The sequence below is a fragment of the Salvelinus sp. IW2-2015 genome, linkage group LG32 (genome assembly GCF_002910315.2).
Source record: "Salvelinus sp. IW2-2015 linkage group LG32, ASM291031v2, whole genome shotgun sequence".
NCBI lineage: Eukaryota > Metazoa > Chordata > Actinopteri > Salmoniformes > Salmonidae > Salvelinus > Salvelinus sp. IW2-2015.
The window spans coordinates 31,716,345-31,788,433 of NC_036871.1; the positions used below are offsets into that span (position 1 = coordinate 31,716,345).

At 42.5% G+C, this 72,089-nt stretch overlaps 3 protein-coding genes across 6 annotated transcripts in view; 1 reads left to right on the forward strand and 2 right to left on the reverse strand.

The window, feature by feature from the left end:
* Positions 1-8,129: 8,129 nt before the first annotated feature.
* Positions 8,130-17,200, reverse strand: LOC111956676 (protein lifeguard 1). Its single transcript, XM_023977211.2, has 7 exons — positions 16,918-17,200; positions 14,024-14,286; positions 13,700-13,782; positions 13,192-13,392; positions 12,462-12,590; positions 12,167-12,310; positions 8,130-12,022 (listed from the first exon to the last, which is right to left on the reverse strand). Exons 2-7 carry the CDS (start codon positions 14,268-14,270, stop codon positions 11,873-11,875), a joined length of 954 nt encoding a protein of 317 aa, XP_023832979.1. The 5' UTR covers positions 14,271-14,286; positions 16,918-17,200; the 3' UTR covers positions 8,130-11,872.
* Positions 17,201-17,683: 483 nt separating this feature from the next.
* On the reverse strand, positions 17,684-35,133 carry zgc:66427 (mRING-CH-C4HC2H_ZNRF domain-containing protein). The gene is made up of 5 exons (XM_023977221.2): positions 34,355-35,133; positions 31,835-31,930; positions 29,494-29,599; positions 20,078-20,177; positions 17,684-19,894 (listed from the first exon to the last, which is right to left on the reverse strand). The coding sequence occupies exons 1-4, from the start codon at positions 34,869-34,871 to the stop codon at positions 20,120-20,122; spliced, it is 777 nt and encodes a 258-aa protein (XP_023832989.1). The 5' UTR covers positions 34,872-35,133; the 3' UTR covers positions 17,684-19,894; positions 20,078-20,119.
* A 28,322-nt stretch (positions 35,134-63,455) lies between these two features.
* The window catches only part of LOC111956642 (apolipoprotein L2), an 18,175-nt gene continuing 9,541 nt past the window's right edge, over positions 63,456-72,089 (forward strand). Inside the window, exons 1-7 of one of the 4 annotated variants that reach the window (XM_023977164.2) lie at positions 63,456-63,713; positions 67,867-67,944; positions 68,052-68,086; positions 68,229-68,282; positions 69,910-69,975; positions 70,335-70,415; positions 70,494-70,553. In XM_023977164.2, the coding sequence (XP_023832932.1) occupies positions 68,247-68,282; positions 69,910-69,975; positions 70,335-70,415; positions 70,494-70,553 (243 nt within the window). In that variant the 5' untranslated portion in view covers positions 63,456-63,713; positions 67,867-67,944; positions 68,052-68,086; positions 68,229-68,246. The remainder of the gene's footprint in view (positions 63,714-67,866; positions 67,945-68,051; positions 68,087-68,228; positions 68,283-69,909; positions 69,976-70,334; positions 70,416-70,493; positions 70,554-72,089) is intronic. The other 3 variants (XM_023977165.2, XM_023977163.2, XM_070436704.1) reach the window with 3 other exon arrangements.

Consider the following 72,089-nt stretch of genomic DNA (forward strand, 5'->3'; position numbering starts at 1 on the left):
ATCACTTTAGCATAAAAAATGGCTTCTCGGGGTGGAGGGGGGGATGTAAAAACTAAGAATATTGAACAGGGAGTTAAAAAGGAGGCAGCTATGAAAAAGCATACCGACATAGAAGCTTTTGAATGGTCGGATTCGGATCGGGGAGCGATTTGGACAACGAGATTTCGACTCGGCCAACGACGATAGCTTTCTAGAAGGATTGGATCCACTTTTAGATCTGTAAGTAAATTATTTTCATGACTTTTATATAACTAATTTGACTATGTATTTCGCTTTTTATAAGTTGTCTGCTTTTTTWAAACTTTGGATTTAGTTTATCTAGACTTATGTAACAAGTCATTTCAATGTAATATAATTCCTCAATTTCATCCTTGTAACTTTGGGGAGGCCACTAAACTCTCATGGCCATTGTTTACTTGTGGTTCTCACCTCTGCCTTTGTCTCCAAAGTGTTATTGTGTGTGTTTCACACCTATGTAAGACACTACAGACTTAGTGTTTTTACTTTACAGTAATGTTGTTTTGTAAATTTAGTCAACTGTAATTATGTGTGTCTTATAACAATATATCCCTTTATATTATTCACCGCAGAGGATTTGGATGATGACGTTTGGGAGCCACCCCTCCCCAGCAAGCGCCCCCGGTCAAGGTCTTCACCCCGTCTGATGGTTCTACATCCACTTTTCAGCTGATGTAGCTGAAAGAGCGGCGAAACCTGGACCCATACAAATCAGCTGGGCTTGACAATCTAGACCCTCTATTTCTGAAACTATCCGCCGCCATTGTCGCAACCCCTATTACCAGCCTGTTCAACCTCTCTTTCATGTCGTCTGAGATCCCCAAGGATTGGAAAGCTGCCGCGGTCATCCCCCTCTTCAAAGGGGGAGACACCCTGGACCCAAACTGTTACAGACCTATATCCATCCTGCCCTGCCTATCTAAGGTCTTCGAAAGCCAAGTTAATAAACAGATCACTGACCATCTCGAATCCCACCGTACCTTCTCCGCTGTGCAATCCGGTTTCCGAGCCYGTCACGGGTGCACCTCAGCCACGCTCAAGGTACTAAATGATATCATAACCGCCATCGATAAAAGACAGTACTGTGCAGCCGTCTTCATCGACCTGGCCAAGGCTTTCGAATCTGTCAATCACCATATTCCTGTCTCTTATACACATCTAGATGTGTATAAGAGACAGGCATGTATATAGACTCATTTTTTTCCCTACTGTGTTATTGACTTGTTTATTGTTTACTCCATGTGTAACTCTGTGTTGTTGTCTGTTCACACTGCTATGCTTCTGTCTCTTATACACATCTAGATGTGTATAAGAGACAGGTGCTATCTAACCTCCAAACGAGCTTCAATGCCATACAACACTCCTTCCGTGGCCTCCAACTGCTCTTAAACGCTAGTAAAACCAAATGCATGCTTTTCAACTGTTCGCTGCCTGCACCCGCCCGACTAGCATCACCACCCTGAACGGTTCCGACCTAGAATATGTGGACATCTATAAATACCTAGGTGTCTGGCTAGACTGTAAACTCTCCTTCCAGACTCATATTAAACATCTCCAATCCAAAATCAAATCAAGAATCGTCTTTCTATTTCGCAACAAAGCCTCCTTCACTCACGCCGCCAAACTTACCCTAGTTAAACTGACTATCCTACCGATCCTCGACTTCGGCGATGTCATCTACAAAATAGCTTCCAATACTCTACTCAGCAAACTAGATGCAGTTTATCATAGTGCCATCCGTTTTGTTACTAAAACACCTTATACCACCCACCACTGCGACCTGTATGCTGTAGTCGGCTGGCCCTCGCTACATATTCGTCGCCAGACCCACTGGCTCCAGGTCATCTATAAGTCRATGCTAGGTAAAGCTCCGCCTTATCTCAGTTCATTGGTCACGATAACAACACCCACCCGTAGCACGCGCTCCAGCAGGTATATCTCATTGATCATCCCAAAAGCCAACACCTCATTTGGCTGCCTTTCCTTCCAGTTCTCTGCTGCCTGTGACTGGAACGAATTGCAAAAATTGCTGAAGTTGGAGACTTTTATTTCCCTCACCAACTTTAAACATCTGCTATCTGAGCAGCTAACCGATCGCTGCAGCTGTACATAGTCCATCTGTAAACAGCCCACCCAATTTACCTACCTCATCCCCTTACTGTTTTTATTTATTTACTTTTCTGCTCTTTTGCACACCAGTATCTCTACTTGCACATGATCATCTGATGTTTTATCACTCCAGTGTTAATCTGCTAAATTGTAATTATTCGCTCCTATGGCCTATTTATTGCCTACCTCCTCATGCCTTTTGCACACAATGTATATAGACTCATTTTTTTCCCTACTGTGTTATTGACTTGTTTATTGTTTACTCCATGTGTAACTCTGTGTTGTTGTCTGTTCACACTGCTATGCTTTATCTTGGCCAGGTCGCAGTTGTAAATGAGAACTTGTTCTCAACTAGCCTACCTGGTTAAATAAAGGTGAAATAAAAAAATAAATAAAAAATTGACCGCTTGAAAAGAAAATAGGGGCTTGTGGCACCATTCGTCCTAACATAATCGGTTTCCCCAGGACCAAGGTAAACAACATGACAAAGACAGCGGAGAGGGGGACCAAATGTTGTATCAGGACTAACAAGCTGCTTTTTGTGAAACGGAAGGACACTAGGGAAGTAACCATGCTCACCACACAGCATAAGGCAATTCAATAGCGACCATGTCTCAAGGAGGGTGAAAAAGGAAGAATGTCCCCATTCCCGATTCTGTGAAGGACTACAATGCCATCATGGGGGGGTGTTGACCTACAGTTGAAGTCGAAAGTTTACATACACTTAGGTTGGAGTCATTAAAACTTGTTTTTCAACCACTCCATACATTTCTTGTTCAAKTATAGTTTTGGCAAGTCCGTTAGGACATCTACTTTGTGCATGACACAAGTAATTTTTCTAACAATTGTTTACAGACAGATTATTTCAGTTATAATTCACTGTATCACAATTCCAGTGGGTCAGAAGTTTACATACACTAAGTTGACTGTGCCATTAAACAGCTTGGAAAATTCCAGAAAATGATGTCATGGCTTTAGAAGCTTCTGATAGGCTAATTGACATAATTTGGAGTCAATTGGTGTACCTGTGGATGTATTTCAAGGCCTACCTTCACACTCAGTGCCTTTTTGCTTGACACCATGGGAAAATCAAAAGAAATCAGCCAAGACCTCAGAAGAAAATGTAGACCTCCACAAGTCTGGTTCATCCTTGGGAGCAATTTCCAAACGCCTGAAGGTACCACGTTCATCTGTACAAACAATAGTACGCAAGTATAAACACCATGGGACCACGCAGCTGTCATACCGCTCAGGAAGGAGACGCGTTCTGTCTCCTAGATATGAACGTACTTTGGTGCGAAAAGTGCAAGTCAATCCCAGAACGACAGCAAAGGACCTTGTGAGGATGCTGGAGGACATTAGTACAAAAGTATCTATATCCACAGTAAAACAAGTCCTATATTGACATAACCTGAAAGGCCACTCAGCAAGGAAGAAGCCACTGCTCCAAAACCACCATAAAAAAGACAGACTACGGTTTGCAACTGCACATGGGGACAAAGATCGTACTTTTTGGAGAAATGTCCTCTGGTCTGATGAAACAAAAATAGAACTGTTTGGCCATAATGACTATCATTATGTTTGGAGGAAAAAGGGGGATGCTTGCAAGCCAAAGAACACCATCCCAACCGTGAAGCACGGGGGTGGCAGCATCATGTTGTGGGAGTGCTTTGCTGCAGGAGGGACTGGTGCACTTCACAAAATAGATGGCATCATGAGGAAAGAAAATTATGTGGATATATTGAAGCAACATCTCAAGACATCAGTCAGGAAGTTAAAGCATGGTCACAAATGGGTCTTCCAAATGGACAATGACCCCAAGTATACTTCCAAAGTTGTGGCAAAATGGCTTATGAACAGCAAAGTCAAGGTATTGGAGTGGCCATCACAAAGCCCTGCCCTCAATCCTATAGACATTTTGTTGGCAGAACTGAAAAGGTGTGTGCGAGCAAGGAGGCCTACAAACCCGACCTAGTTACACCAGCTCTGTCAGGAGGAATGGGCCAAAATTCACCCAACTTATTGTGGGAAGCTTGTGGAAGGCTACCCATAACATTTGACCCAAGTTAAACAATTTAAAGGCAATGCTACCGAATACTAATTGAGTGTATGTAAACTTCTGACCCACTGGGAATGTGATGAAAAAAATAAAAGCTGAAATACTATTATTCTATTATTCTGACATTTCACATTCTTAAAATAAAGTGGTGATCCTAACTGACCTAAAACAGGGAATCTTTACTAGGATTAAATGTCAGGGATTGTGAAAAACAGAGTTTAAATGTATTTGGCTAAGGTGTAGGTAAACTTCCGACTTCAACTGTGTGGACATTGCTACAGTAAATGCTTTCATTCTCCACAAGCAGATGGCCAAAGCAAAAGGTCAAACCCTTCCCAGTTGGCCTTCCTAGAGTGGCTGGTGTTGGAAATGGCTGAATTGGGGGCCCAAAGCAACCTCACAACCATCACAAGACCCCCCCACTCAAGGTGAGCGCCACTATCCAACACACATGCCAAAKGGAAGAACTGCAAGCATTGCACATAACACGGGGGAAAAAGGATGAAATGCCAGATCTTCTGTCCGAAATGCCAGTTTGCTTTTTGTTTCCTAGCAGACAGGGACTGCTTCAAAGACTATCACGACATGCACAAGCTACGGTGAAAGTGAAATATAATCATCTACACCTGGGGTGTAAAACGAACACGAATGCCATTTGTAAATAGTTCAGTTTATTTCTATTTTTGCGAAGGACACGTGTGTAACCAAGTTTGTGTTTGATAAGACATTTTTATATATTTGTTATGTATATTATGTATATCTGTTGCTTTTATATTGTTTTTGTAAAAAGTTAATTTACATGTGGGACCAATAAATTGGAAAGGCTAAATGTTCAGGCACTTTGGAGAGGTTGAAAAAAAAAAWWTTGGATATCCCCTGTATGTCCCCCGACACCACCACAATGTTTGAGAGAGGTTGGTGTTGTAGACATTTTGTTTTTATAGTGAACTATTACTTTTTGGCACACCCAGTGTGGGATTGAACATAGCAATGATCAACAACCAATTTGAAAGACCTTGAAGAATTTTGAAAATAATAATCGGCAAATGTTCCACAATCCAGGTATGAAAAGCTCTGAGAGACTTACCCAGAAAGACTTCTAAAAAGTATTGACTTGGGTGTGAATAATTATTTGGGCTCCCGAGTGGCGCAGCGGTCTAAGGCACTGCATCTTGAGGCATTACTACAGACACCCTGGTTTGAATCCAGGCTGTATCACAACCGGCCGTGATTGGGAGTCCCACAATTGACCCAGCATCGTTCGCGTTTGGCCGGTGTAGGCCGTCATTGTAAATAAGAATTTGTTCTTAAACTTGCCTAGTTAAATAAAGGTAAACATTTTTTTTATCTAAATGTGATATTTCTGTATTTCATTTTCAATAAATTTGCAAAAATGTTTAACATGTTTTCACTTTGTCATTATAGCATAGTAAATTCCTGAGGGGAAAAATGATGTAATCCATTTTGAATTCAGTCTGCAACACAACAAAATGTGAAATAGGTCAAGGGGTATGAATACTTTCTGAAAGCACTGCGGTAAAGGAGACAATGGAACTCAGACGTTTCATTTACTGATTGGCGATAGGTTTGAATGGCGGGAACCCGGTTACCGTGATTTACCGCACAAAACCACTCCCTTTTCCCGGGATAAATAACTGCGAGAAACCGGTAAATTATAATAAATGATTTATATGAACAGCATGGCGTGAAATGGAACTGGTAAATTATATGTGATGTCTAAATATGGTTTCTCTACATCAGTGGTGTGCCGTGGGCCTGGGGCCTGGGCCTTCAGTGAGGTCCTACACAGTCCCACTCGAATTAATCCACCTCTTATTACCATCATTATGATGCCATGGCTCTAGACACTATACATTTAGACAGAAACGCAGTATAACCAGGCGTTGCGTCACCTTGAAATTGACAAAAATTGAAATTTTMGGGTAAACAGTGTTTACCCAAAAACATGACACAATCAATGAGTCTTTACAATATTTATTTTTCTTCACCTTTTCATTGTGCAGCTCCGTTGCCCTGCGCGCTTGTTCGTTGAGCTGTAGATTTACTCGGGTGTCCCTAAAAGTTTTCAAAAGCACCATTGCTTGTAAGTGCCCAGCCGTACTTTGGTGTCTTGTTGCTGCCTTGGTTAGACAACTCAAGTTTGCAAAGCCAGTGTAGCTCCAAACACCAAATCGATCACTTGCAAATAATAGGCATTCCCAGCAGTAGTTTGCAGTGCTTCTCGGAGCCTGTGAGCCATTGATAGCGCTCGTAGTTGGAACTTTGAAAGTGGCGAACGAACCCCTTTCCCGCCTGTGACAGGCTTTGTAGCGTCGGCGTCGGGCGACCTCTCCTTACAATGTCTAACTTTTCTTGAAAAGTTTGTCTTGAGAATGGCGTTATAATTATATCCCCGACCAAATCGATATCTTCTCCTCCTTCCGCCATTGTGGGTTGAAAAAACAGCTTAGTAGTACGCGAATTAATTCGTTTATCAAATTCAGTTTCCTAGTRCTGAGGTTCTGCATAGACCTGCCCATAGGACCTGCCTCTCAATATTGGTAATCCAATCAAAAGACGTGCACGCACTACGCCTGCTAGCTGGCTCCTGTGTAACACTGGAGCCAGCCAGCAGGCGTACAATAGCCAACTCTAAAGCTGATTGGTTGACACTAAATTTTCATTTCCATTCACTTTAAGCTACAAGCGCCCGCACTGTTGATTCTGAAGGCCTGAGGGCAGATTTTAGACCCCTGGCAACACATGATGGCTGAATATTTTTATTTATTTTACCTTTATTTAACTAGGCAAGTCAGTTAAGAACAAATTCTTATTTTCAATGACGGCCTAGGAACAGTGGGTTAACTGCCTGTTCAGGGGCAGAACGACAGATTTGTACCTTGTCAGCTCGGGGATTTGAACTTGCAACCTTTCGGTTACTAGTCCAATGCTCTAACCACTAGGCTACCCTGCCGCCCCATATGATTGGATAAAAGATCTAACATAAAGACCAGCCCTCCAAATCTCAACCTGGGGCTGGAAGCAGTGCAACCAAGAGGAAAGCTATGAAATGAAGAGTATAACTCTTACTCTGGGGAATAATTTAATACATATTTGTGGGAAAATATATTTAAAAAAAAAAAATTATATTCTGATGATGTTTAGGCCAGCAGAGAAGGCCTTGCTGGCCCTGACGGCCCACCACTGCTCTACATCCTCTGCATGATGAATCAACGCTCAGGGTGGGGACAGACAGCCCATCTCAGTATGGAGCGCAGTTCACAATGCATGTAGACCTACAGTATCATCTCATCATGGTAACTTTTGTTCTTGTGACAGGTAGGCCTACATTTGCTGGAGCATAGCCTATGATACAGTAATATAAAGACCGAATGCGTGTCTAATTTATCCATCTCCATCTGGCTTTTGGGGGTCACCTTGTTTTTTAATTGTAAAGAGTTTATTTTATTGCAGCTGCAGAGTTTTAAAACAGCCTATCACTCGAATATCATTGCTTTAAATCAGTGCACGAGTGAGCACTCTCACAGTCTTTCTCGCTCTCTCTCGATCAACTCCATTCAAATTGCATCCAAATATGATAATCCTGTTCTAGATTTATATATAGTCCTATATATAGATGTCCTAGCCTACCTCTTTCAGGCAATACATTCAATGCAATTATAGCCTTTTATTTAGCTAATTAATGATGGGTTATGCATAATAAGCTTCRAACTTATAGCCTCTGTCTCTTTCTCAATACACAAGCACCTGTGTTCCGCTGGCCTCCTTAAAAAATTCTACTTAGCTCTTAGAGTCCCACGCAGAAAAATCTAGACTAGAATAGCTTGCTGGACCCAAGTTATTTTTTGCTGAATGTTAAATACAGCAGCCAATAGAACTCATGGGTAGTTTGAAAGAAGCGCGAACACGCAATGGTGGTAGTCTATAGCAGTTATTTATTCAGACCCATAAACATTCAATCTTCGTAAGGAGAAGTGAAAGCCTTCTGCATCTAATTCTAGTCCTATGTTATTCAAGGATGTCATTAGAATGATAAAAATAAGGACAACGAAACAGATTTAATTGAACTGTTGAAAGCACGGAAGGAATGAAGCAACAATAGAGAGAGAAAGAGGAGGTAGGCTAATAACATTGGAGTAATCCTGGATTGTAAACTATCATGGTCAAAACATTTTGATACAACAGTAGCTAAGATGGGGAGAAGTCCGTTCATAATAAAGTGCTGCTCTGCCTTCTTAACAACACTATCAACAAGGCAGGTCCTACAGGCCCTGGTTTTGTCGCACCTGGACGACTGTTCACTCGTGTGGTCAGGTGCCACAAAGAGGGACTTGGGAAAATTGCAGTTGTCTCAGAACAGGGCAGCACGGCTAGCCCTTAAAAGTACACGGAGAGCTAACATTAATGACATGCATGTCAATCTCTCATGGCTAAAAGTGGAGATTGACTTCATCATTACTTGTTTTGGTAAGAGGTGTTGATAAGCTGAATGTACCGAGCTGTCTGTTTAAAATACTAGCACACAGCTCGGACACCCATGCATACCCCACAAGACATGCCACCAGAGGTCTCTTCACAGTCCCCAAGTCCAGAACAGACTATGGGAGGCGCACAGTACTACATAGAGCCATGACTACATGGAACTCTACTCCACATCAGGTAACTGATGCAAGCAATATAATCAGATTTAAAAAGCAGGTAAAAATACACCTTATGGAACAACGGGGACTGTGAAGAGACARACACAAAGGTACAGACACATGCATATGCACACATTGTGATATTGTTGTATGGTGGTATTGAACATTTTGTGTTGTGGATATGTGGTGGTGTAGGGATGTTGTATGATGCACTGTTTATACAAGGTATACACTGCCTTTATAAAGTATTCAGACCCCTTGATTTTTTCCACATTTTGTTATGTTACAGCCTTATTTTAAAATTAATTAAATTAAATACAAATCTCAATCTACACACAATACCCCATAATGACAAAGCAAAAATAGGTTTTTAGAAACTGATACCACATTTACATAAGTATTCATACCCTTTACTCAGTACTTTGTTGAAGAGCCTTTGACAGTGATTATAGCCTCAAGTCTTCCTGGGTATGACGCTACAAGCTTGGCACACCTATATTTGGGGAGTGACTCACATTCTTTTCTGCAGATCCTCTCAAGCTCTGTCTGGTTGGGTAGGAAGCGTCGCTGCACAGCTATTTTCAGGTCTCTCCAGAGATGTTTGATCGGGTTCAAGTCCGGGGTTCTGGCTGGGCCACTCAAGGACATTCAGAGACTTGTCCCGAAGCCACTCCTGCGTTGTCTTGGCTGTGTGCTTAGTGTCGTTGTCCTGTTGGAAGGTGAACCGTCGCCCCAGTCTGAGGTCCTGTGTGTTCTGGAGCAGGTTTTCATCAAGGATATCTCTGTACTTTGCTCCGTTCATCTTTCATTCGATCGTGACTAGTCTCCCAGTCCCTACCACTGAAAAGCATCCCCAAAGCATGATGCTGCCACCACCAGGCTTCATTGCAGGGATGGTTTCAGGTTTCCTCCAGACGTGAAGCTTGGCATTCAGGCCAAAGAGTTCAATCTTGGTTTCATCAGACCAGAGAATCTTTAGGTGCCTTTAGGAAAACTCCAAGCGGGCTGTCGTGCCTTTTACTGAGGAGTGGCTTCCGTCTGGCCACTCTACCATAAAGGCCTGATTGGTGGAGTGCTGCACAGATGGCTGTCCTTCTGGAAGGTTCTCCCATCTCCACAGAGGAACTCTAAAGCTCTGTCAGAGTGACCATCAGGTTCTTGGTCACCTCCCTGACCAAGGCCCTTCTCCCCCAATTGCTCAGTTTGGTTCCAAACTTCTTCCATTTAAGAATGATGGAGGCCACTGTGTTCTTGGGGACCTTCAATGCTGCAGACACGTTTTGGTACTCTTCCCCAGATCTGTGCCTCGACACAATCCTGTCTCGGAGCTCTACCAACAATTCCTTCCACCTCATGGCTTGGTTTTTGCACGGACATGCACTTTCAACTGTGGGACCTTATATGGAGAGGTGTGTGCCTTTCCAAATCATGTCCAATCAATTGAATTTACCACAGGTGGACTCCCAAGTTGTATAAACATCTCAAGGATGATCAATGGAAACAGGATGCACCTAAACTCAATTTCAAGTCTCATACCAAAGGGTCTGAATACTTACATAAATAAGGTATCTGTTTTTTATAAATTTGCACAAACAAAATACTGTTTTCTCTTTGTCATTATGGGGTATTGTGTGTAGATTGATGAGGGAAAACATTAAATATATACATTTTAGAATAAGGCTGTAACTTAACAATGTTGAAAAAGCGAAGGGGTCTGAATACTTTCCGAATGCACTGTATATACAATGCGTATGTAGCCTACATGATGTTATTAATATGTACTAAAGAGCAAAATTATTTTATTTGTCAAATGGCAGCTAAGCATCGGTCATCATGTCACCAGAATAAGAACCATTGTATTTATTGGAAAGGAGCATAAAGCTCACCACCTTGAACTTTCACCACCCTGTAAAGTTCATCATAACTTATTTCACCTGTAGCCTAATAAACTGCATGCTTTCCCAAGTCGTAGTGGGAGAATAACACAACATGTCATCGCATGACTTCAAGTATACATCGATATGATGGTTATTATATCAATATTTGTGCTTAAAAGAGTTTCCACTGCCATTTCGCGCATTATTAATTTTACCGACACAAAAAGATCCCACCTTGTCTAGCGTATTTAGTTTTGTCAATATTTGGAAAGTTTACCAACAAATTTGCTGTTTCCATCAGGCCTGTCATAAAATGTTTTATCCGACATGTATTTTACTCGCATAAAAATATTGGATGGAAACCTGTTTACTGACAGTCATTCAATAAGCCATGTCAGCTAACACTTTTTAGACAGGTTAGCTGGCTAGACTATCTAAACTTGTAATAATCATGGCTGAATACTGACTGTGCATGCAGGGCACATGCCCAGGGGCCCTGACCTCCTGGGGGCCTCCTTTGATTTTGTTATTCACTCTCACTGAGATATCATTAACATGGCATAAGTCATGGCAAAATGTGTAGAATTGCAGGTAATTAGCTTTAAAACGGCAAAAATGACTCTCCGCCCCGCAGCAAAATGAGTAGCGGGGCAACTAAAGTGTTATACACATGTGGGCCCCCTACCTCCTCTCTTCCCCCATCTGATGATTAGCAGAGTGGCAGAAGGATGTCTATATTCATTGAGAGCGGGCTCCTGAGTCCTCCTGTGGTTGATGGTTGCAGTAAAAAATATATATATTTTACCTATATATACTGTATGTATTTCCTTTTTTTTGTGGCTCAAGGGCCCCCTACAAGCCTGGGCCCAAAGGCTCAAGAAATGTGATGTTTGAAATTAAATAAGTTTGATAATATGGATGATTGTTAATGGGACGATTGATGGCTACAACCATCAAACTAGTAGTAGTAGTTTTAAAGGATACAAAAAAAGGCTGGTGCACATTGTTATAAATGTATCGTTCTATTTATCGTTATCGCATCATTTCATGCAATTTATCACAATATGGATTTTTGCCCAGCTCTAGTTTGGAGTGCTACGGACTATAGCTACATATGTGTGTCATTGTAGGTTTCTGCCAGGTGTTGACTATTTGCTGGAGCCTCCCATTATGATGAGCAGATAGAGGAAGATGTTAATGATGTCCAGGTACAGGATCAGGGCAGCAAACACATACTCTTCTGGATCTAGAGCGTACTTCTGCCTGCCCATCACCAACTGACAGTCAATCGCCAAGAACTGAGGGAGAGACACAGAAAGGGAAGAGGTGATGGAGGAAATAAAGGGTTTAGGGTGCAATGGATGGAGGTATTCATTCGGGCTATAAGGCTGGATAAACAGAAATGGCCTAAAAGGAGAAGTAACATTGAGTGAGTTCTGTACCAGTGAGAAGAGCAGGGCTCCCAGAGATCCGTAGACTATCTGCAGCACATTGGAGTAGAAGAAACAGCAGAAGAAACTGAACATGAGAAGGTCCACTGCCAGCACCAGCAGGATGCCATTACAAATTGTGAAGTCCACTCGAGTCTGCAGACCAAAGAAAGGAGAGTGAGTAAGGCTAGATAGGCTTGGTCACTGATCAGCCTGACCACATTAAACACACGTGGTAGGTACTACAGTAGTGGTCCAATTAAGCATAATATCATGTTTTTTGTTATTTGAAAAGAATGAGTCTGACCTGGGCTGAGAAGATGATGATGGTGAAGGAGATTGCCACTGTTGCTCCCATGGCGATGACTACAGCAGTGGTGTCATGAAATGAGGCCACAGTGCCGACCAAGTAGGATAGGGTGAGAGTGACCACTGACTAAAGGTAGTACGTTACACAGTTAGAATAACACTCACCCAACCACAAATCACACTGTATCATTGTCTATGTGTTTAAGTGGTGATGGAATTAAGGCAAGATCAAAGACAGTTGTTCTCATTAGTCATGCAACTAGGTTCTAGGAGAATGGCTTGGCATTAACTAACAGGGAACTGTGAATACAGGAAGAAGCATTTATAACCATCACAGGTAAGTTCACTTTTTCAATAATGTTTGTGAACATCTAAAGAACAATTGCGTAGTTTATATACAGTATATTAGTCAACAGATGAACCTTGAGCTCAATTCAATCTAACCCACACTTCAGTATTAACTCATTGACTGCATTAGCCAGTATGTCAGTCGCTGCTCTACCTAGCTGTGAAAGGGTGTGTGGTGTGTGTGTGTGGTGTGTGTGTGTGTGTGTGTGTGTGTGTGTGTGTGTGTGTGTGTGTGTGTGTGTGTGTGTGTGTGTGTGTGTGTGTGTGTGTGTGTGTGTGTGTGTGTGTGTGTGTGTGTGTGTGTGTGTGTGTGTGTGTGTGTGTGTGTGGTGTGTGTGTGTGTGTGTGTGTGTTTGCTGTGTTGATGTGGTGTGACCTACTAGTCCCACCAGGTTCCAGGGATGGCTTCTGCTGAAGGAATTGGAGTAGCTAAGGGAGATGGCAACCACAGCAAACAGGATGTATGAGCTGAGGTAGATCCAGATGTTGCTCTGCACCGCCGCCCTCACCACACTGGAGAAGGTGAACACACACACGATGCTGAAGGTCACCAGCAACTGCAGGGTCACGACACTGAACACCTGCACAGGTAGAAAGACAGGGTTACCATTAGCCACTTTGCTTGCCAGGTATACTGGGGAGGTCACCATGAAAATTGGGGGTCAAAGACTAAGGGCTCTATTCAATCCGTAGTGCTGAAGTTCCCCATTGTAGCCCGATTTACATTTAAAGACAATGTTCCCACGGTAGCAGACTGCATTCGTGTTAAACACTGCATATGTCGACTAAATTGGAAATTACCTTTACATTTCAAGTATGCTATAGCGCTAAACTTCGGCGATACAGATTGAATAAAGCCCCAAATCTCTGAGACACATCAGTACAGACCTTTCTGATAAACGCCTTCCTTATGGTCTTGTCATCAAAAGATGACACCAATAAGGCGGCGTCTGCCTCTGGTGAAGAAGATCCTTTGTGAGTGACAGAACAACAGTCCCATGTTATTATTGGACACAACACTGGAATACTGTAGTGACCAGACTTTGCAGACTTTTCAGTGGTTATGTAACACAAGTGACTTTAGCGGACATTAATTATTCAATCAGAAATTTTCWAAGTTATAGTAATTGGCAGTAATATGAGGAAAGACATGAATAATCCATCCGCATGACCGATTCCCTCTTTCCTTGCTATAGCAGGACAGATACATACCTGGCTCTCCCAAAGGGTTACACTCTCCAGGGGGGAGAGTTCCCATGTCTACCCTTGCCTGTGGTGGGTACAGGACTGGGGGGTTGGGGGATGGAGGATACATGGCTGGAGCTGCAGAGTAGGGGGGTGGTATGTATGGTGGCATGTGGTCCACTTGAGTTTCCCCATGGGGGTAAGGGTGTGGCAGGTTAGAGTTCAGGGCATCCTGAGACTCTGTGGGCATGGAGTAGTTCTGAGCATCTGTCATTCTGGCAGAGTGTAGTCTGAAAAGGAGGAGTGGTTAGAAGAGACTGATGTTGAAAGGAGAGTACAGAGGACGTTGATATCAAAAGGTCAGTAAGAAAATAGACGTGCAAAACTTAATTTTGAAAGTAAAAATGTGTTGCAGGCATATTGCATCATTGGGGGGGTTCCCACATAAGGAGAAACCTGGGTTGAGTAAACCATATATAGTAGAAGAAATATAACAGCCATGTATCGGAACAATCATGCAACAATAACATCCTTGCATTTATGACCAATTCAACACACTTACCAGATTATTTTTTGTATTAGTGTACTCACTGACACATGTGGTTTTGTCTATGTGTGGGAATGCAGTTCTTAGTAGCAGTAATAAGAAGAAGGTCAAACCACTGTGACAGAGTTCAGCGGTGAACACATCAAAATGACAACTGGAAAGCTAAGCCCAAAAAGCAATCACTTTTACTGTATCAGTTATACAAAATTAGATCAAATGTTTGTGTTGTCCAATTCATCATCAGATATACAGTACCAGTCAAAGTTTGGACACACCTACTCATTGAAAGGTTTTTCTTAATTTTTACTATTTTCTACATTGTAGAATAATAGTGAAGACATCAAAACTATGAAATAACACATATGGAATCATGTAGTAACCCAAAAAAGTGTTAAACAAATCAAAATATATTTTTGACTCTTCAAAGTAGCCACCCTTTGCCTTGATGACAGCTTTGCACACTCTTGGCATTCTCTCATCCAGCTTCATGAGGAATGCTTTTCCAGCAGTCTTGAAGGAGTTCCCACATACGCTGAGCACTTGTTGGCTGCTTTTCCTTCGCTCTGCGGTCCAACTCATCTCAATTTGGTTGCGGTCAGGAGTTTATGGAGGCCAGGTCATCTGATGCAGCACTCCATCACTCTCCAAAAACAAATGATAGTCCCACTAAACGCAAACCAGATGGGATGGCGTATCACTGCAGAATGCTGTGATAGCCATGCTGTTTAAGTGTACSTTGAATTCTAAATAAATCACTGATAGTGTCACCAGCAAAGCACCCCCACACCATCTCCTCCATGCTTCACGGTGGGAACCTGTCACGCCCTGACTTTAGTTATATTTGCTTTCTTTATTATTTGTTTAGGTCAGGGTGTGACAAGGGTGGTTTGTTTAGTTTTTGTATTGTCTAGGGGTTTTTGTCTTGTCTAGGCTTTTTTGGTTATCTATGGGGATTTTGTATTGTCTAGGGGTATGTAGGTTTATGGTGGCCTGAATGGGTTGCCAATCAGAAACAGCTGTTTATCGTTGTCTCTGATTGGGGAGCCTATTTAGGTTGCCATTTTCCATGTTGGTTTTGTGGGTAGTTGTCCATGTTTAGTTGCCTGTGAGCACTACGTTGGCGTCACGTGTTTAGTTGGCGACATCGTTAAATAAACAAGTATGTACGCACAAAACGCTGCGCCTTGGTCCACTCCTTTAAACGGCCGTGACAGAACCACACATGCGGAGATCATCCGTTTACCTACTCTGCGTCTGACAAAGACATGGCGGTTGGAACCAAAAATCTCACATTTGGACTCATCAGACCAAAGGACAGATTTCCACCAGTCTAATGTCCATTGCTCATGTGTCTTGGCCCAAGCAAGTCTCTTCTTATTATTGGTATCCTTTAGTAGTGGTTTCTTCAGCAATTCAACCATGAAGGCCTGATTCACAGTCTCCTCTGAAATGTTGATGTTGAGATGTGTTTGTTACTTGAACTCTGTGAGGTGCAATCTGAGGTGCGGTTAATTCCCGATTTCTGAGACTGGTAATGAACTTACCAGTTCACTCTGCAGAAGAGGTTACTCTGGGCCTTCCTTTCCTGTGGCGGTCCTCATAAAAGCCAGTTTCATCATAGAGCTTGGTTTTTGCGACTGCACTTGAAGAAACTTTCAAAGTTCTTGAAATTTTCCGCATTGACTGACCGTAATGTCTTAAAGTAATGATGGACTTTCATTTATTTTTGCTTATTTGAGCTGTTCTTGCCATAATATGGTCTTGGTTTTTTACCAAATAGGGCTATCTTCTGTATACCACCCCTATCTTGTCACAACACTGATTGGCTCAAACGCATTAAGGAAAGAAATTCCACAAATTAACAAGGCACACCTGTTAATTGAAATGCATTCCAGGTGACTACCTCATGAACCTGGTTGAGAGAATGCCAAGAGTGTGCAAAGCTGTCAAGGCCAAGGGTTGCTACTTTGAAGCATCTCAAATATAAAATATATTTTGATTTGTTTAACTTTTTTTTGGTTTCAACATGATTTCATATGCGTATTTCATAGTTTTGATGTCTTCACTATTATTCTAAAATGTAGAAAATAGTAAAAATAAAAACCCTGGAATGAGTAGCTGTGTCCAAACTTTTGACTGGTACTGTATCTTATTAAAACATTTTGTCCAACCTGGCACATACTATATGTCATCCACAACAGCCTGAGTTCTTTGACATCCCCAAAATTCTGTCACCTGGTTCAGTCAATGAATTGGCTGTGTTTACAAAGGCAGCCCAATTCTGACTTTTTTCCCTCCAGTAATTGGTCTTTTAACTAATCCCATCATATTTGGTTCCAATTAAATTTGGTAGAAAAAACAGGAGATTACTTACCTCCTTTACACCTGGGTTTCACTTGTGCTGAACTTCAATGACCGTACTGTCCTTCCTGTATAGTGGAGTGTTGATCTAGCCTACACACAGACTGTCAATTGCTGCTTGGCTCAGTCAGACTCTGGAACATCTACCTTTAGCAGCCTGTGCCCATTTGTGTTATTTCCTGAACCTAACGGTCACTGACAGTGATGGTGATTAGAGGAACTAAGGCTGTGTTTACACAGGCCGCCCAATTGTTTTGACCAATCACATATTTTTCAGATCTGATTGGCCAAAAGACCAATTCGTGATAAAAATATCAGAATTGGGCTGCCTGTGTAAACCCAGCGTGTGACAGAACAAAGCAACATACATTTTCAGATCTGTAGCTTGGGGAAATGGAAAACCACAAAGTTTCTCCACTGTTTGTTTCCACAAATGTAGTCAGAAGGGGATGTACTTTAATTGTTAAGAGGCCTAACAACAGGAAATGCAATAACGTAATCTGGTGCTCGTAAAGGTTTGAGTAACCATCTTTGGTAAATCTAAAGAATGCAACCAGTAAGGAATATACAAAATTGTGAAACTGACCCCCAAATTTCACATGGTTGAGAAAAAAAATGGAGGATAGTCATTTACGGTGAATAACTTAACTGTAGAAATCATAATATAAAAGTGAGTGTCACACCATTACCTCTTTAGCAAGGACCATTGCAGACATTCCACAAAACACTTATGAACACTACAGTACTCACATACGCAAACAAAGGACAATGACAAAACATGGCTCACACAAGTATATTTATTGTAAAAAATACATATAAAAACCATTTTGAGACATACAAAAGATTGGAGCTTAGAAACAGTATAATGAACAGACAAAGACCAAGCCATTTTGAATTGCAATACATATGTACACTTTAATAAATAAACTGAATTGTTCTGTTATACCAGAGAGAAGGCAGATTGTCCATATCTTGGGATGCAGATATCACCATGGTGACCTTAAAAACATTATCATTCAATATATCAACAATAACCTAAACAAAGCTCAGGGTCTAGGAGGGACAGAACCCTGTGATTTAACAAAAATAACGCAATACAGAAATTATCATCCTTGGAGAAAAGCTATGCTGCCGAGTAATAACATATGTAAAAATTGAGGTATTGCACCACACAGCTATAAGGAAAGAGTAGTAAAGTAAAGGAATATTTGGGGCTTCAGATTGTTCATATTTTCACTGACAACCCCTCCGCTCCCTCCTCAAAAGTACACAACATCATTATTCATCATCATCACCACAAATATTGTAACATTTATGTCTAATGATCAATTTCTCTCTTTTTCACACACATCCCCTACCACTGTTTCATGTACACAGACATGTATGGCGGAATAGTTCTTATTTTTGGGGGGACGAAAGAGTAACATGCACAGGGCTGCCATCTACGGGCAGGAAAGGTCATAGCACCTCAGTTCAGAATGCAGGATGTGGGGCAAGAACTCAGGGATATCATCCAATAGGAATGCTGAACAGGGCTGATCCTCATGCTGGTCAACAGCAGTCCAGCCGTGCTCTGATCAGCTCACTGTAGCATCACCACTGATCCCCAGAGTACACTACACCACAGGAGCATGGACAGACAAACCTTACCAGGCAAAGGCAACAAAAACACAGGCAAAGGTATCTGTTTAGCACATTTAGTAGTAATAATAATAGTGGGAATAATACAATGTCTATAAATTCTCTTATGGGGAAAGGGGGGTGGGGCAATATAAGAATCACCCCATCAGCTGTTCTTTGCTTCCAGCGACAGGAATCATGGGATAGGCAAGGCAGCTGCCTCATGGAGTAATCATGCCCTTAAATACATCATCCCTCCCATTCAGACATGAATGCAGGGAGCCAGATGGCCAGACTAGCGCACAGGGCCTGGTCCAACAATCCGGATTACACCCTAGAGAGAGGCAGGGGGACATGAAGACGCACAAACACCACCACATGCCTTCAGCACAACAGGCGAGGTGGGTCTCACAGAGGAGGGCCATGTCAAAGTAGCAATGTTCCTAAAAGTATCTGTGTGATTAAAAACAAAGTATCACTATGATTAAAACTATCGCTTTCACCCAGGGCACTAAGCACACACACCTCTCATGTATACAACCAGTGAGAGGACTGCAGTTCACTTCTGCGGTCCAGTCAGGCAGTGTCATCCCAACATTAGCTGGCCCCATTCGTCCACACCGCTATCGCACGCACACAAACAACCGTATGGAAATATCAACAACCTGCTACCGCTGCAGTAAAGGACCTAATACAGTGGTGTCAGCACCAACCAAACAAACTGACCTGCTCAGCCTTTAACAATCAACTCACACCCACCATCCTTCTCCTGAAATGTGTCATGGTGACAATAGAAAAACACCTCTAATCACTAAAACAACCCCACCCACAAAATAAAGCCCTGCGTTCCAACATCTGGCTATTAAAACAATGCATTGCAATATTTACGCATAATCAATTCATAAATTTTTTTCTGGATCTGGCCTGTTTTTTTTTTATGAACAGAAACATTTATCCACTGTAACGTGAATCTCTGCACAATATTGTTTTGCAGCATCAGGAAAGATAACATTACCTTTCCATATGGATAGTCCACATTAGGGTAAGAAGAATGCAGGGAGCACAGAAACACATTTCCTCTCCTTGAGTTCCAAAGGTCTTTCAGGGTACTGCTAACCTGGTATGATAATATATCCCCCTCCAGCAGTTTAGGCTATAGTTTTGGCTACATTGACAGAGGAGAAGTGCCATCTATTCCAGGGGTGATTATAGTGGTCTGCGTTGAGTTCAAATGGACTAAACCAGGTCCAAGATGGTAAAGTGGTCGTTGGTCGCATCCTTGTGGGGTTGTGTTGTTATTTGGAGGCTTGCCTCTGGTATTTATCATTGTCGTAGTATATTTTCTGCAATTGTAGATACATTGCAGTCTCCTGTGGGGTAAACATCTAAAGTATGTCAGATACAGATGCATCCCTCTCATTTGGAATGTGTAATCCTTCATATAAAAATCTCTTCATATTCAAGTACATACTCATGTCCACACTAACTTCTACCCAGTTGGGTAATGTGACATCATGAGGTTGGAACAAATGGGGTTATGAACACGTACATACCTGAGTCAGGTGTGTCACTGAGCAGGACATGTGACCCATGAGTCAATCAAAAGGGTGTTCAGGACAGCAGGTCTTCACCTTCACCCAGGAGTCAATACAGCTGGACAGAGAAACAAATGTCTATTTTCCCTTTTGATTATCACATATTCACTTATTTGTCAGGGACCATGCATAACATGTCTATTAAAACAGTTTTAGTTACATAACTAACTTCCATCTGTGGTCCCAGGGTGGGACTTAACTATGACCATGGTGCAGCTGACTCACTGTGAGACAGCATGATTAGAAACACTTGTTGTGGTTAGGGGTGTGAACGTTTAAAGGAAATTGGGATCATTGGCGTTTAGAAAAAATCCCTAAGGCCTAGGGAAAGTTGAATAATATTTATAGAACCAGGGATGAAGAGGCAAACTTTAGGCTACTTTGGTGAATGTGAGATACAGATTACCAAGACATATGCAGTTCTTTCTGCCTGCCCCCTGCTCTCTCTTCCTCGCCTGCTTGTTCTCTTCGTTAATGATGCGAATGTGTGTTCAGTTTTAGTTTTTTTGTGTGTAGAATATCCTAGCCTGGTGCAACATTTTAACTTCTTTGGGACTGGGGGGAAGTATTGAGTAGCTTGGATAAAAAGGTGCCCAGAGTAAACTGCCTGCTACTCAGGCCTAAAAGCTAGAATATGCATATAATTAGTAGATTTGGATAGAAAACACTCGGAAGTTTCTAAAACTGTTTGAATGATGTCTGTGAGTATAACAGAACCCATATGGCAGGCAAAAACCAGAGAAAAAATCCAACCAGGAAGTGGGAAATCTGAGGTTTGTAGTTTTTCAAGTCATTGCCTATCAAATATACAGTGTCTATGGGGTCATATTGCACTTCCTACGGCTTCCACTAGATGTCAACAGTCTTTAGAACCTTGTTTGAGGCTTCTACTGTGAAGGAGGGGGGAATAAGAGCCGTTTGAGTCAGGGGTCTGGCAGAGTGCCATAGCTGCGTTCCATTGCATTTCTACAGACAAAGGAATTCTCCGGTTGGAACATTATTGAAGATTTATGATAAAAACACACTAAAGATTTATTCTGTACTTCGTTTGACATGTTTCTACGAACTGTACTATGTCTTTTTGTCTGAACTTTCGCCTGAACTTGCCCGCGCCTCCTGAGTTTGGATTTGTGTACTAAACGCGCAAACAAAAAGGAGGTATTTGGACATAAATMGACTTTATCGAACAAAACAAACATTTATTGTGGAACTGGGATTCCTGATGAAGATCATCAAAGGTAAGTGAATATTTATAATGCTATTTCTGACTTCTGTTGACTCCACAACATGGCGGGTATCTGTATGGCTTGTTTTTGTGTCTGAGCGCGTACTCAGATTATTGCATGGTGTGCTTTTCCGTAAAGCTTTTTTGAAATCTGACAGCAGTTGCATTAAGGAGAAGTTTATCTATAATTCCATGCATAACACCTGTATCTTTTAGCAATGTTTATTATGAGTATTTCTGTAAATTGACGTGGCTCTCTGCAACATCACCGGATGTTTTGGAAGCAAAACATTACTGAACATAACGCGCCAATGTAAACTGAGATTTTTGGATATAGATATGAACTTTATTGAACAAAACCTACATGTATTGTGTAACATGAAGTCCTATGAGTGTCATCTGATGAAGATCATCAAAGGTTAGTAATTAATTTTATCTCTATTTCTGCTTTTTATGACTCCTCTCTTTGGCTGGAAAAATGGCTGTGTTTTTCTGTGACTAGGTGCTGACCTAACATAATCGTTTGGTGTGCTTTCGTCGTAAAGCCTTTTTAAAATCGGACACTGTGGCTGGATTTACAACAAGTTTATCTTTAAAATGGTGTAAAATACTTGTATGTTTGAGGAATTTTTATTATGGGATTTCTGTTGTTTTGAATTTGGCGCCCTGCAATTTCACTGGCTGTTGGCGAGGTGGGACYCTACCGTCCCGAATATCCCAGAGAGGTTAAGGCACTGCATCGTAGTGCTTGAGGCATCACTGCAGACCTGGGTTCGATCCCAGGCTGTGTCACAGCCGGCTGTGACCAGGAGACCCATGAGGCGGCATACAATTGGCCCAGCATCTTCCGGGTTAGGGGAGGGTTTGGCCGACCGGGATTTCCTTGTCCCATCGCGCTCTAGCGACTCCTTGTGGGGGAGTTGGACGGTGTTTCCTCTGACACATTGGTGCGGCTGGCTTTCGGGTTAAGCGAGCAGTGTGTCAAGAAGCAACGCGGCTTGGCCCTGTTTTCGGAGGACGCACGGCTCTCGACCTTCACCTCTCCCGAGTCCATAGGGGAGTTGCAGCGATGGGACAAGACTAACTACCAATTGGATATCACGAAATTGGGGGAAAAAAGGGGGAAAAAAGTACAAAATCAAATCAAATAAAACAATATTGTCCTAGCCTATTCATTGATAATAGGGCCTTGCTTTAATGAAGTTGCAAGACATGTGCAAGCCAAGAAATTGCGAGATACAGCTTTTGATTACCGATAGATAGGCCTAGTGAACGGTTCGGACGGTCTGTCTGGTGGCCGACCTGCCTATATCGTGCCCCTCCCCTCTCTATCCGTTCCTTCGCTAACTCGCTATGAAATATGGAAGTGTTTGTGTTCTCGAAAGTACAGGAACTAATCAGTCTCCTCTGTTCCAAAAATACAACATCTTAGGAGTCGATTGTGAGTGGAATTGAATCGTGACACTCAGAAATGGGAGTTGACACCGGGAGTCGACATGCAAGGAGTAGAGGAATCTATTATTTTGGAGTTGACTATCCACCACTACGTCATCAACAGTTGGAAAAATAGCAGAGAAAGGCACGCGACAGCAGCAAAGTCCTGTATGGCAATACTTTCAGAAGTTAAATGAGAAGGTGGTGAAATACAAACTTATAAGAATTGTAGTACAGGTGCAATGCTTAACCATCTGAATGAGACGCACCATGAGACCCAAACTGTAGCGGGCAGGAGCTCAGGCCCCCAACAACACACATAAGACAGCTTCACACGAAAGAAGAGTGATCAGGGACGTAGCCATGACTGCAGTAAAAGGAGCTGCATTGCCCTCCAGAGGTCATATGCAGGACGATATTGTGCCTTTTGAATTCACATGCAATTTCATAAATGTTTTCTTATCTTTTTAACAAAGAAAAAAATMGTATTTTAAACGTAAAGAAATGTTTCCCCATTTGTCACATGCCTAGTTGTGGTTACACGCCTAGAGGTTCACACCTCAAGAGACTTCCTGGTCTTAAAGAGGTGAATGACTTACAATAAGGTTAGGTCTTTCAGGGGGGGAAAAGAATGAGGTTATTAGACGCTCATTGTTTGCTGCTACCACAAGAATTCTTCAGTGGAGCTTTTAGTGATACACTAAATGACCAAAAGAATATTTACAGTGGGGCAAAAAAGTATTTAGTCAGCCACCAATTGTGCAAGTTCTCCCACTTAAAAAGATGAGAGGCCTGTAATGAGAAAAATGAGAGAAAAAATCCAGAAAATCACATTGTAGGATTTTTTATGAATTTATTWGCAAATTTTGGTGAAAAATAAGTATTTGGTCACCTACAAACAAGCAAGATTTCTGGCTCTCACAGACCTGTAACAACTTCTTTAAGAGGCTCCTCTGTCCTCCACTCGTTACCTGTATTAATGGCACCTGTTTGAACTTGTTATTAGTATAAAAGACACCTGTCCACAACCTCAAACAGTCACACTCCAAACTCCACTATGGCCAAGACCAAAGAGCTGTCAAAGGACACCAGAAACAAGATTGTAGACCTGCACCAGGCTGGGAAGACTGAATCTGCAATAGGTAAGCAGCTTGGTTTGAAGAAATCAACTGTGGGAGCAATTATTAGGAAATGGGAAAAGAAATAGTAATGACCACTGATAATCTCACCTCGATCTGGGGCTCCACGCAAGGATCTCACCCCGTGGGGTCAAAAATGATCACCAAGAACGGGATAAGCAAAAAATCCCAGACACAACACGCGGCGGGACCTAGGACATGACCTGCAGAGAGCTGGGACCAAAGTAACAAAGCGCCTTAACATGCAGCTTAACACACTTACGCCGCCAGGCACTCAAATCCTGCCAGTGCCAGACGTGTACATGTCCAGGCCGTCTGAAGTTTGCTAGGAGAGGCATTTGGATGATCCAGAAGAAGATTTGGAGAGAATGTCATATGGGTCAGATGAAACCAAAATAGAACTTTTTTGTGGTCAAAACTCAACTCGCTCGTGTTTGGAGGACAAAGAATGCTGAGTTGCATCCAAAAACACCATAACTTAACTTGGGGAAGCATGCGGGGTGCGAAAACATCATGCTTTGGGGCTGTTCTGCTTCTCGCCAACAAGGGACCAGGACGACTATCCGTGTAAAGGAAAAGAATGAATGGGGCCATGGTGATCGTGCAGATTTTGAGTGAAAACCTCCTTCCTCAGCCAAGGCATTGAAGATGGAAACGTGGCTGCGGTCTTGGTTCAGCATGACCAATCGATCCAAAACACACCGCCCGGGCAACCGAAGGAGTGGCTTTCGTAAGAAGCATTGTTCATGCGTCCTTGGAGTGGCCTAGCAGTCTCCAGATCTCACACCCCGATAGAGAAAAATCTTTTGGATGGCGGAGTTGAAAGCCGTGTTGCCCCGCAACAGCCCCAAAACATCACTGCTCTAGAGGAGATCTGCATGCAGGAATGGGGCCAACAACAATACCCAGCAACAGTGTGGTTGAAAACCTTGTTGAAGACTTACAGAAAACGTTTGACCTCTGTCATTGCCAACACAAGGCGTATTATAACAAAGTATTGAGATAAAACTTTTGTTATTGACCAAATACTTATTTTCCACCTCTAATTTGCAAATAAATTCATTAAAAAAATCCGTACAATTGTCATTTTCTGGATTCTTCCCCCCTCATGTTTGTCTTGTCATAGTTGAAGTGTACCTATGATGAAAATTACAGGCCTCTCTTATCTTTTTAAGTGGGAGAACTTGGCACAATTGGTGGCTGACTAAATACATTTTTTGCCCCCACTGTATGTTTGGAGGCAATTTTAATTAGAGATTCTGTTGTTTGGAATTTTGGCGCCCTGCACTGTCACTGGGCCTGTTGTTCATTATCATCCGTTAACGGGATTTGCAGCCATACTTAACAGAGCAGTTTGGAGGCCACGAAAGAAGTGGTTGCACTATGGCGTTGCAAGCTCGTTTGGAGTTTGGTTACACAGTGTCCCAAAAGCGCGCCCAGCATGTATACAGAATGGTGTCGTCTGCGTAGAGGTGGATCAAGGAATCACCCGTAGCAAGAGCGACATCATTGATATATACAGAGAAAAGAGTCGGCCCGAGAATTGAACCCTGTGGTACCTCCATAGACTGCCAGAGGTACGGACAACATGCCCTCCGATTTGACACACTGAACTCTGTCTGCAAAGTAGTTGGTGAACCAGGCAAGGCAGTCATTAGAAAAACCAAGGCTGTTGAGTCTGCCGATAAGAATATGGTGATTGACAGAGTCGAAAGACTTGGCCAGGTCGATGAAGACGGCTGCACAGTACCGTCTCTTATCGATGGCGGTTATGATATCGTTTAGTACCTTCAGCGTGGCTGAGGTGCACCCGTGACCAGCTCGGAAACCGGATTGCACAGCGGAGAAGGTACGGTGGGATTCAAAATGGTCAGTGATCTGTTTGTTAACTTGGCTTTCGAAGACTTTGGAAAGGCAGGGCAGGATGGATATAGGTCTGTAACAGTTTGGGTCTAGAGTGTCAACCCCTTTGAAGAGGGGGATGACCGCGGCAGCTTTCCAATCTTTAGGAATCTCGGACGATACGAAGGAGAGGTTGAAAAGACTAGTAATAGGGGTTGCAACAATGGCGGCGGATAATTTTATAAAGAGAGGGTCCAGATTGCCTAGCCCAGCTGATTTGTACGGGTCCAGGTTTTGCAGCTCTTTCAGAACATCTGCTATCTGGATTTGGGTGAAGTCGAAGCTGGGGAGGCTTGGGCAAGTAGCTGCGGGGGTGGGGGGAGGGGTGGAGCTGTTGGCCGGGGCTGTGGAAGTCAGCCGTAGAGAAATTCTTATTGAAATTCTCGATTATCGTGGATTTATCGACGGTGACAGGGTTTCCTAGCCTCAGTGCAGTGGGCAGCTGGGAGGAGGTGCTCTTATTCTCCATGGACTTTACACCGTCCCAGATCTTTTGGGAGTTAGAGCTGCAGGATGCAAATTTCTGTTTGAAAAAGCTAGCCTTTGCTTTCCTAACAGACTGTGTGTGTGTATTGGTTCCTAACTTCCCTAAAAAGTTGCATATCGCGGGGACTATTCGATGCTAGTGCAGTACGCCAAAGGATGTTTCTGTGCTGGTCGAGGGCAGTCAGGTCTGGAGTGAACCAAGGGCTATATCTGTTTTTAGTTCTACATTTTTTGAAAGGGGCATGCTTATTTAAGATGGTGAGGAAATTACTTTTAAAGAACATATGGACACCTGCTCGTCAAAAATCTGGGGCAGGTAGTGTTCTCCTGGAATCTGTCAAACCCAGATTCATCCTTCAGACTGCTAGATGGTTGCAGAGAACGCGTTACCACTGCTCCAGAGTCCAATGGCGGCGAACATTACACCTCTCCAGGCGAAGATTGGCATTGTGCATGGTGATCTTAGGCTTGTGTGCGGCTGCTCAGACATGGAAACCGATTTCATGAAGCTCCCGACAAACAGTTATTGTGCTGACGTTGCTTCCAGAGACAGTCGGAACTCGGTAGTGAGTGTTGCAACCGAGGACAGACGCACTTCGGCATTTGTCGGCCCTGTTCTGTGAGCTTGTGTGGCCTACCACTTCACAGCTGAGCCTTTGTTGCTCCTAGATGTTTCCACTTCCCAATAACAGCACTTACAGTTAACTGGAGCAGCTCTAGCAGGGAAGAAATTTGACGAACTGACTTGTTGGAAAGGTGGCATCCTATGACAGTGCCACGTTGAAAGTCACTGAGCTCCTCAGTAAGGCCATTCTACTGCCAATGTTTGTCTATGGAGATTCCATGGCGGTGTATTCGATTTTATACACCTGTCAGCAACAGGCTGAAATAGCAAAAAAAAAAAAAAATTGAAGGGGTGTCCACATACTTGTATATATAGTGTATATTAAAGATCACTTGCAGGATGAGAACATTACTGGATTTCTTTGGCCGACATTTTGCACAACAATCGGCAGTGAGCAAATAACCATAAACATTTGAAATAGACTGGAAGGCATATTACTAAATAAGAGTAGGGTTGTTATGGTGACCGAATTACCACCACACTGGCGGTCACCTTCACGAGTCATGACCACAGTCAAATTCCAAGTGACCGTTCATGACCGCAGTCAAATTCCAAGTGACCGTTCATGACCGCAGTCAAATTCCAAGTGACCCGTTCATGACCGCAGTCAAATTCCAAGTGACCGTTGAATAGCAGTAACTAGGCTACTCCAAAACTGTTCTCTGTAAATAAATGATGCTGATGGTTGTTAGTAGCCAACCAAACTTGTTAATGGCCCTCAAGTCACAAATGGCCTGGTACTCAGCACTACATTGTCCCTGTAATCACTCTGACATCAATGCAAATACAATTGAAAATCAAATCAACCACTTCATGATTGAATTTGAATATCCCCTGTCACGCAGCGAGAGCCAGCTCCTCAAACAGCTTTTTGATGTGTGTAATAAAATAGCGCCTGCATTTTTTTGTGACTTTTTCACATCATCAGTATTCGCGTCATGCAGCCCATATATGTTTTGATTTTTCAAAGACATTCTAAGGTTTGGATCACAACTAAAGTTGCCAAATAACTCTATATTAAGCATATAGGACCTGTTAAAAAAGTATCACTTTTTTATAACCGCTCAATACAGAGCACACACACTGCAATTGATTGCGGAAAATATCCTTTCTATTTCATGCAGCTATGTTCAATTGTATTATTTTAAATTGTATTCTTCTTACTATAAAAATGATATAATATGAAATAATGGCATGGGAATTATAAGCAAATCATGTCTGCTAAATGAACTGCCAGATCAGTATTTATGTTCTTCTGAAATACATTTTCTTCATATCATAGGTTCTTAAGACCTGCCTAAAATAAATCATGGATTTAATCATTGATTTAATTTGATGGTGTATATTAAATGGATTTATGAAACTTTTAAAAAATGTAGCCGTTCCAAGGGTCTGCATCAGTGGCTTAATGCGTGGAAGCCCAGAGATGCTTTAAAGTGTTTGTTAATTAACGGTCAATTACCCTGAGACCGGCGGTGATTTGCATGACAGTTACCAGCTAACAAATTGTCATGACTGCTACAGTCCTAAATGAGATTTCAAAAGAATACAACTCATGATTGTATCACATGCTTCCCATGCATGTGATGCTTCCCATGCATCACAGTTGCATAATTGCTTCCTGGTAGATAGAATAGAAAAGTATCAAATTAAATTGTACAGCAGATTATGATGAATTATCAGATCTGTGCTCGTCTGTGTGAGAAATGTCACCACTTTCCCTACTGGGCCACGTGTATGCCTGCATCCCAAATGGCACCCTATTCCCTATATAGTGTCGGGGGGCTAGGGTCAGTATGTTATATCTGGAGTACTTCTCCTGTCTTATCCGGTGTCCTGTGTGAATTTAAGTATGCTCTCTCTAATCTCTCTTTCTTCATTCTCTCTCTGAGGACCTGAGCCCTAGGCCATGCCTCAGGACTACCTGGCATGAAGACTCCTTGCTGTCCCCAGTCTACCTGGCCGTGCTGCTGCTCCAGTTTCAACTGTTCTGCCTGCGGCTATGGAACCCTGACCTGTTCACTGGACGTGCTACCTGTCCCAGACCTGCTGTTTTCAACACTCTAGAGACAGCAGGAGCGGTAGAGATACTCTTAATGATCGGCTATGAAAAGCCAACTGACATTTACTCCTGAGGTGCTGCACCCTCGACAACTACTGTGATTATTATTATTTGACCATGCTGGTCATTTATGAACATTTGAACATCTTGGCCATGTTCTGTTATAATCTCCACCCGGCACAGCCAGAAGAGGACTGGCCACCCCTCATAGCCTGGTTCCTCTCTAGGTTTCTTCCTAGGTTTTGGCCTTTCTAGGGAGTTTTTCCTAGCCACCGTGCTTCTACACCTGCATTGTTTGCTGTTTGGGGTTTTAGGCTGGGTTTCTGTACAGCACTTTGAGATATCAGCTGATGTAAGAAGGGCTATATAAATAAATTTGATTTGAAATACTTTCGACCAGAGCCCTATGGGGGGCCCTGGTCAAAATAAGTACACTATATAGGGACTAGGGTTCCATTTGAGACAGATATATTGTGTGTATTAAATCCTCAGTGTAATTACCTCTTGTGGTAGACACAAAGGCAGGCCAGCCGGGCGATGGTCTCTCCCTGCTGCAGCTCGTCCAGACAGATGGAACACTCACCGCTGTCCTTACTCAGCACGTCCGCTGAGACCACCACACACATCACAGAAATGACAGACAAAATACTGAGCACATCCGCTGAGACCACAGTTTATGGTGTTATTACAGTCTATTACACAATAACACCACTCATGACCCGACGTCAGTATTACATTTAGCATGCAATGTCATCCCTTTCTCTGGGTGAATGTAAAGACAGAAGGGCTGGGAATTGCCAAGGACCTCACGATACAATATTATCACGATACTTAGTTGCCGATACTAGGGTTGAATGGCAGGAACCCGGTTACCAGGATTTACCGTCCAAAACCACTCCCTTTTCCCAAGATAAATAACTGCGAGAAACCGGTAAATTATAATGAATAATTTATATGAACACCATGGCATGAAATGGAACTGTTAAATGATATGCAATATCCAAATATGGTTTCTCTACATCCTCTGCATGATGAATCAACGCTCAGGGTGGGGACAGACAGCCCATCTCAGTATGGAGCGCAATTCACAATGCATGTAGACCTACAGTATCATCTCATAAAAAAAATTGCATCAGTATCTGCAGTAATATAAAGACCGAATGCGTGTCTAATTTACCTAACTCCATCTGGATTTCGGGGGTCACCTTGTTTTTTAACTGTAAGACAATAATTCTTTAATTGCAGCTGCAGAGTTTTAAAACAGCCTATCACTCGAATATCGTTGCTTTAAATCAGTGCATGCGGGAGCACTCTCACAGTCTTTCTCTCTCTCTCACTCTCTCTACATCAACTCCATTCAAATTGCTTCCAAAATACATAATCCTGTTCTAGATTGATATACATGTCCTAGCCTACCTCTTTCAGGCAATATATTCAATGCAGTATTAGCCTTATATTTAGCAAATTAATGATGGGTTATGCATAATATGCTTCTTACGTATAGCCTCTGTCTCTTGAGCAAAACACAAGCACCTGTGCTCCACTTCCCTCTCTCCTTAAAAAACACTCCGTAGCTCTTGGAGTCCCAGGCAGGAAAAACTAGACCAGAATAGCTTGCTGGACATCATTTTTTTTTTTTTGCATTTCTTATACCAATAGACAATTTGAAGAGAGACGCAAACTCTTTTTTGCTGAATGTTAAATACGGCAGCCAATAGAACTCATGGGTAGTTTGAAAGAAATGCGAACACGAGATGGTGGTAAGCTATAGCAGTTATTTATTCAGACGCAACAATAGAGAAAGAGGTAGGCTAATAACATTAGGTCTAAATATTATAAAAGGTATAAATGCGTCAGCCTCCTAATTATACAAATAGGCCCTATTTTATTTCAAAATTAAAATCAAATTCGCTAACCTATACTTTGTAGGCCGCATGTGCTGCACCAGAATCGCATGTTTTCTTCTGCTTTATCATGGTTTGAACAATGTGCGCAATTCCAGTCCATATAATACAGTATAATACAATACAGTACACTAATACAGTTCACACTCAAAAAGATGAGCCTACAGGAGTTAGTTTAATTTATTTACCCAAGAGCACATATAGCTAGCTACATCTATGGGCTTTTATGTTTTTATGTCATGCGTAATGTGCAGTATTCTATATCATATATGTATTGCATAACGGCACAATCATTTGGGCTTGGGCTCATTAAATGTCATTAATGTATGGCTCGAAAATGTATTTAATATATGGCTCATCAGGCTCAGCTAGCATCAGGTTTGAATGTTCATGCTGATCAAATCTCTAATCAAATCCAGACATTTATATGCTTTATAATGCTTTTGAATGACATTTACGGCTTTGGCGGGAAATACTGGGTTATCCGGGTGAAAAGTGATTTATTCTCAGAATGGAACATTTGTAAAATACCTGGAAAATATTTAACCCTAGCTGATACGATATGTATTGCAATTCTCACGTTTCTATATGTATTGCGAGTCGATACTGCGATTTTATTTGATGTTCCTAACATATTGGGGTAGCTTAGCGGTTAAGAGCGTTGGGCCAGTAACTGAAAGGTTGCTGGTTTGAATCCCCGAGCTGGCAAGGTAGAAATATCTGCTGTTCTGCATGGCAGTTACCCCCAACAACAACTGTTCCCCGGGCGCAGATGACTTGGACGTCGATTAAAGGCAGCCCCACGCAACTCTCCGATTCAGAGAGGTTGGGTTCAATGCATAAGACACATTCCAGTTGAATGCATTCAGTTGTACAACTGACTAGGTATCCCCCTTCTTTTATTACTCACTGTATATCTGCTGAAGAGAGATACTTACTGTTGTAAGGGAGAGGGGGAGATGTGAGGCAGCTCAACAGGTGATCCTCAATTCTGCCACCCGGGAAAGGCTTGGAGCAGAACGGACAGCGGATATCTGGGGAGGAGATGACAACATACTCATGTTTAACAACAACACATTAGAAAAACAAAAGAGGGGAGTTGATCAAATCAACTAATGAAATCAACTAGTCCATCATGCATGCCATTGGTCTTCAGTAGATGTTGACATTTGCATTTGTGTCATGACGAATGATTAAGGTCAACTGACCCGTGATTAGTTTTCTAGTCATCATCATTCTACCAGACCAGGCAATCACGCATAAGAAGAGGAGTCCAGCCTCGGGGATGGGACGACATGGGGGAGAGCGTGCCCAGTCGGCCTACATTCCTCTCTGGCCCTCCTGTCAGCCATGCCCAAATGAGGACTTTGACCAATTTCCTAGACTTGCTCTGCGCTGTGTTTGTGTGTTATGGTGCGTGGGAAAATAAATCCAACGTCGTGTTTGGGCAGGGGTCTCACTCATATACAACCACATCTGTCCATCTGTCTAATGAATAACATAGGTCTACACTGAGAATCTCTCTCAGTCTGGGACTGGCCATATTGGAAACGTCCCTAGCTACCGTAAGTCAATGGATTTTGTTGAGAGTGATGCATGGGCTATTGTTAGAGAGATCATTGATGAATCTCGAATTGAATTTATGGTTGTGCTATATTCTGAAATTGTCAACGCAGTCAGTTTGTAGTACTACTCTATTAGCTAGCTAATCTWTTAACAGCAGCCTGATTGTTATAACTTAAAACAATGGGTTCTGCTGTAATAAGTCAAGTAGCTTGTAAGCATGAGAGAAGATCATACCTCCAAGAATGCAGGTTCAGTAGTAAGCCTGGATAATTTGTGRCACCGTAGAACTGATTGTTGAGCCCTAGCCTAATAGAGAATGGAGTATTTTTGTTGGCACTAACTTCACCATGGCTCTTTGGCCAAAGCCTATAGGGAAATTAATGGGGTTTGAGGGTTTTTGGATAAACACAGAAAAAAAGTTAAATACAGGCTTAGGAGATCTTATACATTTTGTTCTATGAGATTTTGTTCAATCAGCTAACGGCACTTTTTGTGAATTTTGAAGCATTTATGTAATGAAAACAAGCACATAAAAGCTTCATAATTCATAACGGTCATGTTAACTGACTGATATTATCTCATAGAACAAAATGTATAAGACCTCCTGGCCTGTGTTAACCTCAGACCTTATTTTCGGCGTTTATCTAATCAAATCAAGCTTAATTTATACAGCACATTTCGGACATAGAATGCAACGCAATGTGCTTTACAGGGGAAAAAATGTTAACAAAACAATGAAAATAAAAGCTGAAATATATACTACACAATATAAAAAACTAAATGACACAAACMGAACAACTAAAAAGCACATTCAGGAAAATCAAAGCTATAAAAAGCTGCGTTTTAAGATCTCTTTTAAATATGTCCACAGTTTCAGCCACCCTGAATGGCAGGTTATTCCAGAGGCTGGGGGCTTAATAACTAAAGGCTGCCTCTCCATGCCTCTTGATCCTAGGCTTTGGGATAGTTAAAAGGGCAGTGGCAGAGGACCCGAGGGACCTACTTGGTACTTAACTTAAAAGCATGTCTTACATGTATTGGGGTGCACAATCGTGGATTGCTTTAAAAACCAATAGAAGAATCTTAAAATGAATTATAAAACTCACAGGCAGTGCTCTCCGTCTGGTCAGTAACTGTGCTGCAGCGTTCTGTATGTTTTGCAGTTGACCAATGGCTTTCTTGGGTAGACCAGACAGGAGAGCATTTCAGTAGTCAAGCCTGCTTGTAATAAAAGCATGGATGAGTCACTCTGTATCAGCCTGTTCCTCGGTGGTAAAAAGCTATTTTGGTCACAATCCTAACGTGTGATTCGGAATTTAGTTCAGAATATAAAATAACACCTAGGTTTTTTACCTGGTGTTGTATCTTTATTGCCTGTGATTTAAAATGTGCGGCTAGATTCTCTCTCTGTGCTTTGGCTCCAACAATAAGTACCTCAGTCTTGTCTTGATTTAGCTGGAGGAAGTTGTGAGCCACCCAGGTATTTAAATCACTAATACAGTCTAATAATTTATTTATGAAGCTAAAATCATCTGGTGACACAGAAATGTAAAGTTTTATAATGTCTGCATAGCAGTGAAAATCAATGCTGTGCTTTCTGATAATGCTGCCAAGGGGTAACATATATATAAACCGAACAGTACACCAGACCCAAAATCCCCAACCCCCATTTATTTCCCCTACAGGAACGGCTGAACGAACCAGATATAACTAATTTCAAGTTTTTCAGACCACAAGCTGGCAAGCTCTATACCAATGMGGAATTTCACTGTGTTTTTGTTCATACTGTGTGTGTGATAATGTATGGTTGTCAAATCTCCGAGAGAAAATAGGAACAGCAACTTAAACAATACACACACACAAAAAAAATGGATGGTCTCGTATAAACTTACTGCCATGTCGGTTGTTGACACGGTAGAGGCCAATCCAAGCCTCCGACACTGGGCGCTGATGGATGCCTCTCATCCAAGCGGATTTTGCGCTGACGTTGCGCCCAGAAGAGTGTCGATTACCGGGTAAACGTTCAGAGAAAGTGCGGTGAGGCACTTGGCCTGTCTCCTCTCCAGGCAGATGTTCCCCGTTTACAGCACCCTCAGGACTGCTATTGTAGTCTTCCTCGCGTTTGCATTCGCTGTTGTCTTCTGCTGGTGATGATGGGCTGATGGACGGGTGGCTCTTGTGGTCGACGGGGCTTCCACCGGTGCTCGCCTGTTGCCCCATGTCCGAATCGCTGCCCTCCTCCGATCGGCTACGGTTGGTCTCTGAATCGTCAAAACTCCCCAAAAAGTCTACCATAAGACTGGTGGGCCTATTGCACCGGGGTCGTCGATAGGAATCCCGCGTGATGCCATCTTTCCCGAAAGCCGAAGGCACTGGGTCCTCTTGTAAACGACAAGCTCTTGTCCCCATCTCTTTCGTTGAGAGCAGTTAGCTAGCCAGCTAACTCACCTATCTAACGTTAGATAAACTAGCCTTCTCAGTACCTTTACGGACCACAAAACTGGAGTTTTTAGATGGTGTTATTCTCGAAAAGTGTATTTAAAATTCTTCCCACGATCTCTTAAATTATATTTGTTCTATAAATAGAGTATTGTCTACCGGTTGATATCCCTCGTCTGTCTTTGCGGCAGCAGCGGAAGTGAATTCCGTTTCTTCTTCGGTATCATGGCGTTTTCACATTTTGTTTGTGCATGCCACCACCTACTGTGCGGAAGTGTGTGGTCAATCACGTTGCATTTTGTGAACACATAAAAAGGGTGAAAATGAAAAAATTGCACCACCAACTAACCCTACACCCATATACCACTATTTCATTAAAATAAAAATCCCCGGCCTCCCTGGTGGCGCAGTGGTCAAACGCTTCGAACACACCGACTGTGAAGGCGTTTCGATTCACCAGAAGTACATTCATTTCCAATGTAACGCTGCGTTTGACTTGCACCATTGTATTGCAGAGGCAGTTGCAGTGCGTTCTGTGTGGTGCATACATTCAATTTATCGAACGTATGCATCAAATTGTATGCGTGACACTTGACAGAAAGTAGCAAAATGTGAATGTTGAGTTTTTGTTGCACACATATCCAGTAAAACAAAATGTGGGATTACATAATAAAAACAGTTTGACTGGAGAATTTCTTTACATTTTTTATTCATTTATTTGCCAAGTATATTATTTATTCGATGACATCCACAAATTAATTGTGAGAGCCTATAATATAATTTCCATCAAATACGAAATGCAATAATAGCGAAATGCAAGCGAAATGCAATAATAAATAGTCAAGATAGCAGAGTAGGCTCTTTCAACAATGAGACCAACGTTGAGGAAGGTGGTCTTGATCACGCTGAAATCGCAGGTCTGTGTGGTTCCAGAGATGGTTAAAGTCCCGAAAGCAGGCAGGGGAGTTCCACCGTCTCATTCAAGAGCTTCGAATGTTTGGAGAGGAATTCCGAAGTTAKTTTTGTTAGGATTTATGTTTATGCACTATAGCCTGCTACCATATTGTACGAAGATGAATATTGTTTTGTTACACACACACACAAACAATGCAGATGTGTGTATGTGTGTAAYGACTGATCAACAGAGTGACAGGCTATACAAGCTGTGGTCAATCTGTAGAGAGGAGGGGTGCATATCTCTAGGCCAACCAGGGAGGTTAGGGCACTGGACAATACCAAATAAGGGACTGTTTGAGTGTAGAATCGATGGAGACACAAGACGGATCTAATCTACCCAACAACCAGATGCGGACAGAGGAGAGCACTAAGGGACTTGGACAAGTCCGAGTGCCAGCATAGGCTGAGCAAAGTTTAAACCGCACTCAGCCTCTACTGTGATAGGCCAACAGACGCGTTGGAACTACGTCATCACGGTACAGGTGATGGTGATACAGTGAACCCGTATATACGAAAATTGCATTTGCCATTTATTGTTTGCGTTAATTAAACATAATTAAAGAAAGTTAGCAGACCTTGCTTTTTATTTATCCTGATACCYGATTTGTTACACGCAGCGCTCACACTTTCGTTTGAACCGAAGCCAGCTGGTTGGAGCCAGGATTGCCCGGATGGATACCATCTACCGGGAGTCCATCAGCCCAGTTGAACGCCTGGCGATTTGTCTCCGGTAAGCTACATTCTAGTACATTTTTAAAGCCTTTGATACCATAATTGATTGATATTTGATACATTGTTTTAATGTGCAACCTACCTAGCTAAAGGGCTCTAGTTAATAGTCCCTATTTGACATCAGATGTACTTTTACAGAATGTTCATTAGGACTATAACTTTTCCCAAAGTTGACTTATAATCCTTTTTTAATTATGCAATGTTACCAAATGAAAAGAAAGGTGCCTTCTGCCCTGATGAAGGTAGGCTAGTCTTCTCCAGGACCCATTGTTGTTCAAGACAGTTAGTCATTCATTACATTCTTATTGGACTCACATACACTCTTCGAGAAAAAGGTTCCAAAAGCGTCGTTCTGCTTTCCCCATAGGATAACCATTTTTGGTTCCAGGTATAACCCTTAGGGGAAAATGTTTTACATGGAACCCAATAGGGGTACTACCTGGAACCAAAAAGGGATCTCCTATGGGGACAGCCAGAGAACCCTTTTAAGTAGATAGTACCATTCTTTCTAAGAGTAGAGTTGGCCTGGGCTACAGTTTAATGATATAGTCATAGACTGAATTGTACTGTTTCAAGGCATTGTTAATGATGGTTACAATATAAATAGTAGAGCATAATAAAACAGTAATGAGGTAGCTATATGAGTAGATATAATATGTGGGTGGAGTTCAAGTTACACACAATATTGATCATTATTTGAATTATATTTCAGATTGTTGGCGACAGGGGACTCCTACAGGACCATCGGATTCAGCTTCCGAGTTGGACGGTCCACGGTGGCAGGCATTGTTCCCTCTGTGGCACAAGCCATTTGGGACTGTCTGGTTGGTGAATCCATTCCTATCCCCAAGGAGGAAGACTGGAGGGCCATCGTTGCCGAGTTCCTGGAGAGGTGGAATTTCCCCAACTGTCTTGGCTTCATTGACGGGAAACATGTAGTAATCCAGGCACCACCATGCTCAGGTTCGCAATTCTACAACTACAAAGGTACATATTCAGTTGTACTCTTGGCTGTAGTAGATGCCATCTACTGTTTCCATGTTGTCGATGTTGGTGCTTACGGCAAGGGAAGTGATGGCGGGACCCTCCGGGACTCTGCCTTCGGCCAGGCACTTCAGGATGGCATCCTGGAGATTCCACCACCTGCATCACTCCCTGGGGCTGAAGACCTGGGACCTATTCGTCGGCGACGAGGCCTTCCATTTAAGACCCAACATCATGAGGCCCTGCGCTGGACGCCAGCTGCCATTGCCAAAGCCTGTAAGGATCTTTAACAAACGACTTTCCAGGGCAATGCGCGTTTGGGATTCTGGCAGCCCGGTGGAGAATGTATCGGAGAGTGCCTGGTCTCAGCCCCTCAAATGTCGATGCCTGCGTGAAGGCCACATGTGTTCTCCACAACTACCTGCGGAGGTCATTCCAGGAGCCGCTCCGGATGGAGATGGGCACGCCAAATGGTCACCTACCTGATGTCACCAGGGCAGGTGCCAACAACGCCCGCAGACAGGCACTCCAGGTGAGGGAGAAGCTGACCACCTACTTCTCATCGCCAGCAGGTGAAGTCCCATAGCAGTATGCCGTGGAGTGAAACAGCTCTTTTAAGAGCCACATAACACAAAGGTTATTTTAAGAACCATCCACCGTTGTCCATAAAATTGCATTTTTTTCCGCAGATTACTTTATGTATCATTGTCTCTCTTCATTTGGAAGCTATATTTAAGTGACATTTGGGAGTAAAGACCACACCTTACCCCTTCCCTAACTCCGTTTACGTCAGTATTATACACACCTGGCATGGTACATCAGGTGAGCAGGAGCACTAATTAAGGTTATACGACATACAGTTAGTATGATAACAAAGGGAAAGGGTAACCTAGGGTCCATACAAATAGTACAGTTTACCACCATGTTCACTGGCCTAACAAAATACAGGTGGGAAAAAAACTAATTAGGAAGAGAATGTGTTTTTACTTTCATCTTGTCTTAGATCTGCAAAGGTGTAGGGAAGAAATAAGCAGATTATGTCTAAATGAGATATTAATAAACAACTGACTATGAAAACATTATAATTTATTAAGTATTCAAGTACAGGAAAGAACATGACAGGTGTGTGTGTGTGTAATTTTTTTTATAATAAATGAATGTGTAGCCTGTAATCTGTAAGAGAACAACAAGAGCATGTATTTTTGGCACAACTGCAGATAGATACAGGGACTACTCATAAATCCTAGACGTAGTAGGGGAACTTCCGACATGGCCATAAAGAGAGAGGGCAGGGCACTGGAGATCTGAGGTACAGAGAGGAGAGGTGTGTGTCTCTGTCTCTGAAAAAAAGAAAACAATATGTAGCCGTAACACAGCTAATCAAACAAATGGCCCCTGGACGTCATGGACCAGTCAATGGAACATAACTTCACAAACAGTTTCAACACTCTGGTTTTCAAGTGGTTTTAAATTAAAGAAATATTGACCTTTAGTCTCGTAAGAGATCAACAAGAGCATCTGTGAATTCTCCGATCTATGACTTTCAATTCAGAAATCTATGTAACACTAATAATGAATGCTATCCTAAGACTTTATAAACAAATTACTTTATGAATTGACTGAATTTAAACGGAACTGACGTGTGAAAAGAAAGGTACAATGAGGGAGGTCAAAACAACAACCGGACAACTCCTCTTCCTGTCCTTCCTGTGAGCTGCTCGGCTAAATGGACTCCATCTCTGGAAGGAAAGAGAAAAACAACACATACAAGCTTAACATAATAGAACACCATAAAAGGTCAGATTTATGTTAACTAAATACTGCTTGTATAGTGTAGTTAGAGGCATAAATATTGGAACATTGTGGTAAAGTTGGTATTACTTGCTGTTTACTCATGGAATTTGTATTTCAGATCAAAAGATGAATATGGCAGGCAAATATTTAGACAGCAAACTGTTGTTTTGGGATATTTTCTAACCTAGAAACAGCTATACATTTGCCTCATTAATACTTCGATCTGAAATACCAATTAGCCTACATGACCTACTTTACTTTAAAAATGACCTACTTTACTTCACTGTCGCAACACTTATGACACTACCTGTGATGTGGAGAAAAAAAAACGTACCATTGAACTCGGTTTCGAAAAGCAGCTGATACATTTTATCCTTGACTGCTGCTTTTCTTTGCTGAGGCAGCCTCTTCAGTGTTGGCACCAGGCTCATGGCAAAYAGGGTCTCTTCATCCTCTTTCCTGTGAGCATCAGGTTGGGCTGCATCCCTCTCGACGGCTTGGAGGAGCCTCTGCTGAAATGAGTTGAGTGGATCTGGGGGCTGGTACCTCCGATGACGCCTGGTGTGACGTTGTTCCTCTTTGTTCCTCTCTGTTTCTCTCCTCGTTTGTCTCCACGGCCACATTCTGTTCAACGAGGTCCTCAGTGGTCACTTCCGTGAGGTTCATAATAATCTCAGGTGGTCCTAGATCCAGAGGTGCTTCCTCCATTTCATCATCTTCCATGGCTGCACCGGTGGTGGTCATACTTGTGGATGATGTAGATGTTGTAGAGGGTCTCGCTGCACGGGTGGAGGCGATGGTCGCACTTGTAGATGACGTTGAGGGTCTTGATGCACCGGTGGCGACAACACTTGTGGATGACGTAGTAGAGGGTCTGGCTGTAAAATTGCCACTCGTTGCCATAGGCACAATAAATGGATCCAGAAAAGAATATGGCAGACGTGCCATGGCTGCTGGCCTGAAGCTGCTGACCCAGACCTCTTCTTCTCTTTCTCTGCCCTTCTCTCTCTCTGATACCTGTCCCTGAGTCCTCTCCACTTCCTCCTACAGTCTTCTTCGACATAGACATGAACATGATAAGCCAAACCATTACCTAGCATAATTATAGTTATAGTTATTAGATTGCATGAACATGTCACCTACTGTACACACACACACACACACACACACGGTTATCTGACCAAATTATCAGGGGTACAGTAATATCTACCATTTCTATTACTATTTATCTAGCATACACACTCACACTCTTTCAAACATGATTATTTGGGAAAGTTATCAGGGGTAGTAACTAGCATAATTTATATGACTATTTCTTACACACACACACACACACACACACACACACACACACACACACACACACACACACACACACACACACACACACACACACACACACACACACACACACACACACACACACACACACACACACACACACACACACACACACACACACACACACACACACACACACACACACACACACACACACACCTCATTGGCTAGGTTAGCTAGCTAGCTAACGTTAACTAGCCACATCTAGCACAAGCTCACTACTAAACTGACCTGGCAATCCTACTATCGTGGACAGTTGTCTTCAAGCAGCATGTTTTGTGTTTATGTCCCTGTAGCTGTCAGCAGTTGTGTCAAAAAGACACGGTTTTGAGAATCCTGCAAAAATGATTCTCTCCTCCATGTGTCCAACCGCATGCGACCATCTGCAAAAGATACCTGCATCAGTATAGTTGCCTAGCTGCTCTAAATGTTATGCAGCAGTGATGCAATGATGCAGTCGGTGTGTTCGAAGCGTAAGGCACTGCATCGCAGTGCTAGCTGTGCCACCAGAGACTCTGGGTTCGAGCCCAGGCTCTGTCGCAGCCGGCCGCGACCGGGAGGTCCATTGGGCAACGCAAAATTGGCCTAGCGTCGTCCGGGTTAGGGAGGGTTTGGCCGGTAGAGATATCCTTGTCTCATCGCGCACTAGCGACTCCTGTGGCGGGCCGGGGGTAGTGCACACTGACCAGGTCGCTAGGTGTACGGTGTTTCCTCCGACACATTGGTGCGGCTGGCTTCCGGGTTGGATGCGCGCTGTGTTAAGAAGCAGTGCGGCTTGGTTGGGTTGTGTTTTGGAGGACACATGGCTCTCGACCTTCGTCTCTCCTGAGCCCGTACTGGAGTTGTAGCGATGAGACAAGACAGTAACTACTAACAATTGGATACCACGAAATTGGGGAGAAAAAGGGGGTAAAAAAAATAAATCCCCACCCTATTCTACTACTTTGACCCTAACTGATCCTACACCAGGCCAACGGCATGAGAGGACGGAACTCTTTAGTTCAACACACCTTGCAACTCTTCTGCCGTAAAACCTTGTGCACCCAAGTACATCACTGCAGCTGCCACCACAACATCTATTTTCTGTCATTTACGTTCCATTTCTGCAGTACAGTTGATAACCATGGCAATGAATGCTAAGAAGCCAACGTTACTGAAGCACACATTCAATCACTTTGTATTGGCTTAGGCCTACTACTCACCCTTGACCAATCATCCTTTACTCTCTTCAGTGTCTCAGCATACGACACCTTCTGTTCTACTCTGACCCTGACAACCTAAACCTGTCTCTCTCGCACTGGGCACTTCTGATCCCCAGCAACATGGCCACCTCCACAATTGACCGTTTTTCCCACCGATACTACACATTTGTCTCATGCACCCCTGCACACTTCTCACATCTCGGAATCTCCCTCCTACACACTGCTGTAACATGACCCTCAGCTTGGCATCTGAAACGCCTTAGTGGGTTCAGCACCAAAGCTCTCACTGGATAACTGACATATCCTAACAGGAATATATCAGGTAAAGACTCTGCTTCAAAACTCGAAAGGACAGTGTCTTCTCAGTTTCACCATGCTTGCCACCGGGTCTAAGTCGCACCAAACGGCCAGTATCACAGAGACAGCAGAATATGGTTTGTACTTGGCYCCATTTTTCCTCAACACACATCTTCCTCTGCACTCGGCTCTTCTGCCTCGCTGTCCATAACCGCGTCTATCAGTTCACCACGCTCATGCCACATCTTCATTCGCTGTACTGCTTGCAGAACAAATACTAATGGCCTTTCTCCAATACCCACCTTCTGTTCCTTAGCCCAATTTACTAGTCTATCTATCTCTGGCCTCTCCATGCTCCTAAACGTGCCACAGTCATCAAAACCTATAAATCTCTACTGAATAAAAATATAAACACAACATGTAAAGTGTTGGTCTCATGTTTCATGAGCTGAAATAAAAGATCCCAGAAATGTTCCATATGCACAAACAGCATGACCAACCGCAGACCATTTCTAACCACGCTAGCCCAGAACCTTCACATCTAGCTTCTTAATCTGTGGGATATTCTGAGACCAGCCACCTGGACAGCTGATGAAACGGTAGGTTTGCACAACCAAAGAAATTCTGCACAAACTGTCAGAAACCGTCTCAGGGAAGCTCATCTGCGTGCTCGTAGACCTCACCAGGGTCTTGACCTGACTGCAGTTCGGCATCGTAAATGACTTCAGTGGGCAAATGCTCTCCTTCGATGGCCACTGGTACGCTAGAGATGTGTGCTCTTCATGGATGTTTCAACTGTACCGGGCAGATGATGTCATGTGGGCAAGTTTGCTGATGTTAACGTTGTGAACAGCGTGCCCCATGGTAGCGGTGGGGTTATGGTATGGGCAGGCATAAGTTACAGACAACGAACACAATTGCATTTTATCAATGTCAATTTTAATGCACAGAGATACCGCGACAAGATCCTGAGGCCCATTGTCATGCCATTCATTCGCCATCACCTCATGTTTCAGCATGATAATGCACAGCCCCATGTCGCAAGGATCTGTACACAATTCCTGGAAGCGGAACATTTCCCATTTCTTCCATGGCCAGCATACTCACCAGACATGTCACCCATTGAGCATGTTAGGGATGCTCTGGATCTACGTGTGCGACAGTGTGTTCCAGTTCCCGCCAATATCCAGCAACAGCCATTGAAGAGGAGTGGGACAACGGAAACATCGGCAGGCCTAGTTCTATCACATTCTTTTGTCATTTTTTAAACATTTATTAGAAGAGTTGGGAGACTCAACTCTCTTATTGTAACCTATTATATCCAGGGTTGGATATAATAGGAGATTATTTATCCAGGGTTGGATCTCAATTCTGACTTCCTTTCCACTTCTGCTTTAATAATCTACACTGATTTGAAATAACTGAACAATTTAAACCAAAATCCCAGTATCCACCATATTGCTGTTWCACCTTTCTTGTGTTTTCWGAWCTGTGCAGGTGAAGGGAAGGAGACAAGGAGATGAAGCCACTTTACRAACGTATTAAGATGCACCCAGGTTTGTATAAACTATGCTTTGAACAAAATMATGTTCTGTACTGCACAAGGAAGTTCCTCGTCATTTTACGGCCACACATCTAGCATTTCCCAGCGTCTTTGAAGGAACTAGTCGTTTCTATGGGACCTGGGTGAGTAGGTTTTGCCTAGAAGGGATACAGCTTTTGTCTAAATTGTACTTTTCATAGCAGGGTTAGGAGAAATTACACAGCAGGTTAGGATAATTAATGAAGCAGGCTAGGAGAATTATGTCAAGATTAGGAAAAGGGTTAGGTAAAATGCAAATAAAGAATAAACTTTTGGTGTCAAAAGCTGAAACCCATCTACACATGACCCATTTAGAATTGAATTACAGCGCATCCAAAGAGTTTTATAACTAGCTCCTTGTTCTATCTATACGATTTTTATAACTAGCTCCTTGTTCTATCTGTGGCGCATTAAACAGTGCGTCCACAACAAAGATCTACACACATGCAAGAGGCATTTCTCATTCGGTACAAAACTTGTATTTAATATATTTTTGAAATTTCTCTGGTTTTTGTAGAACCACCTGCAACTGGACACAGACATTTTATAAGATACACTTTTTCCCGAATCGAACGAAGTAAGTATTCCCAAGAGCAGGTAAGTTGAGCGTCAGTTGTTTAGCAACAAAACCGATGTGTGTGCAACTATGGGGTAAAACAGATGGGGTTAGCTTAGATTGTAGACAACATATTGTTAGGGTTGCGTCAATTCAATCTGGTATAAGGACAAGAATGACAKTGAGTCACTAATTGTATGCTATGTACTTTTTATTAACTAAGTAATAAATGGGAAATGCAACTTCCGTATATACGGGTTCACTGTAACATCACGCAGGATGAAAACAGAGAAGACACTTGTTACTGACAAAGACATTATAATAAATACTCATGACAGAGATAGTTCCCACTTCCGAGCCGGCCTGTCAGAGTAGAGACTGGGCGTGGTTTAGACTTACCCAGCCTATCGTTGATGTTGGCGCCTTAAGCCAGTCCTGGCCCCTTAGCGCATGTGATGTCCCGACGCTGTTGCTGTGTAGATTACGCTCCTTCACCCCAAAGACTGAGGTCAGACAGCTATGTAACATATTGTCTGAGCTATTCGCACCTGTATACAATGGACCAACTGTTCTCGCTCAAGGCTAACCACAGCTTCCCAGCACTCTTATCTGGCTAACTGTTACTTCCAGCACACAACACAGACACCCAGGTCCCAGGCAACAGTTTGTCAAATATCCAAATCACATTTAATACAGTTGCTAATCACGTTGTTATAGTATTCAATCAACATGTATACAAGTTGTAATCACGTTTGTTATAGTATTGGGTTATAGTGGCATAAACTCAGACCTCACAGATGTTCTTTCGTGTGTATTAGTTTGATCTGTTATTGGTCTATTGTAACCAACAGTCAGCAGTCCCCTGTCAACCCCACTCCTGTTCTCTCTAAGATTAGCACAGTCTCGGTCACACAGTACAGCGCACACACATTTCACACTGCTTGTTCATATCTTATGCTCAGATACATTTGTTGCAATTTCAGGCTGTGGCCTCATGGTTAGACAGAGCACTGGTAAGAGTAGAGACTAATGGAAAATGCAGGTTCACATGAGTCAGTAATTCAAACTTTAATGCATAAGAAGCCCTACTAGCTTATAGTTAGTTAAGCATGTCAAAAAACCTTATAAAAACCCCACAATATCAACTATATTTAGTCTCCAAATGTCTATTGAAAACATAAATACATTTTCACAATGACCACTTGTTGTCTCTCAAATACAGCATTACAGTTGTTGATTAGCTAGCTAGCGAATTTGAGCCACATTAGTGTTGACATGAAATCAGTCAAAACATCTCTCAAAACAAGACATGGGGTGTAATCATTATGCCAATTCTGTTACCAAACGTTTTGCAAATCAAAACAGCTGCTCCAAACAGAAAAAGCAAACGAGAGTTTCTATTGGACATATTCAGGTATGTAAGTCCCTCCCTAAACGTTTCGTTCTGTTTGCTCTATTTGCTTCAGTTCAGTTTGCTCTATTTGCTTCCGTTCAGTTTGCTCTATTTGCTTCAGTTCAGTTTGCTCTATTTGCTTCAGTTCAGTTTGCTCTATTTGCTTCAGTTCAGTTTGCTCTATTTGCTTCAGTTCAGTTTGCTCTATTTGCTTCGGTTCGGATCTTAAACAGTAAACGGTTTCCGTAATGAATTCAATTCTTCTTCTTCAAATCCCATTTTATTTGTCACATGCGCTGAAAGCAAGCCCTTAAAACTTCTTATGGCTGCAGGGGCAGTATTGAGTAGCTTGGATGAAAGGTGCCCAGAGGTGCCCATAGTAAACTGCCTGCTCCTCAGTCCCAGTTGCTAATATATGCATATTATTATTAGTATTGGATAGAAAACACTCTGAAGTTTATAAAACTGTTTGAATGATGTCTGTGAGTATAACAGAACTCATACCTTCACGACTGACTACCGACGTTATCTGCCCGAGGGAGTTATCCAACTGGCACCTCCGTCGCGACGTTACCTGAACACTCATCTGGGGCCCGCTAATCGTTAGCTGTCTTATCGGCTGCTATCTGAATAAGTCTATCGGACWATTTTTTCTTGGGTCACTATAACTATATCTATTTTGKCAATTGGATTGATCCCCTCTACCACACGGAACCTCACTAATCTACCGACGGAAACGCACGAGGCGGCTAAAAAACAGACCTCCATCCTATGCTAGCTTGCTACCGATAGCCCGGCTAGCTGTCTGAATCGCCGTGACCCCAACCAACCTCTACTCACTGGACCCTTACGATCACTCGACTAAACATGCCTCTCCTTAATGTCAATATGCCTTGTCCATTGCTGTTCTGGTTAGTGTTTATTGGCTTATTTCACTGTAGAGKRTCTAGCCCTGCTCACTATACCTTATCCAACCTTTCAGTTACACCACCCACATATGTGATGACATTACCTGGTTTCAATGATGTTTCTAGAGACAATATCTCTCTCATCATCACTCAATACCTAGGTVTACCTCCACTGTATTCACATCCTACCATACCTTTGTCTGTACATTATTCCTTGAAGCTATTTTATCGGCCCCAGAAACGTCCTTTTACTCTCTGTTCTAGACGTTCTAGACGACCAATTCTCATAGCTTTTAGCCGTACCCTTATCCTATTCCTCCTCTGTACCTCTGGTGATGTAGAGGTGAATCCAGGCCCTGCAGGGCCTAGCTCCACTCCTATTCCCCAGGCGCTCTCTTTTGATGACTTCTGTAACCGTAATAGCCTTGGTTTCATGCATGTTAACATTAGAAGCCTCCTCCCTAAGTTTGTTTTATTCACTGCTTTAGCGCACTCTGCCCCAGATGTTTTAGCCGTGTCTGAATCCTGGCTTAGGAAGACATCAAAAATTCTGACATTTTCATCCCTAACTACAATTTTCAGACAAGATAGAACGGCAAAGGTGGCGGTGTTGCAAGTCTACTGCAAAAGATAGCCTGCAGAGTTCTGTCCTACTATCCAGGTCTGTTCCCAACACATTTGAACTTCTACTTTTAAAAATCACCTCTCTAAAAACAAGTCTCTCCACCGTTGCCGCCTGCTATAGACCACCCTCTGCCCCCAGCTGTGCTCTGGACACCATATGTGAACTGTATTGCCCCATCTTATCTTCAGAGCTCGTGCTGCTAGGCGACCTAAACTGGAACATGCTTAACACCCCAGCCATCCTACAATCTAAGCTTGATGCCTCAATCTCACACAAATTATAAATGAACCTACCAGGTACCACCCAAAGCCGTAAACACGGGCACCTCATAGATATCATCCTAACCAACTTACCCTCTAAATCACACTCTGCTGTCTTTCAACCAAGATCTCAGCGATCACTGCCTCATTGCCTGCAATCGTAATGGTCAGTGGTCAAACACTCACTCATTACTGTCAAACGCTCCCTGAAACACTTCAGCGAGCGGCGCTTTCTAAATCGACGCTGGCGGGATCTGGAAGGATATTGATCTCATCCCGTCAGTAGAGGATGCCTGAATTTTTTTTAAATGCCTTCCTCACCATCTTAAATAAGCATGCCCCATTCAGAAATTTAGAACAGGAACAGATATAGCCCTTGGTTCTCTCCAGACCTGACTGCCTTAACCAAACACAAAAAACATCCTATGGCGTTTTGGCATTAGCATCGAACAGCCCCTGTGATATCAACTTTCAGGGAAGCTAGAAACCAATATACACAGGCAGTTAGAAAAGCCAAGGCTAGCTTTTTCAAGCAGAAATGTGCTTCCTGCAACACAACCGCCAAAAAGTTCTGGGACAATGTAAAGTCATGGAGAATAAGAACATCTCCTCCCAGCTGCCCACTGCACTGAAGATAGGAAACACTGTCACCACCGATAAATCCACTATATTGAGAATTTCAATAAGCATTTTCTACGGCTGGCCATGCTTTCCACCTGGCTACCCTACCCGGTCAACAGCACTGCACCCCCACAGGCAACTCGCCCAAGCCTTCCCATTTCTCCTTCTCCAAATCCAGTCAGCTGATGTTCTGAAAGAGCTGCAAAATCTGGACCCCACAAATCAGCCGGGCTAGATAATCTGGACCCTTTCTTTCTAAAATGATCTGCTGAAATTGTTGCACCCCTATTACTAGCCTGTTCAACCTCTCCTTCGTATCATCTGAGATTCCCAAAGATTGGAAAGCAGCTGCGGTCATCCCTCTTCAAAGGGGGGCACTCTTGACCCAAACTGCTACAGACCAATATCTATCCTATCTATCCTGGTTCAGAGCTGGTCATGGTGCACCTCAGCCACGCTCAAGTCTTAAACGATATCTTACCGCCATCGATAAGAAACAATACTGTGCAGCGTATTCATTGACCTGGCCAAGGCTTTTCGACTGTCAATACCATATTCTTTATCGGCAGACTCAGTAGCCTCGGTTTTTCTAATGACTGCTTGCTGGTTTACAACTACTTTGCAGACAGAGTTCAGTGTGTCAAATCGGAGGGGATGTTGTCGCGTCCTCTGGCAGTCTCTATGGGGGTACCACAGGGTTCAAACTCTGAAGCTAGATGGGGAGCGATCAATTCCACAGATGGTGTCCAGGGCACAGCTGGGAGCTGAGGGGGTCGGTAGCAGGCGGCAACAGTGAGAGACTTATTTCTGGAGAGATTAATTTTTAAAATTAGAAGTTCGAACTGTTTGGGCATAGACCTGGAAAGTATGACAGAACTTTGCAGGCTTCTCTGCAGTAGATTGCAATCCTCCCTTTGGCAGTTCTATCTTGACGGAAAGTTTGTTATAGTGTGGGTATTGAAATCTCAGAATTTTTGGTGGCCTTCCTAAGCCAGGATTCAGACACGGCCAAGGACATCAGGGTGGCAGAGTGTGCTAAAGCGGTGAGTAAGACAAACTTAGGGAGGAGGCTTTTGATGTTGACATGCATGAGGCCAAGGCTTTTCGATCACAGAAGTAACAAATGAGGGTGCTGGGGACATGCAGGGCCTGGGTTTACCTCCACATCACCCGAGGAAGAGGAGTAGTAGGATGAGGTGCGGCTAAAGGCTATCAAAACTGGTCGCCTAGAGCGTTGGGGCAAGGAATAAAAGGAGCAGATTTATGGCCGTGGTAGAATGATTCTGGGCATAATGTGCAGACAGGGGTATGGTGGGCACGGGTACAGCGGAGGCAAGCCCAGGCACTGGGTGATGATAAGAGAGGTTGTATCTCTGGACATGCTGGTCTCAATGGGTGAGGTCACGCATGTGTGGGAGGTGGACAAAGGAGGTATCAGAGGTACGGAGAGTGGAACTACGGGGTCCATTGCAAAACCAAAACAATGATAACTAGCCTGAACAACAGTATACAAGCATATTGATATTTGAGAGAGACATACAGTAGGCATAACGTGATTGCAGGTCTTGATTGGGAGCAGCTAGCTAAAACAACAGGTGAGATAACGGCAGCTAGTCAGCTAACACAGCAACAGCAGGTAAAATGGCGACGACTAGGCAGAGAGGGTGGGATTAACTACACCACAGAGCCTGAGTTAAAACACAGAGCCGAAGATAAAAACACAATAACAGAATGGAGTATCGTGAATTAATAGACAGTCCGGCAGGCATCAGCTATGTAGCCAAGTGATCATAGTGTCCAGGGGGCAGCCGTAGATGGAGAGGGAAGCCGCCACTAAGCTAGCACGCGGCGTTTAAAGTTAGTAGCCCGGGGGTGGTCTGCTCAGACGGAGGGGGTCTGCTCAGACGGAGGCCGGGTTGAGGGCACAGCGGATGGGGTATTCGTCTGCAGACCAGACGTGGTGTCGTGTCGACAGAGAATCCAAGCCGGATGGGATGGCGAAGAGAGGTTGTAATTGTAGAATTGTGTTTGCTACTGGTGCTAGCTTCGTGGCAGTGGCGCTAGCTGCGCTAGCTGCAAGCTAGTGTGAGATCAGAAGTAGTGGCTCAGGGATTACGGCAGGAATCCGGCGTTGTGTTCGAGAGACAGTCCGATGCTGGTAATTGGTGAGTAATATCCAGGCTAATAACAGGGCTGGTGTCTGTGCAGAAGGTAAAAGCTGCTAGCAGCGGCTAAAATGGCTAAATAGCTTGTAGCTGATTAGCTGGTTAGCTACTGGGGTTCTTGAATGTGTTCCAATTAAAAACACTCTCGTTGGCTGGCCTCGCTTCATACTCGTCGCCAACCCACTGGCTCCAGGTCATCTACAAGACCTGCTAGGTAAAGTCCCCCTTAGCTCGCTGGTCCCACCCCATAAGCAGTCACCCACTGTACTACGCGTCTCCGTAGGTTTATGTCTCTGGCACTGCAAAACAATCGTTCTTTGGCCTCTCCAGTTCTCTGCTGCAATGACTGGAACGAACTACAAAAATCTCTGAAATTGGAAAACTTATCTCCTCACTAGCTTTAAGCCCCAGCTGTCAGAGCATAGATTACTGCACTTACATAGCCCATCTATAATTTAGCCCAAACAATACTCTTTCCTATGTATTTTTTATTTATTTTGCTCCTTTGCACCCATTATTTCTATCTCTACTTTGCACATTCTTCCACTGCAAATCAACCATTCCAGTGTTTACTTGCTATATTGTATTTACTTCGCCACCATGGCCTTTTTTTGCCTTTACTCCCTATCTCACTGCTCAATTGTATATAGACCTATTTTTCTACTGTATTATTGACTGTATGTTTGTTTTACTCCATTGTGTAATTTGTGTTGTTGTATGTGTCGAACTGCTTTGCTTTATTTTGGCCAGGCGCAATTGTAAATGAGAAGTGTTCTCAACTTGCCTACCTTGGTTTAAATAAGGTGAAATAAAAAATAAAAATATGGAGGCAAACCCAACAGGGTTCCAAACCTTCCAAACTGGAAGTGGATTCTGAGTTGGTCGATTTTCAACAAGCCCTAATTGATACAAGTGGATATGGATGAGTTTGCACTTCTATGGCTTTACTAGATGTCACAGTCTGTAGAACTTGTCTGATGCTCTACTGTGAAGTGGGGCTGAAGGAGACAGGATTGGTCAGGTCTATCATGACCTGACATGCTCTGACCATGCGCGTTCACATGAGAGGGAGCTCTGTTCCATCGCACATCTGAAGTCAATGTAATTCTCCGGTTGGAACGTTACTGAAGATTTATGTTAAAACATTCTATAGATTGATTCAATACATCGTTTGACATGTTTCTACTGACTGTTATGGAACTTTTGACATTTCGTCTGCTTTTAGTGAACGCGCTTCCTGACTTTGGATTTGTTTACAAACACGCAACAAAAAGCTATTTGGACTAAATGATGGACATTACCAAACAAACAAAATTTCTTGTGGAAGTGGGAGTCCTGGGAGTGCATTCCGACGAAGATCAGCAAAGGTAAGTGAAGATTTATAATGCTTTTTATGAGTTTTGTTGACTGCACATTTTGGCGGGTAACTGTATGGTTCCTTTTGTGGCTGAACGCTGTTCTCAGATTATTGAATATTGTGCTTTTGCCATAAAGCTTTTTGAAATCTGACACAGCGGTTGCATTAAGAACAAGTGTATCTTTAATTCTATGTAAAACATGTATCTTTCATCAAAGTTTATGATGAGTATTTATGTTATTTGACGTGGCTCTCTGCAATTTCTCGGATATTTTGGAGGCATTTCTGAACATGGCGCCAATGTAAACTGAGGTTTTTGGATATAAATATTAACTTTATCGAACAAAACATATATGTATTGTGTCATGAAGTCCGATGAGTGTCATCTGATGAAGATCAAAGGTTAGTGATTAATTTTATCTCTATTTCTGCTTTTTGTGACTCCTGTCTTTGGCTGGAAAAATAGCTGTGTTTTTGCGGTGACCTAACAATAATCGTTTGTGGTGCTTTCGTGGTAAAGCTATTTGAAATTGGACACTTTGGTGGGATTAACAACAAGATTACCTTTAAATTGGTATAAGATACATGTATGTTGAGGAATTTTAATTATGAGATTTCTGTTGTTGAATTTGGCGCCCTGCACTTTCACTGGCTGTTGTCATATATCCGTTAACGGATTGAAGCCATAAGAAGTTTTAACCAACAATGCAGTTAGAAAAATATTTACTAATAAAACTAAAAGGGAAAAAAGGAAACAATAAAATAACAATAAACATGATGTGGTACCGAGTCAATGTACAGGTTAGTCGAGGTAATTTGTACATGTAAGTAGGGGTAAAGCGATAATAAACAGCGATAGCAGCAGTGTAAAAACAAGGGGGGGGGGGGTGGTCAATGCAAATAGTCCGGGTGGCCATTTGATTAATTGTTCAGCAGTCTTATGGCTTGGGGGTAGAAGCTGTTAAGGAGCCTTTTGGACCTAGACTTGGCGCTCCAGTACCGCTTGCCCGTGCAGTAGCAGAGAAAACAGTCTATGACTTGGGTGACTGGAGTCTTTGACAATTGTTTGGGCCTTCCTCTGATACCACCTAGTATATAGGTCCTGGATGGCAGGAAGCTTGACCCCAGTGATGTACTGGGCCATACGTACTAACCGCCTTATGGTTGGATGCCGAGCAGTTGCCATACCAGGAGGTGATGCAACCGGCCAGGATGCTCTCAATGGTGCAGCTGTAGATCTTTTAGAGGATCTGGGGACACATACCAAATATTTTCAGTCTCCTGAGGGGGAAAAGGTGTTGTCGTGCCCTCTTAACAACTTTTTTGGTGTGTTTGGACCATGATAGTTTGCTGGTGATGTGGACACCAAGGAACTTGAAACTCTCGACCCAATCCACTACATGTCCATTGATGTGAATGGGGGTGTGTTCGGTCCTCCTTTTCCTGTCTCCTTTTGTCTTGCTCACGTTGTTGGAGAGGTTGTTGTCCTGGCACCACACTGCCAGGTCTCTGACCTCTGGCTGTTGCATCGTTGTCAGTGATCAGGCCTACCACCATTGTGTCGTCAGTAAACTTAATGATGATGTTGGAGTTGTGCTTGGCCACGCAGTCGTAGGTGAACAGGGAGTACAGAAGGGGACTAACCCCCCCCCCCCCTCCTGAGGGGCCACCATGTTAAGGATCAGCATGGCAGATGTGTTGTTGCCTACACTTACCACCTGGGGGCGGTCAGTCAGGAAGTCCAGGATCCAGTTGCAGAGGGGGGTGTTTAGTCCCAGTGTCCTTAGCTTAGTGATGAGCTTTTTGGGCTCTATGGAGTTGAACGCTGAGCTGTAGTCAATTAACAGCATTCTCACATACTGTAGGTGTTCCTTTGGTGGGAAAGTGTGGAGTGCTTTTGAGATTGTGTTGTCTTTGGATCTGTTGGGGCGGTATGTGAATTGGAGTGGGTCTAGGGTTTCCGGGCTGATAGTGTTGATGTGAGCCATGACCAGCCTTTCAAAGCACTTCATGGCTACAGACGTGAGTGCTCCCGGGCGGTAGTCATTTAGGAGGGTTACCTTCGCTTTCTTGGGCGATGGGACTATGGTGGTCTGCTTGGACTATGGTCTGCTTGAAACATGTAGGTATTACAGACTCTGTCAGGGAGAGGTTGAAAATGTCAGTGAATGCACTTGCCAGTTGGTCCGCGCATGCTCTTAGTACARGTCCTGGTTATCCGTTTGACCCCGCTGCCTTGTGAATGTTGACCTGTTTAAAGGTCTTGCTCACATCGGCTATGGAGAGCGTGATCACAATATAATAGCCATATCTAGGAAAACCAAAGTTCCAAAGGCTGGGCCTAATATAGTGTATAAGAGGTCATACAATAGGTTTTGTAGTGATTTATATGTTGATGATGTAAAGAATATTTGCTGGTCTGTGCTGTGTAATGAGGAGCAACCAGACGCTGCACTTGACACATTTATGAAATTGCTTATTCCAGTTACTAATAAGTACACACCCATTAAGAAAACGACTGTAAAAACTGTTGAATCCCCTTGGATTGATGAGGAATTGAAAAACTGTGTGGTTGAGAGGGATGAGGCAAAAGGTATGGCAAAAAAGTCTGGCAGCCCAACTAACTGGCAAATTAAGAAATCATGGGACTAAGCTAAATAAAAATAAACTATACTATGAAACAAAGATAAAAGATATAAAGAATGATAGTAAATGTCACGACTTCCGCCGAGGTCGGTCCCTCTCCTTGTTCGGGCGGCGTTCGGCGGTCGACGTCACCGGTCTTCTAGCCATCACCGATCCACCTTTCATTTTCCATTTGTTTTGTCTTGTTTTCGCGCACACCTGGTTTGCATTCCCTCATTACTCGTCTTGCATATAACCCTCTGTTTCCCACCATGTCTGTGTGTGGAATTGTTATGTGTAAATGTATGTGTACTCCAGGCTGGTTTGCGCTGGGTTATTGTAACCCGTGTTTGTTTCGTTTTCTGAGTGCTGTGTTTTGTTCACCTCAATAAAGGGCTCCGTTTGCTACCCATTTCTTCTCTCCTGCGCCTGACTTCCCTGCAGCCAGTTACGCACTCAATTACAGTAAAAAGCTTTAGAGCACCTTAAATGAAATTTTTGGGAAAAAAGCCAACTCGGCTCCATCATTCCTTGAATCAGATGGCTCATTTATCACAAAACCCACTGATCTTGCCAACTACTTTAATGACTTTTTCCTTGGCAAGATAACGGCGGGATGTCATGCCAGCAACAAATCCAAGTATATCGGACCAAATTATGAAAGACAACAATTGTACTTTTGAATTCCGTAAAGTCAGTGTGGAAGAGGTGAAAACATTATTGTTGTCTATCAAAAATGACAAGCCACCAGGGTCTGACAATCTGGATGGAAAATGACTGAGGACAATAGCGGACGATTTTCCCGCTCTTATTTGCCACATCTTCAATTTAAGCCTACTAGCAATTGTGTGCCCTCAGGCCTAGAGGGAAGCTGAAGTCATTCCGCTACCCAAGAATAGTAAAGCCTCCCTTACTGGCTCAAATAGCCGACCAATCAGCCTGTTACCAACCCTTGGTGAACTTCTGCAAAAAAAATAGTGTTTGGCCAGATACAATGCTATTTCACAGTAAACAAATTGACAACAGACTTTCAGCACGCATATAGGGAAGGACACTCAACAAACACGGCACAACAAACATGGCACGTACACAAATGACTGATGATTGTCTGAGAGAATTTGATGATAAAATAATTGTGGGGGCTGTTAGACTTCAGTGCAGCTTTTGACATTACCGATCATAGTCTGCTGCAGGAAAAACTGATGTGTTATGGCTTTACACACCCTGCTATAATGTCGATAAAAAGTTACTTGTCGAACAGAACACAGAGGGTGTTCTTAACGGAAGCCTCTCATACATAATCCATGTAGAACCATGAATTCTTCAAGGTAGCTGTTTAGGCCTATTGAAAAAGCAATCTTTACTAACGACATGCCACAGGCTTTGAGTAAGGCCACTGTGTCTATGTATGCGGATGACTCAACACCATACACGTCAGCTACTACAGCGATTTGAAAAGACTGCAACACTTAACAAAGAGCTGCAGTTAGTTTCGGAATGGGTAGCAAGGAATAAGTTAGTCCTAAATATTTCCAAAACTAAGAGCATTGTATTTGGGACAAATCAATCACTAAACCCTAAACCTCAACTACATCTCGTAATCAATAATGTGGAAATTGAGGATGTTCAGGTGACTAAACTGCTTAGAGTTACCCTGGATTGTAAACTGTCATGGTCAAAACATATTGATACAACAGTAGCTAAGATGGGGAGAAGTCTGTCCATAATAAAGCATTGCTCTGCCTTAACAACACTATCAACAAGGCAGGTCCTACAGGCCCTGGTTTTGTCGCACCTGGACGACTGTTCACTCGTGTGGTCAGGTGCCACAAAGAGGGACTTGGGAAAATTTAAGTTGGCTCAGAACAGGGCAGGACGGCTAGCTCTTAAAAGTACACGGAGAGCTAACATTAATGACATGCATGTCAATCTCTCATGGCTAAAAGTGGAGATTGACTTCCTCATTACTTGTTTTTGTAAGAGGTGTTGACAAGCTGAAGGTACCAACCTGTCTGTTTAAAATATTAGCACACAGCTCGGACACCCATGCATACCCCACAAGACATGCCACCAGAGATACACACTATACACACACGTACACATGGATTTTGCGTTGTAGATATGTGATCGTGTAGAGTATGGGCCTGAAAGCACACCCATAGTGTGTTGTGAATTCTGTAATTAATGTATTGTAATGCTTTTAAAATTGTATAACTGCCTTAATTTTGCCGGACCCCAGGAAGAGTAGCTGCTGCCTTGCCTTGGTGTGCTCAGGATTCAATCTTAGTCCTGTATTGAAGCTTTGCCTGTTTGATGGTTCGTCTGAGGGCATTGCGTGATACAGCTTATCATGAGGTACTTTACCTCAGGCGAGCAATACCTCGAGACTTCCTTAATATTGGACATCGCGCACCAGCTGTTATTGACAAATACAGTTATTGACAAAAAAGTATGTGAACCCTTTGGAATTACCTGGATTTCTGCATAAATTAGTCATAAAATTGGATCTGAGCTTCATCTTTGTCACAACAAATAGACAAACACAATGTGCTTAAACTAACAACACACAAATTATTTTATTTTTCTTGTCTATATTGAATACAGAATTTAAACATTCACAGTGTAGGTTAGGAAAAGTATGTGAACCCCTAGGCTAATGACTTTTCCAAAAGCTAATTGGAGTCAGGAGTCAGCTAACCTGGAGTCCAATCAATGAGATGAGATTGGAGATGTTGGTTAGAGCTGCCTTGCCCTATTAAAAACACTCACAAAATTTGAGTTTGCTATTCACAAGAAGCATTGCCTGATGTGAACCATGCCTCGAACAAAAGAGATCTCAGAAGACCTAAGATTAAGAATTGTTGACTTGCATAAAGCTGGAAAGGGTTACAAAAGTAGCTCTAAAAGCCGTGATGTTTATCAGTCCACGGAAAGACAAATGGTCTATAAATGGATAAAGTTCAGCACTGTTGCTACTCTCCCTAGGAGTGGCCGTCACCACGGAAAAAGCCACTGCTGTCCAAAAAGTGAAGTTCGCAAAAGAGCAATTGGATGTTCCACAGCGCTTCTGGCAAAATATTCTGTGGACAGATTACACAAAATTTGAGTTTTTGGAAGGAACACACAACACTATGTGTGGAGAAAAAGGCACAGCACACCAAATTTAAAACCTCATCCCAACTGTAAAGTATGGTGGAGGGAGCATCATGGTTTGGGGCTGCCTCAGGACCTGGACAGCTTACTATCAGACGGAAAAATGAATTCCCAAGTTTATCAAGACATTTTGCAGGAGAATGTAGGCCTATCTGTCCGCCAATTGAAGCTCAACAGAAGTTGGGTGATGCAACAGGACAACGACCCAAAACACAGAAGTAAATCAACAACAGAATGGCTACAAAAGAAGAAAATACGCCTTCTGGAGTGGCCCAGTCAGAGTCCTGACCTCAACCCGATTTAAAATGCTGTGGCATGACCTCGAGAGCAGTTCACACAAGACATCCTAAGAATAATATTGCTGAACTGAAACAGTTTTGTAAAGATGAATGGTCCAAAATTCCTCCTGACCGTTGTGCAGGTCTGATCCGCAACTACAGAAAACGTTTGGTTGAGCTTATTGCTGCCAAAGGAGGGTTAACTGTCAACCAGTTATTAAATCCAAGGGTTCACATACTTTTCCCACCCTACACTGTGAATGTTTACACGGTGTGTTCAATAAAGACATGAATACATATAATTATTTGTGTGTTATTAGTTTAACTGTGTTTGTCTATTGTTTTGACTTAGATGAAGATCAGATCAAATTTTAAGCCCAATTTATGCAGAAATCCAGGTAATTCCAAAGGGTTCGCATACTTTTCCTTGCCAATGTAGACATCCCCCCCACCCCTCGTCTTACTGGACATAGCTGTTCTGTCGTGCTGATGCACGGAAAACCCAGCTAACTGTATATTATCCATGTCGTCGTTCAGCCACGACTCAGTGAAACATAAGATATTACCGTTTTTAATGTCCTGTTGGTAGGATAGTCTTGAACGGAGCTCATCCAGTTTATTCTCCAGTGATTGCACATTGGGCAATAGAACGGATGGTAGAGGCGGGTTACCCAATCGCCAACAAATTCTCACAAGGCACCCTGATCTGCGTCCCCTGTATTTTCTTCATGCGAATGACGAGGATTTGGGCCTTGTCTGGGAGCAACATTATCCTTTACGCCAGACTCATTAAAGGAAAAATCTTCTTCCAGTTCGAGGTGAGCAATCACTGTTCTGATATCCAAAACCTATTTTCGGTCATAAGAGACGGTATCATAAAAAATATGTACAAAATAAGCACAGTTGGTTAGGAGCCCGTAAAACGGCAGTCATCCCCTCCGGCGCCATTAATCAACAATGTTTGGTGTGGTTGTCAAGAGGTCAAGGACCTTGAGGATTTAAAGACACTCATACTTCTCGAGCCGTTCAACAATTACCTTCTTGAAAGGGTTGCTACCTACATTAATGAGCACAAGGATCTCACTCTTGAGAAAGATGCAGTCCTTGAAGATGAGTTTGTGTTGACACATAAAACTAATAAGGATAATAAAAGGAAATAATGTGGGTAAAAATAAATCAAATATCATACAAATTATTTWAAAAAATTATTAACTAAACAAAATCAACCTGATTTTCTATTAAAAAAAACAAATTCTAATCAGGTCCCTACACAGGCTCAAAAGACTCCTGAGAGCAAGGGACATTTCCTAGCGACAAGAGTCCTTGCAGTGCTTCTGCAGTGAAGTCTTGGAGCACCAAAAACTTATCGGCCGCAGATGTAATGATGCCCAGGTTCTTCGACACGTGTGCTGTACAATTAATCACTGTGGCTATAAATGCCACAAAATCCACTTCACAATGAGTGTATCCAGATCACTCAATTGACTTTAAACACCAGCAACTGGTTGCAATGCATCCACTACCATATCTTCAACACTGTTGTCTCTTGCCCCTTCGACTCTCTTCACCGCCTCCACATAGGAGATGTGCTGCACACCCCTGATCCTTGACCTCCTTCAGTCTAACAGGGCACTCAAGGAAGTCATTCAGTCTAACAGGGCACACAAGGAAGTCCAGGGTATGATCCGAACCACAGTTGCCACATTTTCCATTGACAGATTCTTCAGTGATATACTTCTCCCGTCTGCAAACGTTTGACACGTGACCATATCCTTTACAATTCCTACACTGTAATGGTCTGGACACAAATGCTCTCACCACATACCTCACCAATCCAAGCTTCACATATTCAGGTAGAGTCTCCTCAAACAAATATCAATACGTTTTTCTCCTTCCTTCCATTTACCATACGGGTCAGGCGACGTGCACTGACCACTACTGGGATTTTCTGACTAAGGTACTCGTCATCTACAGTACCAGTATTTATTTTTACTATTTTCTACATTGTAGAATAATAGTGAAGACATCAAAACTATGAAATAACACATATGGAATAATGTAGTAACCAAAAAAGTGTTAAACAAATCAACATATATTTGATATTTGAGATTCTTCAAAGTAGCCACCCTTTGCCTTGATGACAGCTTTGCACGCTCTTGGCATTATCTCAACCAGCTTCATGAGGTAGTCACCTGGAATGCAATTCAATTAACAGGTGTGCCTTATTAAAAGTTCATTTGTGAAATGTCGTTTGAGCCAATCAGTTGTGTTGTGACATGATAGGGTTGGTATACAGAAGATTTCCCTATTTGGTAAAATACCAAGTCCATATTATGGCAAGAACAGCTCAAATAAGCAAAGAGATACGACAGTTTAAGACAAAGGTCAGTCAATACGGAACATTTCTTCAAGTGCAGTCGCAAAAACCATCAAGCGTTATGATGAAACTGGCTCTCATGAGAACCGCCACAGGAAAGGAAGACCCAGAGTTACCTCTGCTGCAGAGGATAAGTTCGAGTTACCAGCCTCAGAAATTGCAGCCCAAATAAATGCTTCACAGAATTCAAGTAACAGACACATCTCAACATCAACTGTTCAGAAGAGACTGCGTGAATCAGGCCATTGCTGCAAATTAACCACTACTAAAGGACACCAATAAGAAGAAGATACTTGCTTGGGCGAAGAAACACAAGCAATGGACATTAGACCGGTGAAAATCTGTTCTTTGGTCTGATGAGTCCAAATTTGAGATTTTTGGTTCCAAAAACGCAGAGTAGGTGAACGGATTAGTTCCGCATGTGTGGTTCCCACTGTGAAGTATGGATGAGGAGGTGTGATGMTGTGGGGGTGCTATTCTGGTGACACTGTCAGTGATTTATGTAGAATTCAAGGCACACTTAACCTGCATGGCTACCACAGCATTCTGTAGCAATACACCATTCCATCTAGTTTGCGCTTAGTGGGACTATCATTTGTTTTTCAATAGGACAATGACCCAACATATGTCCAGGCTTTGTAAGGGCTATTTGACCAAGAAAGGGAGTGATGGAGTGCTGCATCAGATGACCTGGCCTCAAATCACCCGACCTCAACCCAATTGAGATGGTTCGGGGTTGAGTTGAACCGCAGAGTGAAGGAAAAGCAGCCAACAAATGCTCAGCATATGTGGGAACTCCTTCAAGACTGTTGGAAAAGCATTCCAGGTGAAGCTGGTTGAGAGAATGCCAAGAGTGTGCAAAGCAGTCATCAAAGCAAAGTGTGGCTACTTTGAAGAATATCATATATATTTTGATTAGTTTAACACTTTTTTGGTTACTACATGATTCCATGTGTTTTTTCCTATTTTCACATGTTACTTCTGAGGTGGACAATTTTGCCAGATCCAGTGCCTGGTTCTTCTGTTCTTCATCAACACAATTAACCAAAACAAGGCAGCTTCTAGTCACCTTGATTGAATCCAACTGCTTTCTTCACAGTCCTCGATATTACAAATGGATTTCCCAAATGAATCTCCTTGTCCCAAAAACGCAGTCCAATAAGAAATGCATTATTGCACCGGTCCTTGTCTTCTACAATTTTAGCTCGTTTTGTTCCATTCTTTGATTTCACTATTGTCCATTAATTGTCACACACTTCACTTGCCGCACTTTCAGATTCGAGCACAGTTGCCATTTCCTCTTCCTCCGTCTGATAGTGATGACCCGGGTGGGAGGGCTTCTATCTGACCATGCTAGAATGGACCTGAATACATGCCTGGTATCAATAACAAGATAAAACTAGCTAAAACGAGCCACTTATGATTCCTCACATGGTAGCTTCTTTTCATTGTTGCTAGACCGTTCAGAATCATAACAATGCAAGCTTCTGGCCCCATCAATGCCCGCACATCATTTTCGTGATGTTGTCAGCCAAACCGTCTCTTAGACGTTTTGTATAAACTAACCTATAACCACAGATAGAAAGAACAATGAGCCAAATATTTCCCTGGATGTATACATGTGAAGCATCTGGTTGGCTTTTCCTCTCACTACCAAATATGGTTATGAGAGGAAGCCCYGTGGCCGGCAGTGGGAGAAGATGGAGCGAGATGAACTTCTGCCTATTTTCTCATCGATTAAACATTTAATCTCCATACAGTTTTCTGTTTCCAAAACTATAATATGTAACAGAGTGTAGACTTTGTAGACTTTACCCGTTGCCAAAGTTTCAAAACATTTTGTTTTTTAGAAGGAGCGCAAGGGCAAATTGATTATTGCACACGTGTACTTGAGAGTAGGCGTTCCCTAATGGAAAAAGGCAAATGAATGCTAGAATGCACCAATAGGATCTCACTAGCTCGTGCTTGGCTCTGCCCACCTCCTTGCTTGTTCTGCCCACTGATTAATTTGCTCCCATTGGAAACAGGCTGTGGTCTATCTTGGGTTAGTTATAAAAAATACTTCTTACAACGTTCAGTATTGGAAACGTGGATGTGGGTACACAGACCTGGGAGCAACTGCGGCCCCTTATGATGAGTTCAGATTTTTTGTGGCCCCCACCCCCATCAAAGTTGCCCATCCCTGTCCTATGCGGAGGCAACCAAAATAGTTTTGAAAGCCAATTACTTTGTTGAAGATATGTGTTGCAGTCCAAACTCAAAGTAGACAGCCCGACTCGGCCCTAAACCCTCAGCCCCTGAATGACGTTTTACATCATCACATCCGAATGTATCTTAAATGTCCCTTGCCCAAGCGAGGGAGAGTGATGATCGGAGGCAACGTCCTTGGTGAAAATCTTGAAATTGAGCCTAAAAACAACCAACCTGAAGCTATTAATGTACTTAGCAAGCTAACGTAGCTAGCCTGCACTCCTGTCAGGGAGTTAGCTAGCTACAGTTACACATAGCTGGCTAGCTAGTTTCATAGTTTGCTAATTTATTCCAATAAATGTCAGAATTCCAAAAAACATGTCTATGAAGCTAGCTATGTTTTATAGGCTCCTCAGTATGAGACTAAGCCAATTTGCAAACGCTACAATCAATTTCATCTATATACATTATTTAGCAAGCTAGCGTCATAATTTTATCTGACATGACTAAAATGCAGCCATGTTGATAATGTGACACTTTGCGGTCACCGGAGTATGACATGTGACTACAGTTTGCATTGAATTGTGTGTCAGATCAACCCCACAAGTGATCAAAGTTCTTTAGTCGCTCCCTCGAGCTAAATTGAGGGCCAAGGGGGCAATGTTGGTGAATTGGACCTCCACTTAAGATGGCAATCAAACTGCATCCGGTTGCGACAGGGATTCCCCCGAGGGAAACTGGCTAGCACGAGAGCTGAGGGGGTGAAAATAACCTGTTTGGACTGCAGCCACGGTCGCTTCTGTGTCAAACAAGAGAACCGGATACGCTGTGGGTTAAAAAGGTGGATTTTGTAGCATTCATAGAAACTGTTATTAACTGTATGGCACAAATATCAAAGAAGTTGGACATCATTGTGGCTGCAGCTGAAAAGTATCTGGGACTTCAGGAGTTCACAGCGGAAGATCTACAAGGGGTATTGGCAATGGAAGATGTGTCACCCTTTTTTAAAAAGTGTTTTTGTTGTTGTTGGTAGTTTGTATGGATATTCCCCCCAACCCAAGAATGTTCCCATTTTTGGGATCTTTTTGTTTTCATCCCGCACATTAGGTGGCAGCAATACACCTTTTGGGTGTACTCTGCCAATAAACCTTAAAGAAGAAGTAATGGAAGCGAACATAGTTATTATTACATATGTGACGTAACACACTTTAGCTTGCGTTACAGCCTAGAAAGAAAAGTTCAACAACTGGTAAAGAATCAAGCCAACTGGTAGTCTAATAAACTGACGTCAGTGCGAGTCGAACAACTATTCAGCACAGCCTACATTTCAGCAACTTCTTTTACGATCGAAAAAGGCTGTCAACGCCTATATTGCTTGAAGATCACAGACAAACAACCAGTAGGCAGTTGTAATGGTAAGCGGCGAAGGGATTCATGTTGAAACTGTTTTGGTTATACGTTTAAGTGATGTTTTGATCTGTGGTGTCCGCAACAATGTGTTATTGGTAATTGGGAAAACAATGGTGTACATTTTAAACTGACCATAAATTGCTCCTGTATAATGAGAGATAGTTAACATTTGTGTTGACAGGATCGGAAAGGGCGATGCCATTGTGGATTTGGAGTGCGAGGGAGAAGTCATGGTTAGCCCATCATAGCCCAATAATGGACTAAAGAAGCCTAAAGTTACTCCTTATCGTCAAAGGACATTAAATGTTCCGTTTATAGACGAAATGGCTCTGGAAGCCAAACCCGCTAAATACTCCATCTAAACATTAATCGAGTCTCAATTGCCTTACGGTTCTATATACATAAATCCCTCGACTTTCCTAACACATCAAAATAATTTCACAAATGCAAAATACACACATGGTTGATTTATGATTTATTTAAGCGTCATACACCTACCAGTACCCAGCCCACATGGGCTTACAAGACTACACATTTCCTTGTACTAAAAACAAAATAACATTTTACAAATTATAATAATCATGGCAGGTACAGCTACACTACACAAAAAGTAATTGTTTTAAAACATTTGCAGCCGTCAGWATTTTTTGCAGCGTCACACGGAACCCAAACCGGCTGCGCGCGTGCGCTATCGTGCATAAATGTATTTCACCCCCACCAAACGCAGGTTAAAATATCAAAACAAACTCTGAACCAATGACATTAATTTGGGGACAGGTCGAAAAGCATTAAACATGTATGGCTAGTTAGCTTGCACTTGCTAGCTAACGTTAATTTGTTCTATTTAGCTAGCTTGCTGTTGCTAGCTAATTTGTCCTGGGATATAAACGTTGAGTTGTTATTTTACCTGAAATGCACACGGACCTCTACTCCGACAATTAATCCACACACAAAACAGCCAACCGAATCGTTTCTAGTCTCTCTTCCTTCCAGGCTTTTTCATCTTTGAATTTATATGGTGATCAATCTAAACTTTCATTGTATTACCATGACAAACGGCAACAAAGTTCGTCTTTCAATCACCCACGTGGGTATAACCAATGGCACGTGGGTACCTGCTTCTATAAACCAATGAGGAGATGGGAGAGGCAGGACTTTCAGCGCGATTTGCATCAGAAATAGGAATGACTTCTATTTTAGCCCTTGGCGTCCCAGACCCTTGTTGGTAATTAATTGAATAACATGGATTTATAAATGTATTTTGCGACGCTACGTGTCCGGTCTGGTCAGTTTTCCGTTTACACACAGGTGTTCAGAGACGCAGATAGCTAATTAGCACAGGTAGTCCACTCTGTCTTCCGCCATTGGGGGCTATTTTATGGGTGCTGAAACCAGTCGTTTCATATAAAACCAAAATTGTTATGTCGGAGCTTCAGTAGTTGCTTCTCAACTCCATCCTAAATCGTTGAGTTTAATCATCTACTTATCGTGGGACTTATTTTAAGAGCCCCGAGGTCTTCTCTAAAAGGTAACGCAAATTACGGTACGGTTTTGGAAACATAAGGAATGTGTCTTTCGTATCGGAAAAAAGAGGGTATATTACGARACATCTTTTAGGGTTTCCGCACGGCCGTATCTTCATGTTACAGCGCGTGTTAACGGAAAACCGAGGCAGCCATCTGTGTTAATTGGCTATCTAGCGTGCTCGGAACATCTGTGTGTAAGCATACAGTGCATTCGGAAAGTATTCAGACCCCTTGCCTTATTCTAAAATGGATTCAAGTTTTTTTTAATCAACCTACACACAATACCCCATAATGACAAAGAAAAAACAGGTTTTTAGAAAATGTATAAAAAAAACAGAGAATTACATTTACATTACAGCCTCGATTCTTCCTGGGTATGACGCTACAAGCTTGGCACACCTGTATTTCCCCTCAATCTTTGTCAGCTTGGATGGGTAGTGTCGCTGCACAGCTATTTTCAGGTCTCTCCAGAGATGTTTGATCAGGTTCAAGTCCGGGCTCTGGCTGGGCCACTCAAGGACATTCCAAGACATGTCCCGAAGCCACTCCTGCATTGTCTTAGCTGTTTTCTTAAAGTTGTTCTCCTGTTGGAAGGTGAACCTTTGCCCCAGTCTGAGGTACTAAGCTCTCTGGAGTAGTTTAATTATTATTATTATTTTTTACTTTAATCTGTTCATCTTCCCCTTGATCCTGACTAGTCTCCCAGTCCCTGCCACTGAAAAACATCTCCACAGCATGATGCTGCCACCACCATGCTACACTGTAGGGATGGTGCCAGGTTTGCTCCAGATGTGACGCTTGGCATTCAGGCCAAAGAGTTCAATCTTGATTTCATCAGACCTGAGAATCTTGTTTCTCATGGTCTGAGAGTCCTTTAGGTGCCTTTTGGCAAAGTCCAAGTGGGCAGTCATGTGCCTTTTACTGAGGAGTGGCTTCTGTCTGGCCACTACCATAAATGCCTGATTGGTGCTGCAGAGATGATTGTCCTTCTGGAAAGTTCTCCCATCGCCACAGAGGAATTCTGGAACTCTGTCAGAGTGACCATCGGGTTCTTGGTCACCTCCCTGACCAAGGCCCTTCTCCCCCGATTGCTCAGTTTGGCCGGGCGGCTAGCTRTAGGAAGAGTCTTGGTGATTCCAAACTTCTTCCATTTAATAATGATGGAGGCCACTGTGTTCTTGGGGACCTTCAATGCTGCAGATTTTTTTGGATACCTTTCGCCAGATTTGTGCCTCAACACAATCCTATCTTGGAGCTCTACGGACAATTCCTTTAGCCTCATGGCTTGGGTTTTTTTCTCTGACATGCACTGTCAACTGTGGGACCTTTATATAGACAGGCGTGTGCCTTTCCAAATCATGTCCGATCAATTGAATTTACCCCAGGTGGACTCCAATCCAGTTGTAGAAACATTTCAAGCATGATCAATGGAAACCGGATGCACCTGAGCTCAATTTCGAGTCTCATAGCAAAGGTTCTGAATACATTACATTACATTTAAGTCATTTAGCAGACGCTCTGAATACTTATGTAAGGTATTTCTGTTTATATGTAATACATTTGCAAAACAATTTAAAAACCTGTTTTCGCTTTGTCGTTAAGGGGTAGCGTGTGTAGATTGAGGAAAACAATTTAATGAATTTTAAAATAAGGCTGTAACAAAATGTGGAAGATGTCAAGGGGTCTYAACTTTCTGAATGCACTGTAACTGGGGAGGGAGTGTAGTTCGTCAACTGGAGGCACACAGAGCATATGGATCTGTGCAAAACTGCTATAGTAAGTGTGTATTTTTATTTGAAAGATTCTTTCTCGCTGTTATGAATGTGAAAGATAAGGGGCATATCGTCATATGTTTCGAAAACCGCTTTGCAAGCTATGATTGACACGTTTTTCTAAACGATAAAACCTAGCGTTGAAATTGTAGTTCACACTGAGCCAACCTTGGGCAAGTTTTTTTGTTGTTGTTGAGAGTTAAATTATGGTGAAACTGAGTAMCCTACATATTGATACGAACAACCCAACACCTAGCGACCTCGTCAAGGGGTTAACTGTTGCTGGACCTGGGTTCGAGTCCTGGTCGGGGCTACCCCGCYAATTCACTACACTGGTGTCGGAAGTGGGAGGGTGCCCGTTAGGCCATCGGAGAGGTGTGCACATGAGGGACTTGGTATAGTATTGAAATGCGGGGACATTCTTTCCCAAAGGAAGAGAGTATAATGTAGTGACCAACCCAACACCTAGCAACCTCGTCAAGACCTCTTGGCATAACGGTTAAGGTGTTGGCTTGACAGTCGCTGGATCCGGGCTCGAGACCCGGTTTGGGCTACCCCCCGAATTCGCTACAATAGGTTTTCTTTAATACAAGAACCATAACCATTGACCAAACCTTCTGTGTATTTTTCTAAATCCTCTGTGAATGAATCCACAATGAGCAGCCTAGTGTGTAAAGAGGGCAGTGCTGTTATGTGACACAATATATATTTCTCACACACACACACACAATCTTTACCAGGAAAAATAAGGAAAATTCACTGGGATCCTCTAAACCAGGAGAATGCTCAGTACCTGTGCAGGTGATAGTGCTATCAATATTTATACTTTTTTATGATATTGATGGCATCTTTAATTGCAGGAAAAGTAGAAGGCTGAAAACACGTCAGGATCAAAGGAGAATCTCACCTCTTCTGAAAAACACTCTAAAACCAAAGAGGTAAGCATTTTGGTAGAATTTGTTGCTGTACTCTTTATTCATCAATATGGAATCTCAAAACTCAGAATGTACTTAACTGGTAACTGTAAAACATGTGTCCATTTCAGCCAGCAGTGACAGTCTCTCAGACAAGACCTCAAAGGTGAGGCTGGTGTTACACAATGCAACTTGCCTCCAGTTTGTTTTGCATGCAACTAAGTTGCATTTGGATCGCTTCATATAACACCCCCAGCAAATAATAAGCAGCTTTTAATTTGTCTTTTTTATGTGTCTTTATCTGTCAGAACAAACTGGTTGGAGCCATGAACAAGCTGAATCCTTTTAAATCAACTCCCAAAGTAAGACAGCATAGCTGTTGTACTAGCCAATGAGATTACACTAATAAGATCCCTCCAGAAAAAAACAGATTTCACTTGTTGAAAATCACATGATTTCGTGTGAAATTTCAATTCACGTGAAACTCATGTGGTTTTTCCATAGGTGGTGCTTATTTTCTTTCAATATCATATGATAGTTTGAACTATGAAGATAGAGTAATTTCATTTATAACGATGCTTGAGACTGATAGTTTGAGCTGAATATGGTGGCAACATCTACAGCCCGAGAACAAACATACTGAACAAAAATATAAATGCAACAATTTCTATGATTTTACTGAGTTACAGTTTATATAAGGAAATCAGTCAATTTAAATAAATAAATTAGGCCCTAATCCATAGATTTCACTTGACTGGGAATACAGATATGCATCTGTTGGTCACAAAAATGTGTCAATTAACTTTTTGTCCTGAATARGAAGTCTTATGTTTGGGGCAAATTAAATACAATACATTACTGAGTACCGCTCTCCATATTTTCAAGCATAATGGTGGCTGCATCATGTTACTGGTATGCTTGTAATCGTTAAGGACAGGGGAGTTTTTCAGGATAAACAAAGAAATGCAATGGAGCTAAGCACAGGCAAAATCCTAGAGGAAACCTGGTTGTCTGCTTTCCACCAGACACTGGGAGATAAATGAACTTTTCAGCAGGATAATAACCTAAAACACAAGGCCAAATCTACAGTGGAGTTGCTTACCAAGAAGACYGTGAATGTTTGAGTGGCAGAGTTAGTTTTGACATAAATCTGCTTGAAAAACTATGGCAAGACTTAAATTGGTTGATTATTGCTAGACAACCATTTAACAGAACTTGAAGAATTTTGAAAAGAATAACGGGCAAATATTGTACAATCCAGGTGTGCAAAGCTCTTAGAGACTTACCCAGAAAGATTCACTGCCAAAGGTGACTCTAACATGTATTTACTCAGGGGTGTGAATACTTATGTAAATTATATTTGTTTCATTTTCAATAAATTAGCTAACATTTCTAAAAACATGTTTTCACTTTGTCATGATGCGGTTTTGTGTGTGTGTYTATAWATAWATAAAWAAAWATAGATTTAATCCATTTTGAATTCAGGCTGTAACACAACAAAATGTGGAGTAAGTCAAGGGTTATGAATACTTTCTGAAGGAACTGTATATAAGGAACCAGGATCAGATGTTGAAGAGCCACCTGCCACCACAGAAAAGCTTGCCAGCCACAAACATTCCTATGCACGGCCCTGTTCATCTGTTACTGTTCCTGTTTCATTGTGTAATTCAAGTCATATTGCATGTAATTTATTTCTGTCCGAATTTCCATGGAGCCCTATCAAAACTGAATCCATTCTGCTCTTTAACTACAGTAAATATTCCAATGAATTTAATTAACTGTTGGTGGTGGTGCTTGTATCAATGATTATGATTTTTGTGAAATGTTCGTTAGGATTATGATGGCGTGATGTTTTCAAAGTCGTGATAGTTGCGGTTTGTGTTGTTGGTGGTTTTGAGTTCAGTGCAAGTGGTGATGCTGCAGAGATGTGTTAATGAATATGGTGAGAAGGATGATCCCTTTAAAATAACAATGACTTTCCTTGTTCAGAAGGACAATGAAGATACAAAATTACTCGGGGACAAGGAGAGGCAGGAAGAGGAYAAGCAAAAAACAGTGAGTTTGTTACATAATTTATACCACACACACTTGTTCTACTATCCTAGCGGGGACCTAAAATTGATTTCCATTCAAAATCTTATTTACCCTAAACCTAACCATAATTCTAATTCTAAACATAACTGAAAATAGCCTTTGTGATTGTGGGGACATTGGAAATGTTCTTTGTTTTACTATCCTTGTGGGGAGGATAGAAGAACAAGACCATACACACAATCAAAGTTGCTTTTCTCTTTCGAAAGTCCCCTCTCTTCCTTGTCTCCACCTTTTCCTAAAGTTCCCACCAGCCTTTGCGTCTCTAACTCTCACAAAGTCACAGGAACAGAACAGTGATTGACTGTGAGTGTCCTTGTCAGGTCAAAAGCAATCTGATCCAGAGAGAGAGGAAGGAGAGAACTGAAACACAGCCGGCAGTTCCTCCCAGACCCACTGAAGAGGTAGGCAAACTGCTCCTCCTTACCGTATGTCAAATGTTTTATATATCTCTGCTGAGGTTGTCTGTCACCTCTCCACAGGAGCTGAAGGATATAGCCTTACATGACAGACTGAAGAAGAGAGAGACGGACGACAATCAGGTATGGTTTARACCAGTCATGTTCATTTTTGGATGTGTGTTATCTATAGTGGGTCTGAATTTAATTAGAGGMTCAAAGATCATACTACCAAGACTTACTAATCTCTCACCATTAACATGGGGAGGTTAGCATGTCATGGAAGCATCCACATTAGCGCTGTCCCGGACAAAAAAATAAATACATATTAGTTGTCCGAAAGTCATCTGTTCGATTCACAATTTTTTTTAACGAGTACGTTTCCCTATATAGAKACTCTGTGTTTAAATAAAATCAACTAAATGCATTGAGCTTGTCTAATGCTTTTTTTGATGAAATAAAACACAAATGACTCGAGGGAGCCAGAGATCAACATAATCTGAAGAAATCCTAAACTTGACCCAACCATTCTCCCTCTCCTGCTGGCTTTTGCAGATTCTGCCATTACTCTCCTGAAGTTGCCGGTAATTGGCTAAATGAGGAGTCGGCAACCTTTCTCATGTGGAATGCCAATTTATCTTACTATTTCTACCGACCTGTGTGCCAGTTGTGGTTTTCATAAGCACATTGTGGAATAGTTTTGTTTATAATAACGTCTTCCAATCTCAGTCATTGTCATGTGATTAATCAAATTCTATCCAAATTTGAATAAAAATTATACAAACCTAAAGTGACTTCTATTGCCATTGCCAACTATGTAAAAGTATTGCCTACATAAAAACAACAAATAAAAACATTGCAGCCTGCAAGTAGAAAATATTCTGATTAAAAAATAAAAAAAATAAAATAAAAAAAACCTATAAATCACATTGGATATGCATGGCCTGTCTGCAATGAACTTGAATTTTTTGATCAACTATTAACTTTGGTCTGGCCTAATGCTTGCGCTAACAAACTTGCAACATGGTATAAAATATACTGGGAGCTCAGTTTCTGTGCCAGTGAGCTCAGGACAGACACAGCTGTAGGCTGTTTACGCAAGGGATATGAAACAGTGCTTGACTTGGGCAGGAGCTCACTAGAGCTGAGTACCGACACCTCAAATGCTCTACTGCTTGAGCTCCTGTTCCTCTTATAGAATATTAGCTCAAAAGMATTGTGGAGCTCATGTACTTAAACAGTACCAGAACCTATTTGTCTAAGTCAWGCACTGATAAGTTATCAGGTAGGTCTATTTGATGACGTTTCCACTGGATCGGAGCATGACATTTTCCCCTTTCACGCTGAGTGGTTATCGAAAGGGAGAGAGCTGGAAAGATTTTAAAAATACATTGAGGAATTATTGTCATTCTCAATGGATGTAAAAACAGACTTTGTTTGCTTGCTATTTAGGTGAAGAAAACATTACTTTGAGAAGCTCTACAGCCAATCAGAAATACTATCAGATCCCCAAATGGGCACATTCCTATTCCTACATTTGCGAGCAGGCCAGGTAGCCTACAGGCCTACTTCTAAGTGTAAACAAACTCCAAGTGGGCTGTCGTGTGCCTTTTACTGAGGAGTGGCTTCTGTCTTMCCACCACCATAAAGGCCTGATTGGTGGAGTGCTGCAGGAATGGT

Coding starts and splice junctions, on each gene's coding strand:
- zgc:66427 (XM_023977221.2), bottom strand. CDS start 34,871: ATGGGGACAAGAGCTTGTCGTTTACAAGAGGACCCAGTGCCTTCGGCT. Junction 31,931..34,354: donor TGTCAACAACCGACATGGCA/GTAAGTTTATAC, acceptor TCTCCTCCCCAG/ATATCCGCTGTCCGTTCTGC. Junction 29,600..31,834: donor TCCCCCTCTCCCTTACAACA/GTAAGTATCTCT, acceptor TGGTGGTCTCAG/CGGACGTGCTGAGTAAGGAC.
- LOC111956676 (XM_023977211.2), bottom strand. CDS start 14,270: ATGACAGATGCTCAGAACTACTCCATGCCCACAGAGTCTCAGGATGCC. Junction 13,393..13,699: donor GGAAGGCGTTTATCAGAAAG/GTCTGTACTGAT, acceptor CTACCTGTGCAG/GTGTTCAGTGTCGTGACCCT. Junction 12,311..12,461: donor TCATCATCTTCTCAGCCCAG/GTCAGACTCATT, acceptor TTTGGTCTGCAG/ACTCGAGTGGACTTCACAAT.